At 35.9% G+C, this 72,089-nt stretch overlaps 1 protein-coding gene across 1 annotated transcript; it reads right to left on the bottom strand.

Annotated features, from left to right (window-relative positions):
• Positions 1-36,659: 36,659 nt before the first annotated feature.
• On the bottom strand, positions 36,660-38,252 carry LOC149207025 (KH domain-containing protein At4g18375-like). The gene has a single exon (XM_089397895.1). It carries the CDS (start codon positions 38,250-38,252, stop codon positions 36,660-36,662), a length of 1,593 nt encoding a protein of 530 aa, XP_089254021.1.
• Positions 38,253-72,089: the final 33,837 nt, after the last annotated feature.

Here is a 72,089-nt window from a genome sequence, read left to right as displayed (position 1 = left end):
AAAATTTCCTCAAATTGCAGTAATTGGAAATTTATTCTCCTAACTAATTAATTATGTAGTTTATTTTCTATGACAAACAACGAATAAATACCACTACAATTTTTCACAAATATAATATGATATGGAAAATAAAACTGTAACTAAGAAATATAGAGCACACACACAAAAAAAATAACATTGTTATTTTTTGACAAACGTCCCGGAAAAACCCAATGTGGGAAAAATAATGCATCAAATGAGGGTTTTATTATTATTATGTAGCAGTAAAAATCTGGATACAATCTGGATGCCAAATTGTTTACCCTCAGCAAATAATTTAGCCAAAATTATTAAGGGAAAATTTCCCTTCTCCACAAGGAATCTCGACACAACCTTCCTTAGAAAACTAGCCCTCCAAGTACCCTTATACATGCCTCTGCGTAGTGCTTCGCGGACCCTCACACACACAACCTTGAATTGCCTTTGATCAAGTTTTCGTGTCTGTTGCTACCTCTAGGAGTGATTCTTTGGCCCTATGCAAAATTGTCCCAACCTTCGACAATTGAATCAACCTCCTCCTCAACAAAATTGAACTACCTCACTAAAGTTGCCTGCATAGTCCTTTCACAACCTCTAGTGGAATAACTTGGCCTCTTCTTGCTACCTCTCCAGAATTAGAAATTCCTTTGAAATTGACTTATGCTGCTCCCTCTATCTTTGCATCCCTTTTGGCTCAAAATTATCTCTCTTGCTCAATATCTACAACTAGGTAGCTTGATTTACCAAGGAAATCGAACTCTCAATTGTATTCTCCATCAAACCATCAAGTTTCTCTTATAATTTATTTTTGGTGAACCAATGACCATGATTAGATCCCCATCAATAGCTAAGATCATCTCAAACTTGATCCATGTGAGTTTCTGGAGATTTCTCACCTTTCTCAATTAATTTTTATTAATTAATCACTTTTCCTAAGTTAGACTTAGGAAATATTTAATTATTGATCAATTAACTTAATTGAGCCATCTCTAGGTGTTTTCTCCTAAAACCTTTTCTGGTTTTTGGAGATCTTGTGTTTCTTAGCTTCTATGGCCAAAGTCGAGACTAGACCACCAATATGATGCTACAAAAAATAACAATAGACAAGAAAATATATCTTAGATGAGGTCTTCTTCACTGCTTTTCCCTCTACCAAATCTTTCCAAGAGTTATCTCATTGTCTCGTTTTTCACCAAAGCTTTGATCCCATGTTGAGATTTTTAAGTGCAATAGATATAAGAACAATATTTTTGAAATACTGATAATTACTTCAAATGATATAAATTTTCTTTTAACAATTCCAGTTTACCACTACAAAATTACACTTCAAATATTCAACCATAAAACTATAAGGACAATAGAGATCACAATGTAATAAGAGAACACAAGATTTACCTTGGGAAAACCCACTTAGGAGAAAAAACCAATAATCTTTTCCTTAGAGAAATTCTTCAGTTCAACAAGAGATACATCTAATGCATCTAGTCAACTATGACAGCCAACAAGATATGGTCAAACTTGGTCAAGCAACCCTCAAGTCAAGTCAAGTAAAAATTTTGCAATTCAAACTTTGGTCCTCTCAAATCTTCCCATAATTTCAGCTTGCCTAGAATATGCTGCCTGAAAAATGCCTAGAATTTTGGCATGTGCAGAAAATACCTAGAATTTCAGCCTGTCCAGAATATGCTTCCCATAAACTATCCAGAAACACACATGTGAGGTAGGATAGAGAGATGTGAGTTAGAGAGAGAAAGATGATCTTCATCCTTCTCTTTTTCCTTCACTTAAATGCCCATAAACTGTCATTCTTTTGTGAGGTCAAATGGTGCATTTGTGGAGGAGGTTAAATGCATTATATAGAGTTCTTCTTGTCCAGAATGAGTGTGTCTTTTCACCGAGCCACCTTGAATTGAGGGAGGGCAGACTTGACTAGTTTGGAGACAAAAATTCAAATTTCAAATTTCGAAATTTTCTCTTTTAAATTGAACATGAAGAACACGTTTTATATAAATTATTTCAAGGGCTAAATAATCAAAATGACATGACGAACACGTCTTGAAAATTATTTATATATTACAAGGGCTAAAATATAAACTATGAAGATCGACCATCACTACAGAATTCAACATATGATTATTGCTTGACTTGATTACAAATAAATAAATTTCTCATAGAGAGAAGTAATGTGCACTAAGTGTGGTTCCAAGTGCATGCACAACTAGTAGAAAAGCAACTATTTCTTTATTCTAGTTAATTCGACCAAAAATGTAGTTACAACTTCTAAAATGGTATTAGGGTCAATAATAATGTTGACCAAAGATAAATTGGGGTCTAATTAAGTGAGGGCTAAATATCTAACTCACTCATACAATTCCTAACTTAAGTGGTGAAGAAAAAGTCCAAAAGTAAGAATAAAAGTCAAAGGATAAGGTTTTGTAGATTTAATGGATGAGTAGATAGGGTTATGGATAAGGCTCTCCCCCAAAATAGGAAGTGATTGTTCATTTGTTGATAGGGTCCCTAGACAATAGAAAGTGCACATTACTAGAGAGGAAAAATCCACACCACTACCCAATTAATGGCCAATTACTGCCACATGTCATCCTACATGCCACTCCTTGCTAAAAATAGACATATTATATATATTAAGTGCTAAAAATAGAAAGTGGCCCTAAAGGATAGGAAATGTAGTGTAGGTAAGGGTAGGTTATGTGCATATACTTGAACAATTGAAACCATGCAATGGGAAAAACTAGCCTGAAAGTCACTCTCATAGGTATTGGAGAAAAAATCTATAGACAAGATATTACCACCAAGGCTAGTTTACTTTTGATTCAAAACATGAGTTTTAGAATGGTCAATAAGATGGTATCAAGTTTAAAATAATAAAATTATTTTAATATATTTGATTCATTTATACTCTTTCTATGCTATTTTGAAGTAAATAAAAAGGGTTTCCAAATGAACAATGAGATGGTAAGAAGTTTACCAAATCAAAATTGTTTTATCATATTCAGCTTGTTTCTTCTCTTTTTGTGCTATTTTGAAGTTAATAAAAAACATGTGGTTACCTTGTTTGGATTGTTGATATAAAGTTCTAAGCAACCTCACTAGAGTGGGTGAGTTTATTTAAATTCTCAAATTTGATTGAGCTTGTTAAAGAAATTGCATCAAGCTAAAAGGATTTAGAGTCCAATTTGGATTTGAGTTACACTCAAGTGTTTGACTCAAACATGGGAGTTACACTTGGGAGTTTGACTTAGATGCAAGAGTCATGCTTGGGAGTCATAATTAGGCATTTGAAATGGACTTTGGAGTTTGAATTAGATGCAAGACTCATTCTTGGGAGTCATAATTGGGAATTGACATGGAATTGCAAGTATGAATTGCAACAGGGAATATAACTTGGTTTGTGAGTCACACACATGTATTTTTTCATATCCCCCCCCTAATAAATTTAGGCTTCATTGAGTTTTTCTCAATTCCTATGTAAATACTAACTCTTTGGCCTCAACATGTTGAGTTTGGTAACTTTTATTTAAAGAATAAAATAGTTTTAAAATATGCTTTTGTATTTATTTTGAACATGCAAAAGTGATATACATTGTGAGCCTTGAACTTGTAGCTTATTCACTAAAAGCCTTTTCCCTTTCATTGCTCCTAGACATTGTTTTACAAAAACACAAATATTGAAATGGTATTGCCAACACATATTAGAAATCCCTTATATTCATATGAATATAATAATTGAGCTAAACACTGATGGTTCTTATGTCATATCTATTTATGTTGTTTCTTGTTATGGAAATGAAGAGGGCATGTTTATTAAGAAATATTTTAAGACTTCCTAGCATGGATTCAAATGTTAAGAATATCTTTTTCCTTTTCTCTACATCATGGATGTTAGGATATTTAGACATTTACTAGTTAGTTAAGATCACTTCGATTTAATGTGTTTTTATTTAAAAGTGTTTTTTTTTTAGTATACATATGCAATTATGTAATTTGATAGTCATAATATGTTTTAGACATAGAGTGATCCAATGACTCATATTATCTTTGCTACTAACAACTATTGATACATGGCTTAACACTTGATTGTTCTGTGGTCTTCATTTAAAGAGCTTGGAGGGTCATTTGCTGATGGTTAATTGTGAGAAACTCTCTTATGCACATTTTTTTCATTAATAAATTGTCTCAGGTGGACACATTGGTTGTGGCCTAGGCTTCTTGGAAGTGGGAGCAAAAGCAATGGTGGGAGTGGGGAGTGAAAATTTCGGAACAAATCAAAGCAATATATATATATATATATATATATATATATATATATATATATATATATATATATATATATATATATATATATATATATATATATATATATATATATCAACAAAATCATGTAGAATGATGAATTAGTTATAAAAAAGCATTAGCATCCATCACCACATTTGCCAACTTATACTTTCCACGTGGTGATTTTGTCACCTTTTCTACCCTTTTCAAAAGGGGGATAACTTTCACATATGGAATTCATTTTCAGTGTCGTTTTTATTTTTCTAAATATCCTATTTTTTTGAGAGCTTGAAATCTAGATAGCTAATTTTAGACTTTGAATCCAAATTACCCACATATTTTAATATGAATATCCAAGTGATCTTTTGTTTACTAACACCAACTACTTATCATGAAAATCCCATATGGAGATTTACTAAGAGGTAAAGGATTGTATTGGATTATCTTGGGGAAAGAAAAATCCTCGATTGATGTTGAAAACAAATTAAAATGGGATGATAAGAATAATGAAGCATGTGGATTAATGATAATGTCCATTTTTCTTGATTTAAAGTTTCATTTTCAAGGAATTAATGACCCACATGAAGCTTGAAAGAAGATAATAAAGTATTTGGAAAATACAATGTCATTCAAGCCCATCAAATTATCAGATAATGTCTGTAAGTCCTAATGATTTCCTTTCTATTGAAATTTATTTGTCTAAGTTCAAAGTTGTTAGAATTTTACTTAAAGATTGTAAAATTGATATGAAGGATGAATGATGCATATATGTTATTCTTGCGAAGCTTGGAATTGCATATTCTATGTTTTAATATACCTTTTGTTCTATCAGATAAACTCTAGGGTCTTCATATCAAGATCCCACTCCTAAATCATTTTGTGATCCTTTGATTAGAGAGTAAGACACGATCTTGCATTTTGAAGTGATCAACACTAATGGAACATCCACAAATCCTTATTGGCCCAAAAAAAAGATAAAACCAAGCGTACAAAGAAAAAAAATCTTCACAACAACAAGAAAAATAAGGGCCTCAACCCCTCTCTGCCAACTTCTACTCCCAATTGTGACAAGGGACCAAAATAAAAATGTAATAAGACTAATAAGCATTACAATTGTTGTGAGTGAATGGTCATCTAAAGTCTAAATGCTATAAAAATATGTAGGGATTATAAGCATCAATGAAGAAGCACAACATCAATCTTAATTCTTCTTCTTCTTCTTATAACACTTCTTCTCATGGACATGCACTTTTTGCTTCTAGTTTTTCCTTCAATTAAACATCCACTTCTTCTTTTTATCAGTGGATTATTGATTCTAAAGAAAATTATCATATGGCTAAGGATAACACCATTTTTTCCACTCTTAATGATTATAATACCATACAAATATTTGTTCGTGATGGTGTATCTATTAGAGTTGTAGGGTTTGAAAAACTTAGGTTAATAATGGTCATTTCATTGATGTATTATGTGTTCCAAGTATTTCTTGTAATCTTCTATTGATATATCAAATCACTGATTTAGGTGAAGGTAAAAAAATAAGTCTTTCACCACACCAAGTGTAATTAAGGATTTAAAGGATCCCAAGCATGTCCTTGCCACTGGAATTGTTAATGATATTATCAAGTTATACGAACTTGACAAATTTAAGTCATATTTTCCATTTGTTTTATTGTTCATGACAATGACTTGAGTAAAAGTTGACACAACTAGTTTGGTCATACAAACTATTTCTTATTGCATCAACTATGTAATCAAAATATGGTGACTGGTTGTCTTCTTATTTCTTGCAGAGATGACCAGTGTTTGTGTCAACTATATTCTTGGCACTCATCATTGCTACAATTTTGACAAACATGCCTCTTGGCATGCCTTGACTGTTTTGCAACTTGTCATAGTGATTTGTGTGGTCAATGTTCTCCTTTCTCTAGTTATAAGTACTTCATAACTTTCATTGATGAATTCTCCAGATGCACTTGTATTTACTTCTTAAAACTTAAAAATGAAGTTTTTAACTTGTTCTTGGCTTATGAGGAACTTGTAGAGAAATTATTTGGACACCAACTACAAAGGTTAAGAATAGATGATGGAGGTGAATATGTTAACAATAAATTCACAACTTATTGTACTACACAAGGCCTTCAATTTCAACATAATGTTCCATATACACCACTGTAAATGGTATTCCCGAGACACATAATTGAAATTTAAAGGAAATGGGCAATTGTATGATCTGATCTAAGTTATTAAGTTTTCATAACTGGGTGGAAGCAACTAATTATGAAAATTACATAGAAAATAACACTGTCACAAGGGATTTAAAAATATACATCATTGGAAGAAGCATGGACTAAAATTAATCCAAATGTATGTCACTTTCTTGTATTTGGTAGTGAAGCATGGGTTGACATTCATGTTGATAAAAGGAAAACCTTATAACCTAAAAGTGAGAATTGCATTTTTGTTGAATATTTTGAAGATGCCAAAATTTATAGAATTCTTCAACCTCTTTCCAATGAAGTAGTTAAATCTCTTGGCCTGCTAGTATAATTCAACTTGAAATCCATCTTTTCCTTGTTAATAATCTTTGGTGTATGCACCATTTTCTAATCCTATTCTAGTCTCTTCTTCAGATGATGAAAATGAGGATGGAATTCCACCTTCACCTGCTTTCCTTCCTCCAGATGAGTCCATTGATCATGAGACAACACCAACACTACAAATTCTCAAATGGGTTTGTTCAATATGAGAAATATCTAGTTATCCTCCATATCAACCAACGAGCATCCTCTCTTTTGAATCAAGTTTTAGAGACTCATAATAAAAAAAATTTGCAAAAGATTTCGACCATTTGGATTGGGACACAATAATTAATGAATAATATTGTTCCTTAATGGTGAATGATTTTTGAGATTTTGTACCTCTTCTAAAAGGAAGAAAACTTGTTAGATGTAAATGGGTGCATAGAACTAAGTATGCATCAAATGGAATTGATGAAAAACGTAAGGCACAATTTGTTGGCAAGGAATTCTATTTAGCTGAAGGTATTGAATGTAATGAAACTTTTTCCCATGCATCCAAAATGAATTCCATCTGCTTTGTTCTAGATTTTATTGTCTCACATAGATGGGAGGTCCATTAAATCGATGTTAAATCTGCTTTCATGCATGGGGATCTACAAGAAGAAATCTACATGGGACAACCTCTTGGCTATGTTTAGAATGATTCCAACCTTTTTTGCCACTTTAAGAAATCTCTTTATGGTCTTAAGTTTGGAATGCTAAAATGGATAGATTTCTTATTGACACCAAATTTTCTAGATATTACTCAGAATTTAATGTTGACACCAATAAAGTAGGAAGCCATTTCATAATAATTTTTCTTTATGTTTTTAACCTTATTATCATCGGTAGTGACCCTAAAGTTTTAACCAAAGTGAAATATAGCCTTAAGAATAAATTAGAAATAACATACATAGTTTATTTTCCCTTTTTACTTAGCCTCCAAGTATTACAAAGCAAGGAAGGACTTTCTTTCTAACTTTTACATGGAATATTGTAAACCAACCACTTATCCCTTCTAGTTTGGAATCAAACTTGCTACCATGTTCTCTATGATGGAAAAGTAACTATGTTCAGTCTTCATATTATTTTTTATTTTTATGTAAATAAAGAAGAAATAATAATAATTATTTCTTAAGCATGGGTTTCATGATTCTTGTGATTGGTCAACTAGGTTTTAAGCATGTTCTTCATGCTTCTAGGGATTATCATAAGTCGAGAGAGTCAATATGTATTGTATAAGACCCATTTGGTTATACTGTAAAATAATTCATTTGAGCCTAAAAAGTCATGAAATCCTCCAAGTGTCAAGTCGGCCTAGGTCAAGTACAAGTCGACCTTATCATGGTAAAGTAGGCTTGTCCAAAAGTGTATATATAGCAAGAAGAAATCAACTCATTAAAGGCACTTGAAATACTAAATATGAAGTTCAATGAGGAATAATTCAAAAGAGAAAGAGTCAATAAAAGAAGGTCTATTTCAGAGCAAGGAAAATAATACATGGATATGGAATCTTCTCTGATCACACGTGCAAGAGATTAGAGTTTTCTAAACAAGTTATGGGGTTTTTCCCTAGACTGGAGCCTATTTCTTGTGTCTATCGTCTCTTGTAATATTCATGTTTACATTTTGATCATTTATTGATGAAAAGATAACACACATAATTTAATAAAAGGCAAACATAGTTCACATGTAATTATCATGCTAAGGAAAATCAACTATAATATTCACCCATCTTGATTTTCCAACATGGTATCAGAGCTAAGGTGAAGAAGAAAGGTGAATGTCACTTCTTGTTGGAAGTTGTATTTAAAATCCTCTTTGAGATTAGCATATGTGTAGTTATTCCTGAGACAAAGACTGAATAATGTCTTATACAAATCAAAGTTCTGAAGCAAGTCTCTTTCACACTCCAATAGTAGATGTGAGATACTTTTCCTTGTATTGTAAGGTTAAGACAATCATAGCTAAGGTTGGAAGCTAGAATATCACAGATAATTGGAATCCCTGGAGGAAAAAAAGGCTGCAAATATAGTCATTACTACAAGTCTTCTAGAAGTAACAAAATGATACAAGCTAGATCCTGAAGATTCGAATTCTCTGAAGTCATTTTTCTTAAGTTCTGGGCATAAAAAGTAATCCAAGTTCACTCTGAAATGAAGGTGAAGTTCTCATTCAATGAAAGTTCCAAGATATGATTAGGAAATGAAGGTTTGAATCATTATTTGAAGTTTCAATTCAAGCCTAAACCAATGATGAAAGTCCTACTTTGATACAAGGTACGTCCAATTCTATAAACTGAATTTAAGGATCAAAATATAATATTTTCAATGATCCAAAGTCATCATAAAGTCTGAAGTAAGGATTGATATAAGCTATTTTATGATTAAAAGAAGGCATAACATCACTATAGTATGAGCTACACCATAATTGATACAAATCCGAGCCATCTTCTTCAACATGATCCAAGTTAAGATGCTACACCTGTACAATGATCATTATACTACTAGTTCTATTCTTCAACTTTGGTGGAGAGATATCCAAGCTTTGCAAATATCAACTATTCAAAATTTTGTGAAAAAGAGGATACCTTTGATATAGGCCTTATGGAGGCTGAGTAGGTCTAGTAAGGCTACAAGAAAAAATATCCTAAGTGAATCACATCATAAGTGAAGGAGATCTAAGGAAACCACTCACTTTAGGAGACTAGCAAAAATGTGAAAAGGTAAGTTTGAGCCTTTTTTGTGACTGTCTATGCCGAAGTGAAGGAAGGTATTAGTCGAGTTCATTTAGAAGAATTCTAAAAGGTTTTTGGGACTGTTATTGTTGGAAAATACTAGGGGGGGGGGTGAATAAGTATTCCTTAGAAATTAGCACTTTTAAATCTTTTCATAGCTGAAGTGAAGGAAGGTATTTCTCTTGGAAAATGGTCAAGTTTTTATGAGCTGCTACAGGTAAGAGGGCTAGTATCAATACAAGAGAGGCAACCTGATTGGAGAAGGAAACAATGTTTTGGAGTAGAGTTTAGGGGTGATGGCGTGCCCTAACCAGAGCTCAGAAGTGCATGGAAAAAGAGGAGAAAAGGAGTAGAAGAATAAGCCAAGGGAGGACCAATGAGGAGAATGCTAGTTTTTGATAAGTTTCTTCTTGTGATTGTTGGGTTGATTTGGTGAGAAAAAGAAGTAGAGGAGACATGATGATTTGGGCACATATTTGGTGGTTCTTCTTCTCTGAACAAGGCCAAAGTTATCAGAACTATTATAGGTAGGGCCAAGTTTTGTTTGGGATGCTAGAATATGGTTAGAAAAATTCCAAATAAGGTTGCATATCCCTAGAAGTAAATTTTTGATTGGAAATATCTTATAGAAGGAAGAAACGAAGTGATTGAAGCCTAGTGTGAAGACTAGTTAAGGGTTGATATGATGTCCTAATGTACAAAACAAATGTGCTTAGGTCTTGTTGCAGACGACTGGAAGGAGGAACCTTCAAGAGGTATGATAACTTATCTCTTATGTTAATTGGTTGCTAGGCGATGCATGTTTAAGAATTTAAGAAAATAATGTGAAGCCCTAAGTACTATGGATAAGGAATAGATTTGACACAGTTAAAGTGGGAATTCCTGGATGCCAATTTAAGAAAATAATGTGAAGCCCTAAGTGCTATGGACAAGGAATAAATTGACACAGTTAAAGTGGGAATTCCTGGATGCCATAAGTTGTGTGACAAAAGAAGAAACCTTGTCACTATGTAAGGGCTGCCTTAGAAGACCCTATGAACAATATCAGTAGAAGTATTGTTGAAGGAAAAAAATTTCAAGTGATTGTTCTAAAACATTAGAAATATAGGGAAGATCCTTTAGATCAGTCAGATTGTTGGATTGTGTGAAGGCAAAACTACACACCCTAGTTGTGTGATTTGGAGTTGCATATGAGTGATTTGGGGCAACCAGATAAAGACCCTATGAGTTGGAAATATTGAAGGAGAAGGATAACAAATAGAAGGCAAGATTATTTGTGACCATGAATTTGTGTTGACTGATGAAGATTGATTGGAAGGATTAGCCAAGTTGTGTTGAACAATGGATTGGCTAACCTTGTGATAAACAATGTGTTGAAAGAATTGTGTGATGAACTATCTTCAAAGAAGAAAGCAATGTAGGAAGTAATGATGATCACATTTGAAGTTGAAGTAAGGGAAGACCTCAAGTATAGGATAATGATATATTAGGAGGCAGAGTTGGAGTCCTTGAAGTTGCAAGTTGAGTGGTAAGAGAGCTGGTAAGAGGAGAGACACAATTACAAGTAGCTGATGTAAGAGAAGTATGGATGCTTCTAACAAAAGATGAGGCTTTTTAATGGATTCTCCTTGGTTGAGAAGGAGTGAGCATGTATTTCTCTTCTCAGGTTGAGAGGAAGTAAGGTTGGATAGTGATTCAGCCTCCTATATTTGAATCATACCCATCTTGATATCTCCTTTGTTGTTGGTCTTGTTGCTTGATATATGCCAACACCCCATGAAAGTCATTGCAAAGCAACAAAAAATATGTTTTGGTTTATTTGGGGAACAATTTAGTTTGAGATACATCACAATTCACGAGGGAAACCCTTTGTTGGTTGGTTTCTATGATTTTGATTGGGCTAGTGATCTTAATGATCAAAAGTCTTTTGCAAGTTATGTTTTTAGTCTTGATTCAATACCTACCACTTGGGTTTGTAAGAAGCAACATACTATTTTTTTTAGTAGAAACAAAGTGATGAGCAATAATTAAAGTAATTCTAGAATCCTTCTAGCTTTGATAGATCCTCTCATAGTTTGGATTTTAATAGTATCATCTGACTACCATTTGGTGTGACAATCAAAATACCGTCAAGGTCACCAATGATCTAGTTCAACATCAACACATCAAGCACATTTAGTTACAAATGTACTTCATTAGTAAGCTTATTCATGATCATTTTTTTGAAGTATTATTTTCCTTGTTAAATGACAAGGTTGCAAACATTTTCACAATAGCCTATTATTGAAGTGAAGTTTTCTAAACTTTGATCTAGGTTAGGAGTTCAAGAAGTTTCCATTAAGTGGGGATATACTCTAATGCCTCCTTCCTTCTCTTATTGTGTCACCTTAATAAATATTTCAATCCTATCACAAGTAGTTCTTAAGTGGGGATGTTAGGATATTTAGACACTTAAGAGTTAGCTAAGATCAACTTGGTTTAATGTGTCTTTGCATATAAATGTATTTTTTAGTATTCTCCTTGTTACTAATGTCTATTAATTTGTAGCTCAACACTCAATTAGTCCATGATCTTTATTTAAAGAGCATGGAAGGTCTTTTGTCGATAATCGATTGTGAAAATCCCTTATGTACACATTTTTCTTTTGCATAATTGGCCATGTTAGTTGGGGCTATGTATTGTTTCCCTCTTACAAAGTTTTAACTGCATAAAAACATTGGTGTTATGATATTTGATTTGGTTGTGTGAGTGACTACTTAAGATATTTGACTTGTGTCAAATACCCTATTTTTTAACGAACAATGTATATGTATATGTATATGTATATGTATATGTATATGTATATATATATATATATATATATATATATATATATATATATATATATATATATATATATATATATATATATATATATATATTAGGAAATTTAACCTAAAAGTGGCTTCCTAAGGAAACATAATAAAATAATAGTTAAAATAATAAAATAAAAATTATAAATTTTGGAAAGAAAAGAAAAGAAAAACTATTTTTTTTTAATTGTATTTTTAGCTTATATCCTTATAGGTAGACACTCATTGGATGCATAATTAAATTTCACATCCAACGAGTACCCATTATGCATACTTTTGAGAAGACTAGTATGCATACTTTATTTAAGATATTCATTTGGAGGCCTAACTAGTTATATACATTAAGAACATAAGTTGTGTATGCAAATAAGCTAACTATTAACTTAACTAAAAATATATATATTAAAAACAATAATTATAAACTATGATTGAATAATGAATATAAGATGAATTTTACATTGAGAGGCTACCAAATAAATAAATTTAAGTGGTTGCCTTGGTACTTTTTCTTGAGAGGATATCTTTTTATTAACTATCAATTAATTTAATGTGTTATTTTTCTTATCTTACTACTTTATTGATATTTCTTTACTGATTTCTTTATTTCTAATTTGTTAATTTTTGTACATAAAAATGTGTTTCCTTTTGGAAACCTTCAAAGTAATGTTGGGTGATTTTGTCTTGCATTGTTGAGAGTCAGCTTGATTATAGTTTTGTTTTCAAATATTTGAAAGACTTGTTTGTAATGGAAGTTTGAGATATTTTAGCTTACCTCTTAATATCGAGTCTTCACAATTATAATTATGATATTTGTTCCAATTACATTAATGTGTATGTAATGTCATATAATTTCCTTTTGTGTCTTTTTGTTCCATTACCTAATGATGTAGGCTTCCTAATACATACAACCTGTAACTATTACCTTACCATTTGAATTCCATAAACTTTTCTTGAAGGTTTATCACATGGGTGACCAATTGCATCAATCATTATGTTCTTGACATCATGTCCATCCCATTTGAGTGGTAGAGTGTAACTTCTTGTATGTAGTTCTAAGCTTTGTATCTCCACAAAAGACATTATGACACCTTTCTATTTCTTTGACTTGTTGAGATATTTGTGAACTTGTCTATTTTCCTAAAGTCATATAGTGATATCTTTATTCTTTATGCTTCCCTTGAGTTTTTATGTCCTTGGTTCTAGGTTTAATATAATTCTATTAAACAATATCTCAAGTTTTTCACCTCAAATGCTTTTGCTATTACCATTGTTTCTTGAATGGGTGGAGAATTCTTTAGTATAAATGGTTTTGCTTTTTCTTTTTAACTTACATCTTTATTAATATCTTATTTGATTCATATTCCTTACACATATACCTGGTACATGTGATTGTTTCCAATGAAACCTTTATTGAGTTTTCATTCTTGTTAGAATCTAATGTGTCCTCTTCAGTCAACGTCTACTTCCCTCCCATCTATAATTTATAATTTTGCAATGTTATAAGTGATTGGATGCAAATCTATGACTTGGAAATTAATTCTTACCATATCAATGTTGTTTTCCCACATTTATTTGGCCATATTATTGGCTGCTAAGTGTGAGAATGATCCCGAATGCCATCAAGGATGAACTTATTTGCCTTGGACATCTCCTTATTGTAATTTTATAACTGCTACTGATCTATAGGTATGGCTACAACATTTTTTGCATATGTCTTCAAACCATGTTCAACTAAAATGCATTGTCTTTCGAGATACAATAATTTGAGGCTCCATCTAGCCTGTCTTGGTCTTGAAGTCTTGCTAAGGCCATTTCTGCAAAACTCAAAATTGGGAAAATAAGCAAGAATCTCCTCCTTTTCGTGCTCGACTACCTGCTTTGCAACTCACACTCATTCCTGAAATGCGTAGTTGTGCTCGATGCTACTACCTTCTACTACTGGAAATCACGAATTTTCTTTAGAAACCAGATCTGGAAATCCTTTGAGAAATTCCTCTGTGTGTTCTTTACTCTTCCACCCAACTCTAATTTTCTATTGTTGGTTTAGTTTCAAACCAACTATTCCCAAATCTTCTCAACAAACTCACTGATCTACTCAATAGAATTGCTTCTTGGCAACACCACTACCTGCTGGAACTACTTCTAGGTTATTCAAACCTTTTATGCCACCTGCAACTAAAAAATCGAATCCTTTCCTAGCAATTCACACTACTTGGATGGACCTCTGCACAGACCTAGAAGAAATTTGCTCAGGCTCCCTTTGAACTGCAAAATTTCTCCCTCTTCACTACTAATCCACTGATCTTCCAAACTCGCTATGATACCATGCAAAATTTCCTCAAATTGCAGTAACTGGAAATTTATTCTCCTAACTGATTAATTATGTAGTTTATTTTCTATGACAAACAACGAATAAATAACACTGCAATTTTTCACAAATATAATATGCTATGGTAACTAAGAAATATAGAGCACACACACAAAAAAATAACACTGTTATTTTTTTACAAACGTCCCTGGAAAAATCCAATGTGGGAAAATTAATGCATCAAATGAGGGTTTTATTATTATTATGTAGCAATAAAAATCTGAGTACAATCTAGATGCCAAATTGGCTACCCTCAACAAATAATTTAGCCAAAATTATTAAGGGAAAATTTCCCTTCTCCACAAGGAATCTCGACGCAACCTTCCTTAGAAAACTAGCCCTCCAAGTACCCTTGCACATGCCTTTACGTAGTGCTTAGCAGACCCTCAAACACACAACCTTGAATTGCCTTTGATCAAGTTTTCGTGTCTGTTGCTACCTCTAGGAGTGATTCTTTGGCCCTATGGAAAATTGTCCCAACCTTTGACAATTGAATCAACCTCCTCCTCAACAAAATTGAACTACCTCACCGAAGTTGCCTGCATAGTCCTTTCACAACTTATAGTGGAATAACTTGGCCTCTTGTTGTTGCCTCTCCATAACTGGAAATTCCTTTGAAATTGACTTATGTTGCTCCCTCTATCTTTGCATCCCTTTTGGCTCAAAATTATCTCTCTTGCTCAATATCTGCAACTAGGTAGCTTGATTTACCAAGGAAATTGAACTCTCAATTGTATTCTCCATCAAACCATCGAGTTGCTCTTATAATTTCTTTTTGGTGAACCAATGACCATGATTAGATCCCCATCAATAGCTAAGATCATCTCAAACTTGATCCATGTGAGTTTCTGGAGATTTCTCACCTTTATCAATTAATTGTTATTAATTAATCACTTTTCCTAAGTTAGACTTAGGAAATATTTAATTATTGATCAATTAACTTAATTGAGCCATCTCTAGGTGTTTCCTCCTAAAACCTTTCCTAGGTTTTGGAGATCTTGTGTTTCTTAGCTTCTATGGCCAAAGTTGAGACTAGAGCACCCATATGATGCTACAAAAAATAACAATAGACAAGAAAATAATCTTAGATGAGGTCTTCTTCAATGCTTTTCCCTTTACCAAATATTTCCAAGAGTTATCTCAATGTCTCGTTTTTCACCAAAGCTTTGATCCCATGTTGAGTTTTTTAAGTGCAATAGACATAAGCACAATATTTTTGAAATATTGATAATTACTTCAAATGATATAAATTTTCTTTTAACAATTCTAGTTTACCACTAAGAAATTACACTTCAAATATTCAACCATAAAACTATAAGGACAATAGAGATTACAATGTAATAAGAGAACACAAGATTTACCTTGGGAAAACCCACTTGGGGGAAAAACCAACAACCTTTTCCTTAGAGAATTTCTTCAATTCAACAAGAGATACATCTAATGCATTTAGTCAACTATGACATCCAACAAGATATGGTCAAACTTGGTCAAGCAATCCTCAAGTCAAGTCAAGTAAAAATTTTCCAATTCAAACATTGGCCCTCTCAAATCTTCCCATAATTTCAGCCTACCTAGAATATGCTGCCTGAAAACTGCCTAGAATTTTGGCATGTGCAGAAAATACCTAGAATTTCAGCTTGTCCAAAATATGCTTCCCATAAAATATCCAGAAACACACATGTGAGGTAGGATAGAGAGAGATGTGAGTTAGAGAGAGAAAGATGATTTTCATCCTTCTCTTTGTCCTTCTTGTACTTCACTTAAATGCCCATAAACTGGCATTCTTTTGTGAGGTCAAATGGTGCATTTCTGGAGGAGGTTGAATGTATTATATAGAGTTCTTCTTGTCCAGAATGGGTGTGCCTTTTCACTGAGCCACCTTGAATTGAGGGAGGGCTGACTTGACTAGTTTGGAGACAAAAAGTCAAATTTCAAATTTAGAAATTTTCTCTTTTAAATTGAACACGAAGAACACGTTTTATATAAATTATTTCAAGGGCTAAATAATCAAAATGACATGACGAACATGTCTTGCAAATTATTTATACATTACAAGGGCTAAAATATAAACTATGAAGATCGACCACCACTATAGAATTCAACATATGATTATTGCTTGACTTGATTACAAATAAATAAATTTCTCATAGAGAGAAGTAATGTGCACTAAGTGTGGTTCCAAGTGCATGCACAACTAGTAGAAAAGCAACTATTTCTTTATTCTAGTTAATTGGACCAAAAATGTAGTTACAACTTCTAAAATGGTATTAGGGTCAATAATAATGTTGACCAAAGATAAATTGGGGTCTAATGAAGTGAGGGCTAATGTTGGCCAATTCCTAACTTAAGTGGTGAAGAAAAAGTCCAAAAGTAAGAATAAAAGTCAAAGGATAAGGTTTCGTAGATTTAATGGATGAGTAGATAGGGTTATGGGTAAGGTTGTCCCCCAAAATAGGACGTGATTGTTCATTTGTTGATAGGGTCCCTAAACAATAGAAAGTGCACATTACTAGAGAGGAAAAATCCACACCACTACCCAATTAATGGCCAATTATTGCCACATGTCATCCTACATGCCACACCTTGCTAAAAATAGGCATACTATATATATTAAGTGCTAAAAATAGAAAGTGGCCCAAAAGGATAGGAAATGTAGTGTAGGTAAGGGTAGGTTATGTGCATATACGTGAACAATTGAAACCATGCAATGGGAAAAACTAGCCTGAAAGTCACTCTCATAGGTATTGGAGAAAAGCTCTATATACAAGATATTACCACCAAGGCTAGTTTACTTTTGATTCAAAACATGAGTTTCAGAATGGTCAATAAGATGGTATCAAGTTTAAAATAATAAAATTATTTTAATATATTTGATTCATTTATACTCTTTCTATGCTATTTTGAAGTAAATAAAAAGGGTTTCAAAATGAACAATGAGATGGTAAGAAGTTTACCAAATCAGAATTGTTTTATCATATTCAACTTTTTTCTTCTCTTTTTGTGCTATTTTGAAGTTAATAAAAAACATGTGGTTACCTTGTTTGGCTTGTTGATATAAATTTCTAAGCAATGTCACTAGAGTGGGTGAGTTTATTTGAATTCTCAAATTTGATTGAGCTTGTTAAAGAAATTGCATCAAGCCAAAAGGATTTAGAGTCCAATTTGGATTTGAGTTACACTCAAGTGTTTGACTCAAACATGGGAATTACACTTGGGAGTTTGACTTAGATGCAAGAGTCATGCTTGGGAGTCATAATTAGGCATTTGAAATGGACTTTGGAGTTTGACTTAAATGCAAGACTCATTCTTGGGAGTCATAATTGGGAATTGACATGGAATTTCAAGTATGAATTGCACCAGGGAATATAACTTGGCTTGTGAGTCACACACATGTATTTTTTCATATTTTTTCCCCCTAATAAATTCAGGCTTCATTGAGTTTTTCTCAATTCCTATGTAAACACTAACTCTTTGGCCTCAACATGTTGAGTTTGGTAACTTTTATTTAAAGAATAAAATAGTTGTAAAATATGCTTTTGTATTTATTTTGAACATGCAAAAGTGATATACATTGTGAGCCTTGAACTTGTAGCTTATTCACTAAAAGCCTTTTCCCTTTCACTGCTCCTAGACATTGTTTTACAAAAAACACAAATATTGAAATGGTATTGTCAACACATATTAGAAAGCCCTTATATTCATATGAATATAATAATTGAGCTAAACGCTGATGGTTCTTATGTCATATCTATATATGTTGTTTCTTATTAGGGAAATGAAGAGGGCATGTTTATTAAGAAATATTTTAAGACTTCCTAGCATGGATTCAAATGTTAAGAATATCTTTTTCCTTTTCTCTACATCATGGATGTTAGGATATTTAGACATTATTAGTTAGTTAAGATCACTTTGATTTAAAAGTGTTTTTCTTTAGTATACATATGAAATTATGTAATTTGATAGTCATAATATGTTTTAGACATAGAGTGATCCAATGACTCATATTATCTTTGATACTAACAACTATTGATACATGGCTTGACACTTGATTGTTCTGTGGTCTTCATTTAAAGAGCTTGGAGGGTCATTTGCTGATGGTCAATTGTGAGAAACTTTCTTATGCACATTTTTTTCATTAATAAATTGTCTCAGGTGGACACTTTGGTCATGGCCTAAGCTTCTTGGAAGTGGGAGCAAAAGCAGTGGTGGGAGAGGGGAGCGAAAATTTTCAGAAGCTTCTGGGTCGGAACAAATGAAAGCAAATTATATATATATGTCAGCAAAAGCATGTAGAATGATGAATTAGTTATAAAAAAACATTAGCATCCATCACCACATTTGCCAACTTATACTTTCCACGTGGTGATTTTGTCACCTTTTCTACCCTTTTCAAAAGGAGGATAACTTTCACATATAGAATTCATTTTCAGTGTCGTTTTTATTTTTCTAAATATCCTATTTTTTTGAGAGCTTGAAACCTAGATAGCTAATTTTAGATTTTGAATCCAAATTACCCACATATTTTAATATGAATATCCAAGTGATCTTTTGTTTACTAACACCAACTACTTATCATGAAAATCCCATATGGAGATTTAATAAGAGGTAAAGGATTGTATTGGATTATCTCGGGGAAAGAGAAATCCCCCATTGATTTTGAAAACAAATTAAAATGGGATGATAAGAATAATGAAGCATGTGGATTAATGATAATGTCCATTTTTCTTGATTTAAAGTTTCATATTCAAGGAATTAATGACCCACATGAAGCTTGAAAGAAGATAATAAAGTATTTGGAAAATACAATGTCATTCAAGCCCATCAAATTATCAGATAACGTCTTTAAGTCCTAATGATTTCCTTTCTATTGAAATTTATTTGTCTAAGTTCAAAGTAGTTAGAATTTTACTTAAAGATTGTAAAATTGATATGAAGGATGAATGATGCATATATGTTATTCTTGCTAAGCTTGGAATTGCATATTCTAAGTTTGAATATACCTTTTCTTCTATCAGATAAACTCTAGGGTCTTCGTATCAAGATCCCACTCCTAAATCCTTTTGTGATCCTTTGATTAGAGAGTAAGACACGATCTTGCATTTTGAAGTGATCAACACTGATGGAACATCCACAGATCCTTATTGGCCCAAAAAAAAGATAAAACCAAGCATACAAAGAAAAAAAATATTCACAACAACAAGAAAAATAAGGGCCTCAACCCGTCTTAGCCAACTTCTACTCCCAATTGTGACAAGGGACCAAAATAAAAATGTAATAAGACTAAGAAGCATTACAATTGTTGTGAGTGAATGGTCATCTAAAGTCTAAATGTTTTAAAAATATGTAGGGATTAGAAGCATCAATGAACAAGCACAAAATCAATCTTAATTCTTCTTCTTCTTCTAACACTTTTTCTCATGGAAATGCACTTTTTTCTTCTAGTTTTTCCTTCAATTAAACATCCACTTCTTATTTTTATCAGTGGATTATTGGTTCTAAAGAAAATTATCATATGGCTAAGGATAATACCATTTTTTCCACTCTTAATGATTATAATACCATACAAATATTTGTTGGTGATGTTGTATCTATTAGCGTTGTAGGATTTGAAAAACTTAGGTTAACAATGGTCATTTCAATGATTTATCATGTGTTCCAAGTATTTCTTGTAATCTTCTATTGATATATCAAATCACTCATTTAGGTGAAGGTAAAAAAATAAGTCTTTCACCACACCAAGTGTAATTAAGGATTTAAAGGATCCCAAGCATGTACTTGCCACTGGAATTGTTAATGATATTATCAAGTTATACGAACTTGATAAATTTAAGTCATATTTTCCATCTGTTTTATTGTTCATGACAACGACTTGAGTAAACTTTGGCATAACTAGTTTGGTCATACAAACTATTTCTTATTGCATCAACTATGTAATCAAAATATGGTGACTAGTTGTCTTCTTATTTCTTGCAGAGATGACCAGTGTTTGTGTCAACTATATTCTTGGCACTCATCATTGCTACAATTTTGACAAACATGCCTCTTGGCATGCCTTGACTGTTTTGCAACTTGTCATAGTTATTTGTGTGGTCAATGTTCTCCTTTCTCTAGTTATAAGTACTTCATAACTTTCATTGATGAATTCTCCAGATGCACTTGTATTTACTTCTTAAAACTTAAAAATGAAGTTTTTAACTTGTTCTTGGCTTATGAGGAACTTGTAGAAAAATTATTTGGACACCAACTACAAAGGTTAAGAATATATGATGGAGGCGAATATGTTAACAATAAATTCACAACTTATTGTACTACACAAGGCCTTCAATTTCAAAATAATGTTCCATATACACCACTGTAAATGGTATTCTCGAGAGACATAATTGAAATTTAAAGGAAATGGGAAATTGTATGATATGATCTAAGTTATTAAGTTTTCATAACTGGGTGGAAGCAACTATTTATGAAAATTACATATCAAATAACACTCTCACAAAGGATTTAAAAATATACATCACTGGAAGAAGCATGGACTAAAATTAATCCAAATGTATGCCACTTTCTTGAATTCTGGTAGTGAAGCATGGGTTGACATTCATGTTGCTAAAAGGAAAGCCTTATAACCTAAAAGTGAGAATTTCATTTCTGTTGAATATTTTGAAGATGCCAAAATTTCTAGACTTCTTCAACCTCTTTCCAATGAAGTAGTTAAATCTCTTGGCCTGCTAGTATAATTCAACCTAAAATCCATCTTTTCCTTGTTAATAATCTTTGGTGTATGCACCATATTCTAATCCTATTCTAGTCTCTTCTTCAGATGATGAAAATGAGGATGGAATTCCACCTTCACCTACTTTCCTTCCTCTAGATGAGTCCATTGATCATGAGACAACACCAACACTACAAATTCCCAGATGGGTTTGTTCAATATGAGAAATATCTAGTTACCTGCATATCAACCAATGAGCATCCTCTCTTTTGAATCAAGTTTTAGAGACTCATAATAATAAAAAATTGCAAAAGATTTCGACCATTTGGATTGGGACACAAGAATTAATGAATAATATTGTTACTTAATGGTGAATGATATTTGAGATTTTGTACCTCTTCTGAAAGGAAGAAAACTTATTAGATGTAAATGGGTGCATAGAACTAAGTATGCATCAAATGGAATTGATGAAATACATAAGGCACAATTTGTTGGCAAGGAATTCTATTTAGCTGAAGGCATTGAATGTAATGAAACTTTTTCCCATGTATCCATCTGCTTTGTTCTAGATTTTATTGTCTCACATAGATGGGAGGTCCATTAAATTGATGTTAAATCTGCCTTCATGCATGGGGATCTACAAGAATAAATCTACATGGGACAACCTCTTGGCTATGTTTAGAATGATTCCAACCTTGTTTTCCACTTTAAGAAATCTCTTTATGGTCTTAAGCTTGGAATGCTAAAATGGATAGATTTCTTATTGACACCAACTTTTCTAGATATTACTCAAAATTTAATGTCGACACCAATAAAGTAGGAAGCCATTTCATAGTAATTGTTCTTTATGTTTTTGACCTTATTATCATTGGTAGTGACCCTAGAGTTTTAACCAAAGTGAAATATAGCCTTAAGAATAAATTAGAAATAACACACATAGTTTATTTTCCCTTTTTACTTAGCCTCCAAGTATTACAAAGCAAGGAAGGACTTTCTTTCTAACTTTTACATGGAAGATTGTAAACCAACCACTTATCCCTTCTACTTTTGGAGTCAAACTTGCTGCCATGTTCTCTGTGATGGAAAAGTAACTATGTTCAGTCTTCATATTATTTTTTATTTTTATGTAAATAAAGAAGAAATAATAATAATTATTTCTTAAGCATGGGTTTCATGATTCTTGTGATTGGTCAACTAGATTAAGCATGTTCTTCATGCTTCTTGGGATTATCATAAGTCGAGAGAGTCAATATTTATTGTATAAGACCCATTTGGGTATATTGTAAAATAATTTATTTGAGTCTAAAAAGTCATGAAATCCTCCAAGCATCAAGTCAGCCTAGGTCAAGTACAAGTCGACCTTATCATGGTAAAGTAGGCTTGTCCAAAAGTGTATATATAGCAAGAAGAACTCAACTCATTAAAGGCACTTGAAGTACTAGATATGAAGTTCAATGAGGAATAATTCAAAAGAGAAAGAGTCAATAAAAGAAGGTCTATTTCAGAGCAAGGAAAATAAGACATGGATATGGAATCTTCTCTGATCACACGTGCAAGAGATTAGAGTTTTCTAAACAAGTTATGGGGTTTTTCTCTAGCGTGGAGCCTATATCTTATGTCTATCGTCTCTTGTAATGTTCATGTTTACATTTTGATAATTTATTGATGAAAAGAGAACACACATAATTTAATAAAAGGCAAACATAGTTCACATGCAATTATCATGCCAAGGACAGTCAACTATAATATTCATCCATCTTGATTTTCCAACATGGTATCAGAGCTAAGGTGAAGAAGAAAGGTGAATATCACTTCTTGTTGGAAGTTGTATTTAAAATCCTCTTTGAGATTAGCATATGTGTAGTTATTCATGAGACAAAGACTAAATAATGTCTTATACAAATCAAAGTTCTGAAGCAAGTCTCTTTCACACTCCAATAGTAGATGTGAGATACTTTTCCTTGTACTGTAAGGTTAAGACAATCATAACAAAGGTTGGAAGCTAGAATATCACAGATAATTGGCATCCCTAGAAGAAAAGAAAGGTTGCAAATTTAGTCATTACTACAAGTCTTCTAGAAGTAACAAAATGATACAAGCTAGATCATGAAGATTTGAATTCTCTGAAGTCCTTTTTCTTAAGTTCTGGGCATAAAAAGTAATCCAAGTTCACTCTGAAATGAAGGTGAAGTTCTCATTCAATGAAAGTTCCAAGATATGATTAGGAAATGAAGGTTTGAATCATTTATTTGAAATTTAAATTCAAGCCTAAATCAATGATGAAAGTCCTACTTTCATACAAGGTACGTCCAATTCTATAAACTGAATTTAAGGATCAAAATATAATATTTTCAATGATCCAAAGTCATCATAAAGTCTGAAGTAAGGCTTGATATAAGCTATTTTATGATTAAAAGAAGGCATAACATCACTATAGTATGAGCTACACCATAATTGATACAAATATGAGCCATCTTCTTCAACATGATCCAAGTTAAGATGCTACACCTGTACAATGATCATTATACTACTAGTTCTATTCTTCAACTTTGGTGGAGAGATATCCAAGCTCTCCAAATATCAACTATTCAAAATTTTGTGAAAAAGAGGATACCTTTGATATAGGCCTTATGGAGGCTGAGTAGGTCTAGTAAGGCTACAAGAAAAAATATCCTAAGTGAATCACATCATAAGTGAAGGAGATCTAAGGCAACCACTCACTTTAGGAGACTAAAAAAAATGTGAAAAGGTAAGTTTGAGTCTTTTTTTGTGACTGTCTATGCCGAAGTGAAGGTAGGTATTGGTCGAGTTCATTTAGAAGAATTCTAAAAGGTTTTTTGGGCTGCTATTGTTGGAAAATACTGAGAGGGGGGGGGTGAATCAGTATTCCTTAGCAATTAACACTTTTAAATCTTTTCATAGCCGAAGTGATGGAAGGTATTTCTCTTGGAAAATGCTCAAGTTTTTATGAGCTGCTACAAGTAAGGCTAAGCCCTAGGTTAGGGCTGGTTTGTGGCTTCAAGAAGCAAATACATTAGGATAGAATAGGGCTAGTATCAACACAAGACAGGCAACCCGATTGGAGAAGGAGAAAACGTTTTAGAGTAGAGTTTAGGGGTGATGCTGTGCCCTAACCAGAGCTCAGAAGTGCATAGAAAAAGAGGAGAAAAGGAGTAGCAGAATAAGCCAAGGGAGGACCAATGAGGAGAATGCTAGTTTTTTATAAGTTTCTTCTTGTGATTATTGGGTCGATTTGGTGAGAAAAATAAGTAAAGGAGATAGGATGATTTGGGTACACATTTGGTGGTTCTTCTTCTATGAACAAGGCCAAAGTTATCAAAACTATTATAGGTAGGGCCAATTTTTGTTTGGGATGCTGGACTATGGTTAGAAAAATCCAAATAAGGTTTCATATCCCTAGAAGTAAAGTGTTGATTGGAAATATCTTATAGAAGGAAGAACGAAGTGATTGAAGCCTAGTGTGTAGACTAGTTAAGGGTTGATATGATGTCCTAATGTACAAAACAAATGTGCTTAGGTCTTGTTGAAGACAACTGGAAGGAGGAACCTTCAAGAGGTATGATAACTTATCTCTTATGTTAATTGGTTGCTAGGTGACGCATGTTTAAGAATTTAAGAAAATAATGTGAAGCCCTAAGTACGGTGGAGAAGGAATAAATTTGACACAGTTAAAGTGGGAATTCCTGGATGCCAATTTAAGAAAATAATGTGAATCCCTATGTACTATGGACAAGGAATGAATTTGACATAGTTAAAGTGGGAATTCCTGGATGCCATAAGTTGTGTGACAAAAGAAGAAACCTTATCACTATGCAAGGGCCGCCTTAGAAGACCCTATGAACAATATCAGTAGAAGTATTGTTGAAGGAAAAAATTTCAAGTCATTGTTCTAAAACATTAGAAATAAGGGGAAGATCCTTTAGATCAATCAGATTGTTGGATTGTGTGAAGGAAAAACTACAAACCCTAGTTGTGTGATTTGGAGTTGCATATGTGTGATTTGGGGCAACCAGATAAAGACCCTATGAGTTGGAAATATTGAAGGAGAAGGATAACAAATAGAAGGCAAGATTATTTGTGACCATGAAGTTGTGTTGACTGATGAAGATTGATTGGAAAGATTAGCCAAGTTGTGTTGAACAATGGATTGGCTAACCTTGTGATAATCAATGTGTTGAAAGAATTGTGTGATGAACTATCTTCAAAGAAGAAAGCAATGTAGGAAGTAATGATGATCACATTTGAAGTTGAATTAAGGGAAGACCTCAATTATATGATAATGATATATTAGGAGGCAAGTTTGAGCCCTTGAAGTTGCAAGATGAGTGGTAAGAGAGCTGGTAAGAGGAGAGATGCAATTACAAGTAACTGATGTAAGAGAAGTATGAATGCTTCTAACACAAGATGAGGCTTTTTAATGGATTCTCCTTGGTTGAGAAGGAGTGAGCATGTATTTCTCTTCTCAGCTTGAGAGGAAGTAAGGTTGGATAGTGATTCTCCCTGTGTCATGTACTAAGACTAGGACTAGCAACTATAAGTCTAGTACATGCATCACAAATATGGAGAATGATGATTTAGTTTGGTTCTCCTTGTGTCAAGTATTGTGACAGATTAGGAATGATATCGTAAGTCAAGTGCATAGAAATGGATAAGGAGAATGATGGATTGAATAAGAATCTTAGATAGACATTCCTGGGTCATGTAGCATGATGGATTAGGATGGAGATCCTAAATCACATGGACTTGGATAAGAATGGTCTGATGGAGATACATTTCCTTGAGGGAAATGGTTCAATGGTAAATATACTCCGGGTATTCTAGGCGGAGTATGTACCTTGGTGAGATGGTGTGGTGTCCCATGAAATACCTCCGAACATTGTGCTCTAATCTTGTGAGAGATAGAGTGTATCTGTCAAGGCCTTGGTAATGAAAAATGTTGATGATATTTTTGATGCTTGTCAATCTAGATCTCTTCTTATGAGAATATTTCCACTTGAGATGGAATTGTTGAGTTATTATGAATACCTCCCTAATTAAGAGGGAGTGTTGGAAAAGTAAGTAGGTTCGATATTCATATTAATTTGTATTTATGTAAATAAAGAAGAAATAATAATTGTTATTTTTTAAGCATGGGTTTCATGCTTCTTTTGATTGGTCAACTAGTTTAACCATGTTCTTCCCAAATGGGTCTTATACAATACAATATGCCCAAATGGGTCTTATACAATGTGCCCAACTAGGCTAAGCATGCTCTTCATGCCTCTAGGGAGTGTCATAAGTCAAGAGAGTCAATATGTATCGTATAAGACCCATTTGGGCATATTGTAAAATAATTTATGTGAGTCTAAAAAGTCATGAAATCCCCAAGCATCAAGATGGCCTAGGTCAGGTACAAGTCAACCTTATCATGGTAAATTCAACCTAGAAGAGGTGTGTCCAAAAGTGTATAGTAAGAAGAACTCGACTCATTAAAGGCACTTGAAGTATTGGATCTGAAGTTCAATGAGGAATAAATCACAAGAGTGAAAGTCAATAAAATAAGGCCTATTTCAGAGAAAGGAAAAAAAGATGTGGATATGGAATCTTCTCTGATCACACGTGCAAGATATTAGAGTTTTCTAAACAAGTTGTGGGGTTTTTGTTAGGATATTCCGACACATAGGAAATAGTTAAGTATAACTTGGTCTAGTATAGAGTTAGGTAAAGTGTGTTTCTTTACTATGTACATTTTGTAACTTACAATCTGACGGTCACGATATGTAGTGATCCGACGGTTCATTCTCTCCTCGGTATTACCGACACTTGATCCATGGCTTAACACCCGATTGGTCCATGATCTCTATTTAAAGAGAATGGAGGGTCATTTGTAGGTTAACTGTTCATGAGAGAAGCTTATGTAAATTTTCATTCTTTTATTAATAAATTGCCTGAAGTGGCCGCGTTGGCTCAGGCCGTGGACTGTTTCCCTCTTTGAGGGTTTTAACCACGTCAAAATACTGGTGTATTGATCTGTGATCTGTTTGTGAGCGGTGTCCTTTGGTGTTCTGTCTGAGGAACTTACCCTGTAAATTCCTACATGGTATCAGAGCTATTTGAGGGCCGCGTCCGTTGGTGATCCAAATCTGAAGCCGGTAGAACTGCATCCGACAATCGTTTCCTAGATCTACTGTTTCTGACTGCTTTCGGGCTGAGAGGACTGCTCTATTGTGTTGGGAGCATCTGTTCCAGTGAGGAACCCCTTTCGTTTCATGCGAAAAGGTTTCCTGTAGCCCTAGCTGCGTCATTTTTAAGATCTGGAGGTATATAGTGTTTATTTGTAGTTTACAGTCATTTTCTCTTTGTTTATTTCGGTTTCGGTTTATTTATATTTTTTTATTACCGGATCTGAACCTTTCATTTCTGCGTATTCTCTTTGCCCCGCGACTCTGTGCGATCTGGGAAAATCAGAAACAGAAAGGAAGGATTTTTCTCATGCGTATGCTCTTTTCTGCTGCGCCTTAGTGTGATCTCGGAAAATCAGAAACATTGAGGAAAATATTTAGTTTTTGGCTAAAGCTAACTTCGAGCTGCAAGGTTCGTTTTTTTTGTATGTCCGTGTTGGGTTTTGTGTTTTTTGTTTTGTAAGGAAAACAAGCACGCAACCCAAAGCTTCAACCCTCTCTCTCTCTCTCTCTCTCTCAAACTTGGTGCAAAGCTAATTTATGAGAGTAGAGGTCTTGAGTTCAAGTCTCCTTTTTGTGGGGGTGGATTTTTCATTTCCGCACATTCCCGCACTTTGTCGGCATCTTCATCAATTTTTTTCAAAAAGCCATAACTTCTTCATCCGGAAGCTGTTTTCAGAACCGTTTTTTTTGAAACAGCCTAATTTTTTGAGAGCTTTCCATTGGTACACTTAGTTTCAGCATCTATAGCTTCAGTTTTTTTTTTTTAAATGGAAAGTCCATGCCAAGTTATTCTTGACAGCACCAACTACTTCCAATGGTGGTCCTACATTGTGGATTTACTTAGAAGTAAAGGTCTTTACAAAATATCCACAGGCCAAGAGACTAAACCGAAAGATGAAGACAAGGCAGCTAAATGCGAAAATAGGCAAGACCAAGCACGTGGGTTGATAGGGATGTCTATTTCTCCAAATCTTAGATTCCATATTACAGAACTTGATACTCTTGATGAAGCAATGAAACAGATTACTAAAGTCTTTGGAATTAAAAATGAGCTTAAAGCCCATCAACTTGAAAATGAATTGCTTACATTGGACCCCAATAATTTTTCTTGCATTGAAGATTTTTTGTCCAAGTTCAAGACCCTTAGACTTCTCTTGGAAGGTGTTAAGGTTAATAAAGAAGATAGTAGCCTTATCTACTCCATTCTTACTAAGTTGGGACCAGCCTATTCTGTGTTTGTTTCCACCTTCCATTCTACAAGAGAAGCCTTCATTTCTCAAGGAAAAGCCTACAAGTCCCCTTCCTTTGATTCCTTTTGTGATTCTTTAATAAGAGAACAAGAAAAAATCTTACACCTTGGTCTTCTTCATCTTGGAAACTCTTCTAAGAAAGTGTTAGCCGCCCAGCAGCAACCAAATTCAAAGAATCCTAAGAAGTCGTATCCTAAAAGGAATGGTCCTAAACCAAACAAGGGTCCTAAGCAATTTCCACCTCAAAATGAAAAATCATTTCAACAAAATGATAAGACAAATAAAAACAAAGGGAAGAAGACTGATAGACATTGCAACTTTTGTAATCGAGATGGCCACTTAGAATCCAAATGCTTTAAGAAGATGGAAGCCTTGGAAGCAGCAATGAACAAGCATAACATCCATTTGGAGCACTCTTCAACTTCAACTTCATCTTCAGGAATGGCACTTTCTGCATGTGGTTGTCAAGCATCTCGGTCTGGCTATGCACTAAATGTATCTTATTCTTCTCATTCTCATGAGTGGTTCATTGATTCTGGAACTTCTTATCACATGGCCAAAAACAAAGCCATGTTTTCTTCTTTAAATGATTGTAACACCAAAAATATATATGTTGGTGATGATAGGTCTCTTAGTGTTGTAGGGACTGGAACTGTTCATATAGACAATGGTCAGTTTAATGATGTATTATGTGTTCCAACCTTATCCTGCAACCTTCTATCTGTATATCAGATAACTCATTCAGGTGAAGCTAAAATCATTGAATTTTCACCTCACGATGTTGTAATTAAGGACCTAAGAGATCCTAGACAGATTTTAGCTACTGGCATTGCTGATGATTCTACAAGGTTGCATAAGTTTCACAATTTTGGGTCATCAAATCTTCCCTCGGTATTTGTTGCTCATAATGATGAAGTGAGCAAACTTTGGCATGAGCGATTTGGTCACTTAAACTATCGCTCTCTTCAGAATCTATGTAAAGAAAATATGGTGACAGGTCTTCCAATGGTATCTTGCAGAGATGGTGTTTGTTCCCGATGTGTACTTGGAAAACATCATCGGGACAGTTTTGAAAAACGTGCCTCTTGGCACGCCTCAGCCCCTTTACAGCTCGTGCATAGTGATTTATGTGGTCCACTTCCAGTTGCTTCATTCTCTGGCTACAAGTATTTCTTAACTTTCATTGATGATTTCTCTAGATGCACTTGGGTATACTTCTTAAAACTCAAGAGTGAAGTATTTAACATGTTCTTGGCCTTTAAGGCCTTTGTTGAAAAACAATTTGGACATCAAATTCTTAAGCTAAGATCTGATAATGGCGGAGAATATGTTAAAAACACATTCATCAACTTTTGCACTGAGAATGGAATTCAAATGCAACATACTGTTCCATATACTCCACAACAAAATGGTGTAGCTGAAAGGAAGAATCGCACCTTAAAGGAAATGGCTAATTGTATGCTTCAATCTAAAGGACTTAGTCTTAATTATTGGGCAAAAGCAATTAACTGTGCAAATTACATAATAAATCGCACTCCTACTAAGGTTTTAAAGAATATCACTCTAGAAGAAGCATGGAGCTCAATTAAACCAGATGTAAGTCACTTTCGTGTTTTTGGAAGTGAAGCATGGGCCCATATTCCAGATGAGAAGCATAAAGCTTTAGAACCTAAGAGTGAAAAATGTATCTTTGTTGGATATTCTGAAGATGTCAAAGGATATAGACTTATTCCACTTAAGTCCAAGAATGTTATCATTAGAAGAGATATAAAGTTTGCTGAAAATATATCGGCCTACGAGCCTAGTTCGGCGGATGTGCCACCTCTTCCTATCTCTTCTACTTTTGAAAATATTTCTTCTTCAGATGATGAAAGCGAGGATAACAATCCTCCCCCACCTTCTCAGGATCCTCCTTCAGCTCCTCAGCTTCCAAAATGGGTCCGCGCTACTCGGGATGCAGCAGGTGATCTTGTCAGTGATCCTACAGATCAGCGATGTACACGTTCTCAGTTCGATAGAGCCTCTTCTTTACTGGCTCAAGCTTCAGTGAATTATGATCCTGACACCTTTGCAAAAGCTTCAGGCCATCCAGATTGGGAAGCAGCTATGAATGAAGAATATCATTCATTATTGGCAAATGATACATGGGATCTTGTTCCTCTACAAAAGGGACAAAAACTTGTTAGATGCAAATGGGTTTACAGAACCAAGTATGGACCAGATGGGAAAGTTGATAAACATAAAGCTCGTCTTGTTGCTAAGGGTTTTTCACAAGTTGAAGGCATTGACTACACTGAAACCTTCTCCCCTGTTGCCAAAATGAACTCTATCCGCCTTGTTCTTTCCCTTGCTGCTTCTTTCAAATGGGAAGTCCATCAGATGGATGTTAAATCCGCCTTCTTGCATGGGGACTTGCATGAAGAAATCTATATGGAACAACCTATTGGCTTTATACAAACAGACTCCAGCCTTGTATGTCGGCTTAAGAAATCCCTTTATGGTCTCAAGCAAGCTCCTCGAGCTTGGTATGCCAAAATGGATAACTTTCTTTTAGAATCTGGCTTTTCTAGGTGTCATTCTGACAATACTGTCTACACCAAGAAAGTGGGCAAGTCTCTTATCATTCTTGTTCTTTATGTTGATGATCTTATCCTGACTGGTAGTGATCCCAACCTTATAAACCATGTGAAGTCTAGCCTTAAAAGGAAGTTTGAAATGACAGACTTAGGACACTTACATTATTTTCTCGGTCTTCAAGTCTTGCAATCCAAGGAAGGTATTTCCCTTTCCCAGTCCAAGTATGCCTGTGATATTCTACTTCATTTTCACATGGAAGACTGCAAGCCAGCCCCTTCTCCCTTTCAGTCTGGAGTCAAACTTTCAATCACTTGTACTTCTCCTGAAGTTGATGCTACCTTATACCGTCAACTTGTAGGAAAAATTTTGTATCTAACCCATACTCGTCCTGACCTTTCCTTTGTTGTTGGCCTTGTTGCTCGGTTTATGCAAAACCCACATGAAAGTCATTGGAAAGCAGCTAAAAGAATACTTCGTTATGTTCGAGGTACAGTTCAGTTTGGGATTCATTACAGTGCCGAAGCAGCTCCTCTATTGGTTGGTTTCACTGATTCCGATTGGGCTGGTGACCCTGATGATCGGAAGTCTACTGCAGGTTATGTGTTCACTCTTAGTTCAGGACCTATTACATGGGCTTGCAAGAAACAAGGTGCCATTTCTCTTTCTTCAGCAGAAGCAGAGTATCGTGGTGCCGTAGAAGCTAGTAAGGAAGCCTTGTGGCTTCGTCAAATCCTGTCAGAGTTTGGCTTTCAGCAGCAACATCCGACTACACTTTGGTGTGATAATCAAAGTGCCATTCAACTATGCAAAGATCCAGTCCAACATCAGCGCAGAAAACACATTGAACTGCACATGCACTTCATCAGAAAGCTCATTCATGACCATGTTCTTGAAGTGCAATATTGTTCAACAGATGATCAAGTTGCAGACATCTTTACAAAGGCTCTCACAGAGGCGAAGTTTACTAAACTTCGATTTATGGTTGGAGTTTAGGAAGTTGTCACTAAGGGGGAATAGGCTCTAGTGCCTCCTTCCTTCTCCTATTGTGTCATATTTGTAAATCCTTCAATCCTATCCCAAGTTGTTCTTAAGGGGGGATGTTAGGATATTCCGACACATAGGAAATAGTTAAGTATAACTTGGTCTAGTATAGAGTTAGGTAAAGTGTGTTTCTTTACTATGTACATTTTGTAACTTACAATTTGACAGTCACGATATGTAGTGATCCGACGGTTCATTCTCTCCTCGGTATTACCGACACTTGATCTGTGGCTTAACACCCAATTGGTCCATGATCTCTATTTAAAGAGCATGGAGGGTCATTTGTAGGTTAACTGTTCATGAGAGAAGCTTATGTAAATTTTCATTCTTTTATTAATAAATTGCCTGAAGTGGCCGCGTTGGCTCAGGCCGTGGACTGTTTCCCTCTTTGAGGGTTTTAACCACGTCAAAATACTGGTGTATTGATTTGTGATCTGTTTGTGAGCGGTGTCCTTTGGTGTTCTGTCTGAGGAACTTACCCTATAAATTCCTATAGTTTTTCCCTAGCGTGGAGCCTATATCTTGTATTTATTGTATCTTATGATCTTCATTTACATTTTGATAGTTGCTTGATGAAAAGAGAACACAAACAATTTAATAAAAGGGCCAACATAGTTCACATGTAATTATCATGCCAAGGAAAATCAAGTATAATCTTCATCCATCTTGATTTTCCAACACTCTGCACCCAAAGTTGATGTTTCTTTGTAGTTAATTGGTAGCCTCCTGTATTTGAATCATACCAATCTTGATATCTCCTCCGTTGTCGGTCTTTTTTCTTGATATATGCGAACACCCCATGAAAGTCATTGTAAAGCAACAAAAAGTATGCTTTTGTATATTTGGGGCACAATTTAGTTTGAGATACATCACAGTTCACTGGGGAAACCCTTTGTTGGTTGGTTTCTATGATTTTGATTGGGCTAGTGATCCTAATGATCGAAAGTCTTTTGCAAGTTATGTTTTTAGTCTTGATTCAATACCTACCACTTGGGTTTGTAAGAAGCAACATACTATTTTTTTTAAGTAGAAACAAAGTGATGAACAATAATTAAAGTAATTCTAGAATCCTTCTGGCTTTGACATATCCTCTCATAGTTTGGATTTTAATAGTAGCATCTGACTAGCATTTTGTGTGACAATCAAAGTACTGTCAAGGTCACCAATGATCTAGTTCAACATCAACACATCAAGCGCATTTAGTTACAAATGTACTTCATCAGTAAGCTCATTCATGATCATGTTTTTGAAGTATTATTTTCCTTGTTAAATGACAAGGTTGCAAACATTTTCACAAAAGCCTATTATTGAAGTGATGTTTTCTAAACTTTGATCTAGGTTAGGAGTTCAATAAGTTTCCATTAAGGGGGGATAGACTCTAATGCCTCCTTCCTTCTCTTATTGTGTTACCTTAATAAATATTTCAATCCTATCACAAGTAGTTCTTAAGTGGGGATGTTAGGATATTTAAACACTTAAGAGTTAGCTAAGATCAACTTGGTTTAATGTGTCTTTGCGTATAAATGTATTTTTTAGTATTCTCCTTGTTACTAATGTCTATTAATTTGTAGCTCAACACTCAATTAGTCCATGCTCTTTATTTAAAGAGAATGGAAGTTCTTTTGCCGATAATCGATTGTGAAAATCCCTTAAGTACACATTTTTCTTTTGCATTACTAAATTAGCACTTAATTGACCATGTTAGTTGGGGATATGTATTGTTTCCCTCCTAGAAAGTTTTAACCTCATAAAAACATTGGTGTCATGATATTTGATTTAGTTGTGTGAGTGATTACTTAAGATATTTGTCTTGTGTCAAATACCATATTTTTTAATGAACAATGTGTATATATATATATATATACAGTAAAGGAAATTTCAACCTAAAAGTGGCCTCCTAAGGACACATAATAAAATAATAGTTAAAATAATAAAATAAAAGTTATGAATTTTAGAAGGAAAGGAAAAAAAAAAAACTATAGTTTTAATTGTATTTTTAGCTTATATCCTTAAAGATTTACTCAAATTTCAAATGTAGACACTCGTTGGATGCATAATTAAATTTCACATCCAATGAGTACCCATTATGCATACTTTTGAGAAGACTAGTATGCATATTTTATTTAAGATATTCATTTAGAGGCCTAACTAGTTATATACATTAAGAACACAAGTTGTGTATGCAAATAAGCTAACTATTAACTTAACTAAAAAAATATATTAAAAACAATAATTATAAAATATAATTGAATAATGAATATAAGATGAATTTTACATTGAGAGACTACCAAATAAATAAATTTAAGTGGGTGGCTTAGTACTTTTTCTTGACAAGATATATCTTTTTATTAACTATCAATTAATTTAATGTGTTATTTTTCTTATCTTACTACTTTATTGATATTTCTTTATTTCTAGTTTGTTAATTTTTGTACATAATAATGTGTTTCCTTTTGGAAATCTTCAAAGTAATGTTGGGTGATTTTGTCTTCCATGGTTGAGAGTCATCTTGATTATAGTTTTGTTGTCAAATATTTGAAAGACTTGTTTGTAATGGAAGTTTGAGATATTTTAGGTTACCTCTTAATATCGAGTCTTCACAATTATAATTATGATATTTGTTCCAATTACATTAATGTGTATGTAATGTCATATAATTTCCTTTTGTCTTTTGGTTCCATTACCTAATGATGTAGGATTCCAAATACATACAACCTGTAACTATTACCTTACAATTTGAATTCCATAAATTTTTCTTGAAGGTTTATCGCATGGGTGACCAATTGTATCAACCATTATGTTCTTGACATCATGCCCATCCCATTTGAGTGGTAGAGTGTAACTTCTTGTCTGTAGTTCTAAGCTTTGTATCTCCACAAAAGACATTATGGCACTTTTCTATTTCTTTGACTTGCTGAGATATTTGTGAACTTGCCTATTTTCCTAGAGTCAGATAATGATATCTTTATTCTTTATGCTTCCTTTGAGTTTTTATGTCCTTAGTTCTAACTTTTATGTGATTCTAGTAAACAATATCTCAAGTTTTTCACCTCAAATGCTTTTGCTATTACCATTGTTTCTTAAATGGATGGAGAATTCTTAGTATAAATGGTTTTTCTTTTTCTTTTTAATTTATATCTTTATTAATATCTTATTTGATTCATATTCCTTACGCATATACGTGGTACATGTGATGGTTTCCAATGAAACCTTTAGTGAATTTTCATTCTTGTTAGAATCTAATATGTCCTCTCCAGTCAACGTCTACTTCCCTCAAATCTATGACTTGGAAATTAATTCTTACCATATCAATGAGAGTTGTTTTCCTTCCATATTTCTTTTTCGTTGGAGTTGTAGATTAAGGTGTCTAATTCACTTTAAAATTCATATTTATATGATTATGGATTTTCACAATATCTATATTTTCCTGCATTGTTGGCATTCCACGTGTCTCCACAATATCTATATTTTCATGCATGGTTGGCATTCCAAAATGTATATATTTTGAATTTTTAGTATCCATGGTTTGGGAACTTTTGTCTTTGTATAAACTATGTCAAACTTTTGGAATGATGATTTTTCTAATTTGACATCTACAGTGTTTCCCTTACACCTGGGATTTTCCAGGGATGTAATATTATGCATTTTAATTTGTTTGCATTTGTCTTTAGTCACCTCACATATATTGGATTAGTTAATCTTTCCCTAATCTAATGCTTCTCATTCATGCGTAGCACATGCTTCCCATTCATGCATGAAAATATCCATATTATCTTTTTTGGGTCAAAGTCGATTGAGTTCTGGATAAAAGTTTTTCTGAATTTTAATTTAATTTAATAAATTTTACATTATACCAACTTAACTGATATTAAAATTTGATAATCATATATATAAGAATTTTAATAAACATTTCACCATCTATCATTTCACTATCTATCAGCTGATCTACCCGCATTTATTCCCCAGGGGAATCCTGTATCATAATGGCTTGTGCCATAGATTGATGAAAGAGATTTGATAATCATATATATAAGAATTTTAATAAACATTTCACCATCTATCATTTCACTATCTTTCAGCTGATCTACCCGCATTTATTCCCCAGGGGAATCCTGTATCATAATGGCTTGTGCCATAGATTGATGAAAGAGAAATCGCACTAGGCACAGATAGGCTAGATAAGGGAACCACACGGTCAGTGTTGGTAGCACCATCCATATCTTTGAAAATATTTTCCCTCAGCCTTTTTGTAATTTGGATGAGTGCATCTCTAGCAACAATCGGCTCTCCAGTAACCTGAACCAGCTCCTCATTTTGGGAGGCACATTTTGGTCGCTCCTCTTTGCGAAATATGCGAATATTTGCTCCAGTTTGCTTCCGCATATCGCTGATGATGTTGCCACCTTTACCAAGAAGGCAACCAATGTGCTTTGACGGAACAAGAAGCCTTGTACAAATGCCACCTCCATCATTGTCATTGACACTACTAGTCTTTCCTTGCAATTGTAGGACTGCCTCAATCGTAGGTGAAACACCATCATTAGCCAACTCTGTTGAAGAAACTATAATTACACGTTCATCAGAATCTGATTGTGCGTCTTCAACCTTAATACTTGCTCCTGTATCTTTCCTTATGCTTTTGATGATATTGCCGCCCTTACCAATCACACCTCCAATTTTATCATTTGGGCATACTATTCGAATATAAAACTCCTCCCCACTTTTCTCAACAGCAGAATTCCCAGATTTTGGAGCAATGGGAAGAGCAGGGTTATAACTAAGAGGCCACGAACTTCGAGCTTCACTTCCATATCCTCTAAGTCCCTGTAAATGGGAGGCATAAGTACGAAGAATTGGAGCACCTGAACTGTTATGAGCAAACAGTGAATGCCCCGGAGGAAGATAGTTTACCGGAGGAAATTCAGGCACACCAGACGGAACGAGTGAACTTCGGTTCGTTGCAGGTAAAATATGACTCCAAGGAATTTGCTCCTTAGGTGGGTATTTATACAGAAAAGCTGAAACTGCAAACAATGCTTTCTTTACAGCGGTTGCATTTCCAGATATTAGAACGAGTTCACCAAAACTAAAAGCACAGCCTGACAACTGATCTTTTGGCCGTATCTGAATTTGTGCACCCGATTCGTCTCTCATTTTTTGAATGTTATCTCCACCTTTTCCAATCAAACTTCCAATCTGGCTGTTAGCAACTAGCAATCGAGCATTCTGTTGTCTGATTTTGTCGGTGCCATTATCTGTGCCAGAAGATTGTTGGGCAATAACAGAATGCACTCTAAGAAGAGCATCCTGAGCAGGACACACAGGTTCAACTTCATTCTCATTGCAATTCTCGCCGTCCTTCTCCTTGTCGTTGCCTGACGGTGAGCTGAATATTACTATGACGCGCTCATCAAAACCTTGAACAGTATCTGCAACTTTGATCTTCGAACGCGTCTGTCGGCTCAGAGATTTAATTTCTTTACCGCCCTTTCCGATAACTCTTCCGACAACATTATCAGGACACAATATGCGATACACAGTTATGTCGGCACCAGGCAAACCTTGCTCTCTACCACTGCCAGATCTCCGCCTCTTATTTCTATCACTGTTCTGTGGAAGCTCATTTTCCGTGCGTGTTCGCTTTCCAGTGGCAGAGTCCATGGCAGCCCAGGGGAAAAAAGCTCACGACTGTCCGTCGACTTTAACCCAATCCACCTTCTTGACTCCTTTGTCGTTCGAGTGGAGACTCTTCTTGTGTCTCCTCTTAATATCAAATGGAACAATTTATAGAGGCTCAATTTGCCCATATTATATGGCATGCCATAGGGTTTACTAAAGAGAGCAACCTTTTCACTCGGTCCACTCGTGTTATTTCCGACGTTTGTCGGTCAGGGTTTAGGGTTTCATCAAGGCAAGGGTGGGTTGCCGGGTTACGTGTTTCGAACTATATATTTGGAAAAAGGTGGCTTTGTCCTCCAAGAAAAACCCTATAATAAGGCCTCGGATTATATTTTCATATGTTTATATTAATAATTTTTTTTGTTCTATAAGTTGAAATGGTTAATATTGTTATTGTAAGTTATTGTTATGGTAAGTTAACAATTTAGTTCTAGGGAGGGGTACGGGAAGGAGGAGGGGAGTGGTAGTAATTTTGGGAAATTAAATTTCTTAATGACTGAGCTTCCCATAATCATGATAAAGTATTCCGTAGTGGGTGGGTTGTTTTCTTTCTAACCAATAATTTAGGCATAAGCCCCTTTAGTTACAAAATAAAAATAAAAAATTAAATAGATTAAGTATTTATTTATATTTATATATATTTTATGTTCATCTTGTATAAATATTACTATTAAATATTGATAATTTAGTATTATAAAAATTAAAAATTTTAAAATATTTTATAATAACTGACTTGCTAAATCGTCTTTCTACCCTCTTCACACGAGTTGGCCCTTTATCTCCTTCGCTTGGTTTGCCTGTGATGGGCTTTTGCCTTGCAGTTTTATTTCTTTGGTAGGTTGAACCCACTACATAGTAGTGGTGGGTATCCAAACCCATATTTGCAATCACCATTAATGATCCTTTGCTTGATGCCAACTCCAAATTGCTCCTACACGCTATTCTATCTTTAATATTCATATCTTTTCAATTTATTTGGCATACAATTGGGAAGAAAGAAAGAATGAAAGAAATTATTTTAACGTCTACGAGGCTAAAGATAGCCTATGGGGCAGATTGCTTCTTCATTTGCTTGATGTATTCAGCCTTTTTTCTATGAAGCTTCACAATAAATTCTCCCAGCTTCTCGACAAACCCCTCGCTAAATAGATTATCCCAAGAGCTAGCTGCTAGCATATCTGTATAACTTTCCCTGTTGTCTTTGAAGTCCTCACATTCTAAAATGAAATGTTTTTCTGTTTCCACTTTTCCGAAAGAACAAAAGATGCATACCCTTTCCCCCCACACTTCCTTTGGCCTTTTCCAGCGCCCTGTTTCACAATGGAGTTGATGAGAATTAGTCCTTAACTGAGCAATAAGAATTTTGGCTCTCCAAGAGATATTGGCCTCTATGAATGCTTTTGGTTGATGATTATGAGTGGGATTAAACACTTCAATATAGTAATTTTTCTTTCTTCCTAGCTCCTTATCCCAAGTACGTTTGTGGAACTTTTCCATAGCAAAAGCTTTTATCTCTTTGCTCTTTATGGGACACGCGTTCAAGCAAATACCCCATTTACTAAACCATTTGTTATTTTGCTGCATCCAAGTTTTTTTACTCTTGCACAATCTATCATTAAAGACAACCTTAGGCCATCTACCCTCTTCCATTTGCTCAATTTTTTTTAAATACCTTATGACTCGCACCATAGCAATTGCTTCAATAAGAGCAGTCCATGTTTCACTTAACAAGATATCATAAGGAACTGCACTTTTAATCTTAAATTTGTTTGTAATCAAACGCTCTTGAATTTTCTTAATTTGTCTCCACTGCATGTCGGAGGTACTGCTAGCCCACAGTTCACAACCATAGAGAATCACCGAAATCACATTATAAATTTGTTCATTGTAGGGGTGTGTTCCCAATGCCTCTTGATTCATGTGTGGAAGTGGCAACCCATTTTTTCCAGTGTTTTTTTAATCATTTTGGGAATATAAAATTATGTTATTTAATATGGACATTGAAATATTTTACTTATAATTGACAGTAAAATATTTTTTATTATTAATATATTTTAATTTAAATAGCATATGTAAACAAAACATAAGATAAATTACACATCATGTATTATCAATAATATTATTTTCTTATTTTCTATCAACTAGTAATGAAGAAATTGCATATCTTCCTCTTACTTTCATTTACATTATTTCTATTTATAAAGTTGTTGTAAAAATAAAGTAGAAATTGAAGTATTATATTTATGGCCCGTATTGACTTATTATTATTATTATTATTTTTTATTTGTTAATGTAAGAATTATTTTATTTTTTGTTAATGTACGTATTATTTTATTATTTTTAAATGTAATGTTATGCAACAAAACATCTTCTTATATGAGACTATAGAGCACTTCTTGGAGTAACAATTATTATTAAATATTAATAATTAAATGTTACCAAAAATTAATATGATATATTTTATTATTATTATTATTTAATTAGTCTTTGGATGATATTTTCATATTTCTAATTTAATATTTATTTTTATATTTCGTAAATTATTAATTATTATTATTTTTATATTAATAATTTAATAAATACGTTTTATAATTATCTAAAAAAAATATGATTAAATTTATTTGTGAATAACACAATGATATGTTTTGTAAAGTGTCTACTTTTTCATAATAGAAATACCTTCACATTCTAAAACATATACCTCAAGTATATGTAAATAAGGAAACGCCCAAATGTCTAAACATCCTCTCTACCTTTTCATAATAGAATTACCTTCACAGTCTAAAACATATACCTCAAGTATCTATAAATAAGGAAATGCTTTGGGCGTTCTTTTAATGGATCTTCAAGGGAAATTCCCTTAAACGATAAGGGCAATGAATTCTACATTTTCATATAGCGACAATATAGTAGTACTGACAATGAAACAAACTATTACTGTTAGTTAATGACAATCAAACTTGTTTTATGTTTGGCTTTATAAAAAAGGAATTTTCCACTTAGGGTGATTCCTTAGTGATGCTATAATAAATGAATTTTTTTTTTTTTTTGGTATAACTCTGTATTATAAATTTTATTTCACTAGAGCATTTTTCTCGTAGTCAAAGTGCATTGACTCTGTATTTTTTTATTTTTTTGGTATAAAGACTAATTTTATTAAGATTAGAAAAGTATAGTACAATCAAGCTTGCATGCAAGCGAAGCAGAAAAGCAAGGGAGCTGAAGGTGAAAGGCTATCCACCTCGCTCCATAGAGACAAACAAGGAAAGGGCCATAGAAAACACGGGAATACAAAAAGCTAGAACTAAGCAGATAGATCTACCCTGAGAGGGCAGTTACTGCCACACGACATTTTTTGCCTTTTGTCTTGCTTACTTTGACCCATCCAGAGGAGTTTGGCTGAGCCGTAACAAGTTGTAGACTATTCTGCCCCGGCGGCGGAATATCCTTATCAGAGTCTGAGGACGAAGATAAATGAGAACGTTTCTGAGAGATCTGAGAGGTGGAGGGGTTTGCCGGATCGACCAAGGGAGCGTCCAGCGGAATCTCAACATTCTGCCCATCTGCTATAATTTCCTCCTCATCCGAACTAGAGGAATCTGTATTGTCCATAAGAGGAGGAGGCACACACTTTTGGTTTTGGGTTTGCGATTCAGATTCTTCTTTTTGTCTAGGAACTGGGTACAGGAACTCTGGAGGTGCCCCGTTTGATGACAATGGCGGCAGCCGAAGGCTGTATTCTCGTAATCCAAGGTTTGAGTCCAGTGGAAATATCCAAACTTGAGATTAATCTGATCCGACAGTCCTTTGCTAATATATATTTCTGCACAAATTCTACCGTAGGTGTAGAGTCCATTTTCCTTCCGTAAAGAATCTACAACCAGGTAGCGTCCTAAGGTGTCTGAAATGGCTAAGAAGACAGAGATATGCCACAGATGCACCGGAAGATTCGGGAGCCTGACCCAAATGGGAATCTTGGTGATGACAGCTGTAGAAGGGTTGAAGTCTGGAAACCAGGGGGTGAGAAAAAGCCCAGCCGAGCCCTAGAACCAAGGGCCTCCCGTTAAGGCCTTCTGGTAATCTTCATTTAAGTCAAAAGCCACAATGAAGAATCCTTTTGAACATAAGTAGATCTCGGTTTTTTTAGTCCAATTGGTATGGATCCATTGGTATAGATCTGATGTGCGAGGCCAGAGTCCATTAAATCTGCATATGAGTGTGGATTCTGCAAAAGTTGATAGCGATCGTCAATTCCAGGATGAGAGAGATTGATGGAAGGAATTTCCTCTGATTTGTCTACCAAAAATGGCTTTGGAGCCCCAGATGGTTGGGCTGCTTTCGCAGAGGGCTGCGGTTGGGCAGCGTCTTTGCGGACTGCATCTTTATAAGAGAAGGAAGGGGCAGAGGAGGTCTACCTAAAGGAACCACCTCTTAAACGAAAGGTAGCCACAATAGAAGCGTCCTAATGAATGTTGTAAGAGGAGAGAGGAAGGGGATTCATAAGTTGCTTACCCTTATATAGCAGTCTGAGGTAAGAGGAGGGGATCCCCAGCCAATGTTTGAGTTTTTACAAAAGATCCTGCACGAGATCTGTTGCACATACCCATTGCATTGCCGTTTTGCTCGAGAGATTGACTTGGATCTGAAATGCATGTGTTTCTTCAGGTAGATCTGGCTGGTTCAAGAGAGGAAGCTGCTTTAGATTTGTGCCCGTCTGAGGTTGCCGCCTGATGGTTGCATGCCCACAGATCTGGGTTTTTTTAAGGGTTCTTGTTCTTCTGGGCTTCTGATCTGTTGGTTCAACGACAGATCTGAGCCTCTGACTGCCATCCATGGTCAGGACGCCCGATCCAGATCTGTGCATTGACCCTGCAAACGCATCTTGGACTAGATTGTGTGTGTAGGAAGGATATGGAAAAAACGATATTGACCTTACCGTAGTATCGATGCCTTGAAGCCTGCAAGCTCTGGCCACATTTGTGATCAGGTTTCCCTCCTGCCACATACCCACCGCATAGATCTGGAAACTCAGATCTGGGTTGAACTCTTGATTGATCTTCTTATCGGCTGCCGTCCGGTACATGCATATGACAGGGTCAGTTTGTCGAGGGTCGGTAGGGTAGGCCGAACCTGCTAAGCCACTGCCAAACGATTTAGCAAACCCCGTTTCTAGATCGCCAAGGTCTACTACAATTGATCCACTTGATTCATTTAAGGGGAGCTCATTTCGAGTATGGCACGAATATGCAAGTCCAAAGGGATCCGTTTCCCTCAGCAGGCACCGGCTTTGTTCGTTACGACTTCCAGATATCAAAAGGCTGTATTCCTTGGGGAGCCGCTTGGCCGCAGAGGCAAGGACCGCGTCTACACATCGATTCCTGGAGGTTTCTACGATTCTCTCGTCCGTGGTTATGAGCTAGAATCCAACTTTTGTCAAGCATATTTGCTGGGGAAGGATCCAAACCGTTCTCAGCCTGGTAAGATCTGCCTTGGGGGCGCACCTCCCAAGTCCCTCCAGGGTTCCATCTTTGAGGGTAACCTGCAAGAAAGCCTTTGAGAGTATTGCAGAGCTCATTTTTCCCAATTTCTTTTCGTTAACTTTGCATTGACTTTGTATTATTTGGGTGTGTTTTTGCAATTTTAACAAAAGTTTCAAGAAAATGGTGAATATTTCTATTTTTTAGTAAATTCAAAAATAATTTCTTAATATTCTGGAAATCTTATTTCTAATTTTCGATTGGCTAAGCAAGCTCCAATCAGACATAATTCCCCTAGTGGAGGGTGTTTTATTTTTGGTATTTTTTAGTGACTGATTATTCATTTAAAAATTAAAAAATGAACTAATTTTGTAAGTGGCCATTCCATAGGTGAGTGCTTTTGACACTGAGACTGTCATGTTACTTCTTTTCCCATAACTAACGCATTTGCAGGTCATCTACTTTGCCCAGAACTGACACATTGTAGGTCCTTTTCTTTGCCCAAAACTGATGCGGTTGTAGGTCTTTTATGTAGGCTGGGGGGGGGGGTGAAGGGATGGTGAACAAATCTCCAATTAATATTTTGTGTAGAGAAAAATTTTGGTTGTAGGTCCTTTAGGTAGGCGAGGGGGGAGGCTAAACAAATCTACAATTATATTTTGTGCTGAGGAAACTTTTGTGCAAAGCTAGTAGGCCTATAGGCATGCAGATATATCATAACTAGACCTTGAAATTTGAAAAATAAAATATTTCCGTTATCATCCATAACCTAGTTCTATCAGTAATTCAGAACGTAAACTAGCCGCTTCAAAAATCTCCAACTCTATTGTTCTTTAAAGATATTATAAATATGCCCAAGAAAATGAGAGCATAAAACATAGGTCAAAGTCCATTAGAGTGTAGAACCAATATTGAACAACAAAGGTGAAGGAACTAGTTAAAACTAAAGCAATTAAATATTTCATGATAATGACCTGTACGTAAATCTTGCAGAAGCAGGACATGAATTTCCTCTAGTTTACAATTTGATTCATAGAGTAACCATGTGCAGCTTTGGTGTGCAATTTTTGTGGATTGATGTTTGTTATGACAAATTGTATGATAGTTTTTAAGTGGAAAAGTATCTAGTTTCAATTCATTGGTATCAAGTGTAGTAAATGGTGTAGAAGAAGTGTGGTGCAGAGAACTGGTGTGTAGAGAAAGGAACACACTTTTTCCCACTATGTTTCACACACATCCCAGTTCCGCACCTCGAGAGGCAGAGAAGCGAAAATGCTGCGATATGCGACTTTCAAGAAGATTCCTTTTCCATACCTATTTCCTTGAACAATTATATTTCTCAAAACCTACAATAATCATATTTTAATGGCGTCATAAGCTAAATGAATTTTCAATATGTAGCTGATCCAGGTGGATATTGGTGGCCACTTGCCAAGTCCACCTGGACCCCCACCATTGTCTTTCTCAGCATTTTCAGTTTCCTTAATTGTAGCACAACTTACTATTTTTAGCAGTTTTTCGGGTCCTGAACTTCCGGAGCTGTTTTGAGGCCCTAAACGACGTTTTTTGGGAAATCTACCGCCAGCGATTTTTCTGATAAAAATTGTCTTTTTCGTCGTAGTCCTCGGAGAGATCTTTCCAACGGGCTATCATGCACGTCAAACGGAGATAGTATGACCAATTCGCGACCCCGGGAAGTTGATGTACCAACTTACCCAAAAACGGGGCCCACAATTTGGCGTTTCATCTTCTAGGGTTAGGTTTTGGAATGTGAAGGGTTTTCTATTGTTTCTCAACAATAAATAGGCCTCCGAGCCTCATTGTAAGACAGTTCAGAGGCATGTAGCCATCACATCTCTTCTCAGAGATAAGCTACCATCGCCCTAGCTAGTTTATTTCCATTTCTGTTGTAAGCATATTTGAGTATTTTCCATTAATGAAATGAAGTATTATTTCCGCTGCATCTTTGTGTATATGGTTATCTCTGTAATTTGTTGCGTTCCTATTTAAATCCGGATCAGTGGTATCAGAGCGGTCTGCTTTTTCTCTGTTTTTCTTTGCATGTCCCCAACAAGGTCGGGATATAAGGAGTTAGGGCTTGAACTGGTTGAACCTTTGCAAGACCAGCCTCGCAAATCCCGACGGCCTCCCATGGCGGACGAGAAGAAAGACGAGGGGGCAGGAGATCCCATCAAAATCTTGCTCGAAGAAGCCCTCGAGCGACAACGGAACGCGATGATGGACAGTTTTGCCCAGATCCTTCAGCGGCTACCGAGAAGCAACGCATCGGCTTCCAGCAGCTACTCTGGAAACGCCACACCCTTTAAGGTACAAGTTAATTTTGAAATCCCCATATTCGAAGGTCAGATAGACGCAGATGCCGTAGATAAATGGTTAAATCTGCTAGAGGGTCATTTTTCTGTTCATGAATTTTCGAGTCGGGAAAAGATTGTTTTTGCTCTCCTCAAAGCAGCCCCCCACGTCAAGGACTGGTGGGAAACCTACTGCGAGCAGAAGGATGAAAGTACTGGCTCACTATTTTCAGCCGCACCCACCTGGGATTCGTTCCGGGATGCTATCAAGGAGCAGTACTACCCTGTCGGGAGCTATGAGGATGAATACATAAAGTGGACCACGCTGCGGCAGGGAAGGGACCAAGATGTGCCGGAGTTCACCAATCTTTTCCATACCCTTCGCACAAAGTTGGGTATCAAGGATTCGGAGCAACATTTGATACTCAAATACCGTGGCTGCCTGCACAAGTACATCCAGGAAGAAATACAATTCCTAAACATCCCCTCGCTCGGCGCAGCATACCGGTATGCCGTCAAGGTCGAGCAGAAGTTTAAACAAAAGAATCGAGACTTTGGATCTGCGAATCCAAAGCAGGGGAAAGGTGCCCCTAAACCACAGAACAAAGGACAAATCCAAGGCGGGACAGCCCAAGACAACCAGCCGAAGCTACAAGCAAAGAACAGCGCCGCGAAGCCGAGAAAGGACACTGGAAAATGGTGCGAGTTCCATAAGAGCTCCACTCACAACACAAGTGAGTGTCGGGCCAAGCAGTCACTGGTGGCTGAGCTAAAGGTTTCAGAATCAGATGCATGTTCCGACACGGAGTCAGAACCCGATAAGGGGTATGAAAAAGGGAAGCAGATCATTGATGCGGACCCCAGCGCCACTGTTGCTACCGCAAAGATCCAGAAAAATGAACCCGAAGATCCAGAGGAGGAGGAGCGTCTCTTCCACTCCCAGATGTGGGTAAAGGGCTCCCCGATACAGTTCATTGTTGATAGCGGGAGTCAAAAGAACCTCATTTCGGCAGAGGTCGTGAAGCGGTTGGGCTTACCGACCACATCACATCCACAACCATACACCATTGGGTGGCTTCACCAAGGACGAGATCTTCGCGTGAGCCAGCAGTGTCGCCTTCCATACAACATCAAGCCCTTCACGAATGAGGTATTGTGTGACATTGCTCCCCTTGAAGTTTGTGATGTATTACTAGGACAACCATACTTGTGGAAGCGACATGCTGTGTATGAATCGAGACCCCGTGCAGTTATTATTACATTGGGAAATAAGTTGTTCAGGATACCAGAGGTAGCACCACCTGCCGCCCTCTCTTTGATTACTGCAAAACAATGCAGTAAGATCATTTCCAAAACCAGGAAATTTGTTTTCCTGATGATACGCCCTCAAGGAAAGAAGAAGACAGTGGCCGCGGCCTCCAAACAGGGCCCCTCTGCACGACAACTACAGATGGACAAGATTGTGGAGGAGTACGAGGACATCTTCACCTCCCCGGCAGGGGTTCCTCTGCACTGTCAAGTCAGGCACTCCATCGATCTGACCCCAGGTGCACCGCTACCCAATGGACCAATTTATCGGCGCTCCGTTCTGGAGAACGATGAAATCAAGAGGCAGATTCAGGAGCTCCTGCAGAAAGGTCACATCCGTCCGAGTTCATCGCCCTGTGGGAGCCCGATCGTGTTGGTACAGAAGAAGGATGGGACGTGGAGACTCTGTATTGACTATCGGGCGCTGAACAAGATCACTGTCCGTAATAGGTACCCGATCCCACGGATTGATGACCTCCTAGACCAACTAAAGGGGGCGAAATATTTCAGCAAGATCGATCTGAAGTCAGGATATCACCAGGTACCAATCGAACCCTCAGATGTGTGGAAGACTGCCTTCAAATCCAAGGAGGGCCTCTTCGAATGGTTGGTCATGCCTTTCGGATTAACGAATGCTCCTGCAACCTTTATGAGGCTAATGGATGACATCTTGCGGCCATTCACCAACTCCTTTGTAGTAGTATACTTGGATGACATTCTGATCTTCAGCCAGAGTTGGGAAGAGCACCTCCACCACATCCGACAGGTTCTCCAAACACTGCGGCAACACAAGCTATGTGCCAATTTGGAGAAATGCACTTTTGGCATGACTGAGGTTCAGTATCTGGGATACATCATTGATGAACAGGGGGTGCATGTCGATCCAGCCAAGGTCCAAGTCATTCGGGATTGGCCCTCTCCAACCACTCTAACAGAGCTACGCAGCTTTCTAGGTCTTGCCAACTTCTACCGCAGGTTTGTGTTGGGGTTTTCTCATATTTCTTGGCCCTTGAGTCAAGTCACCAAGGGCGGGGCGAAAGCAAAATTCTTTTGGTCTGAATCTCAACAGAAGGCATTCAGGGAGTTGAAGGATCGCCTCTGCACGGCACCAGTGCTCGCGTTACCAGATTTACAACAACCATTTGAGGTCGAGACAGATGCCTCTGACTATGCTATTGGGGCAGTCCTTACTCAACATGGACATCCAATGGCATATCACAGTGAAACACTTTCAGACACAGTCCGGAAGTACCCCACTTATGATAAAGAGATGTATTCCATTGTACAGGCCTGCCGACAATGGAAGCATTACATTTTGGGGAAGGAAACGGTCATCCACACAGACCACCGACCTCTGCAGTTCATACAGACCCAAGGGAAATTGCAAAATGATCGCCATCAGAAGTGGTCTACATACCTGCAACAGTTTCACTTGAATATCAAGTACAAAAAGGGCAGCACCAATAATGTTGCAGATTGCCTCAGTCGACCACCGATCATGGCGCTAACCACCGTGCTCAACTCCTGCGGGCACGAGACTTCTGATTGGCCACTTCTCTATAAAAGCGACCCAGAATTCGGCCACACATACCAGACACTCTTGGAGGGTCGACAGGTTGCAGATTTTCACCTCCAGGATGCCCTATTATGCCACCTCGGTCACCTTTGTGTTCCTTCAAGCGAGCGTGCCAAGATGATTTGGGAAGCACACTACAATCGGGCTGCTGGGCATTTCGGGGTCGAGAAAACAGTGGTAGTACTGCAAAATTATTTCTATTGGCCGAATCTTCGACAGGATGTTGGGAAGTACATCCGATCATGTACTGCCTGTGCCATTGCCAAACCGACCATTAAGAAGCAAGGCCTCTACACCCCGTTGCCTACCCCTAGTCGACCTTGGGAATCCATCTCCATGGATTACATGTCAGGCCTTCCTTCCACTAAGCATGGAAATGACTGTGTTTTTGTGGTCGTCGACAGGTTCTCAAAGATGGCCATTATGATGGCCTGCAAGAAGAATATCACAGCAGAAGCCACTGCTAAACTCTTCTTTGAACGAGTGTGGGTGCACTTTGGGATCCCACAGTCTATCATCTCAGATCGGGACAGTCGGTTTCTCAGCACATTTTGGTCCAGTCTCTGGTCAATGATGGACACCAAACTCACGAAATCCACAGCCTTCCATCCTCAAACTGATGGCCAGACAGAGGTTGTCAATAGGATGATTGTGCACATTCTGCGCATGTATAACTCAAAGCATCCACGCACATGGGACGAGAGCCTCCCCTATGTTCAACATAGCTACAACTGAGCTCTTCACAGCTCCACTGGCCATAGCCCTTTTCAGGTGGGTTTGGGATTCCAGCCACTATGCCCCATTGATGTGGCCATGCCACTTGCAGCTACTCACATGAATTCAGCTCATGTCCAGTCCGAAACAGATAAGGCCACCAGCTTCATTGAGCGCATCCAACATATTCGCCAGCAGGTCCATGAAATTCTTGAGAAATCAAATGCCAAGTACAAGCAGCGACATGATCAACATCGGGTGCCACACAAGTTTCAGGTGGGCGACAAAGTCTGGTTGCATTTGCAAAAGGAACGCCTTACTGGAGCCTATCGAAAATTGAGACCACTCCGATATGGTCCTTACACCATTACTAAGGCTATGGGAGACAATGCATTTGAGCTCAGCATTCCCCCATTCCTTGGCCTGCACCCAGTGTTCAATGTGGACCGCCTTCGGCCATACTTTCCACCATTGCTAGACACATCCGACATTGCAGAACAGCTCAAACCCACAGAATTAAATCCAGATTGCATGGAACAAGCTGCAACTGATTGGATCATGGACACACAGATCAAGAACACTCGCCAACAGAATATCCAACTGTATCGAGTTGTCAAAGCAGGCCAACTCCTTCAGCAGGGCAAGTGGCTCACCAGGGAACAAGTTCAGCAGAAGTTTCCTCATCTCATGGAGGATCTCAACGCAATGGGGACCATTGCTTCCTAAGGGGGGAGGAATGATCCAGGTGGATATTGGTGGCCACCTGCCAAGTCCACCTGGACCCCCACCATTGTCTTTCTCAGCATTTTCAGTTTCCTTAATTGTAGCACAACTTACTATTTTTAGCAGTTTTTCGGGTCCTGAACTTCCGGAGCTGTTTTGAGGCCCTAAACGACGTTTTTTGGGAAATCTACCGCTAGCGATTTTTTTGATAAAAATCGTCTTTTCCGTCGTAGTCCTCGGAGAGATCTTTCCAACGGGCTATCATGCACGTCAAACGGAGATAGTATGACCAATTCGCGACCCCGGGAAGTTGATGTACCAACTTACCCAAAAACGGGGCCCACAATTTGGCGTTTCATCTTCTAGGGTTAGGTTTTGGAATGTGAAGGGTTTTCTATTGTTTCTCAACAATAAATAGGCCTTCGAGCCTCATTGTAAGACAGTTCAGAGGCATGTAGCCATCACATCTCTTCTCAGAGATAAGCTACCATCGCCCTAGCTAGTTTATTTCCATTTCTGTTGTAAGCATATTTGAGTATTTTCCATTAATGAAATGAAGTATTATTTCCGCTGCATCTTTGTGTATATGGTTATCTCTGTAATTTGTTGCGTTCCTGTTTAAATCCGGATCAGTAGCATGGAATATGTTCTAGCTTTGAAAAAAAAAGAGTCACACGACGAGTGTTCAAGAAACAACACGACTACATTTTTCCAGCAGCCTGACCACATGCCTCGTTCTGTTTAGCAATTGATGAAATGCATCAACAAATAAGAATCGCCTTGGAAAAAAAAATATTAACAATGTTTTAACAAAAAATATCAATAATGTTTTAGAACAAAGATGAAGTCGTTACTGAATATTGCATTATATTGGTCAAACTCATAAAAATAAGCCAGTTAGTAAGGAGCTAACCATGCTAAAATAAACTGACCACACTAAAATCTAAGAAAATGGATTCGTGCTTAGGCCCCCTCGTGTCTCGAATCAAGCAAATCAGACATGATTCGGTGGGACACGTGCCCTCCGGATCATGTCCGATTGTGTCCCAATTTTTGAACTGTCACACGACCATAAAAGGAGGATTTGGGCCATTCTAACATCACATTTCTCATTTTCTCTTGTTGTGGGTGTGTGAGAGTGAAGAGAAAAGGGTGTGGGAGCATTTAGGAGGCGATTCAAGCAACGTGTATGTGCATTTTGTCTCTATTTTTTTTCATTTTTATTACAGTTGTTTGCATGTGCATTTTTTTTACAAATTTGGTGCATTTTATTTTTATTTTTTTACAACATCCATGACTCAATCAAGGGAAACAAGGAAGGGGCAATGCGAGGGGAATACTATCCCCATTGGAGATGCCCCTCATGTTCCAATTTCATTAGGGTCTACAAGTGTTTCGTCTATTGGAAGTGGTGTCGCAACAAAAACTTCAAATGTTGAGGGAAGATAGTAGCCTCAAGATAACAAATATCCCTTGTGGAAATATGTCACAAGAGAGCAAGGGCTAGACAAAAAAATAAAGGGAGGAGGCAATGTTGCTTCAAAATGAAACTATTGCAACAATCATTTCATGAGTACATATTACCACGTGAAAGCTCATTTGTTGGCTTTACCAAGTTGTGGAATTGCAACATATACACATGTGTCTTTAGCTAAGAGGAAAGAAATGGAAAAAAAGGCCAATGTTGGTATGGAAAAGGTGGCTGCAACGTCTAAAAAAACAAGAATAATGACCCCCTTCCATTCTTGAGGAAAAGAAGCAACAAATTTCTATTTGAGAGTTCTGGTGGGGGACAAGCATAAAAAAGAAAGGCAATGGCACTTGGTCCAATGGACAAGATTTTTCAGAAAGAGAAATGGGAAGAGCTTGATCTCAACATTGCATTCTTTTTCTATAAAAACTTCATATACTTTAATGCTGCATACTCACCTTTATTTATTGATATGTGCCGAGATCTAACTCAAGGGGCTCCATCAGGGTATGTGCCTCCCGGGTCAGAGAAGCTTAGAACAACATTGTTGATGAAGGAAAAGAAAGAGGTGGACAAAATGCTTGAGCCTATTAAATCAACATGACCAACATCTGGAGTTAACATTGTTTCTGATTGATGGACAGATCCAACATGACACCCACTCATCAACTTCATGGTGTCTTTCCTTGAATGGTCTAGTTTTCTTGAAATCAGTGGATGCACTTGGAAAATACAAGGATATCAATATATTGGTGAGTTGTTTATTAAAGTTATTGAAGATTTAAGTGTTGATTCTTGTGTGCAAATCATTACAGATAATGCACTTGTTTGCAAGGCTGCTAGCATGATTGTGGAAGCTAAATATACACAAGTATTTTGAACACCTTGCATTGTCCATTATTTGAATTTAGCACTTAAATCTATTGCTTCTATTGTGATTTGGATTGGAAGCATTATTGAGGATGCACGACATATCCACAACTTTGTACAAAATCATAAAAATTCCCTCACTATATACAAGGAGTATACCAATCTACCATTGTTGAAGATTGCGAATACATGGTTTTCCTCTTCATTCATGTTGAAGAGGTTGAGGGAGGTCAAGACTGCTCTTGGGGCCATGGTTATTTCAGAGTTTTGGTCTTTTTGGAGAAAGACAGATCAAGCAACGTCAAAAAGAGTGAAGGACATAGTGTTAGATGATGATTGGTGGGAGAGGGAAGATCTACTTATTTAGATCATGGACCCTATCATTTCTTTGCTTCGATTTGCAGATACAGACCAACCCATCCTAGGATAGGTTTATGAGGGATGGGATTCCATGATTGAGTCAGTGAGGAACATTATTTTATAGAGTTAGTTCCCCGAGTATGAGACATCATCAGAGATCTTCTTCACCACCATACATGATATTATTCTCAGTAGATGGGATAATAATTGCACACCTTTACATTGTTTGGCTCACTCATTGAACCCAAAATACTACAACCATGAATGGCTGAATGATGGACCTTCCTGCAGATTCCCTCCTCACATGGATGGTGAAATTTAACAGGGGAGGAAAGATGCATTGAGGTGGATTTTTCAGGATAGAGCATCCCTTGATGCGGTGGAGGATTCCTTTGAAAATTTTTCCACTGGCACTGATCGATTTTAAGGATATGACGTGATTAGAGGTAGGGGGGCTAAGAAGCCTTATTCTTGGTGGGAAACTCGTTGGGAAATAAGCCCCCCTCTACAGCAGTTAGCCATGAGGCTCCTCTCTCAGGTGACTTCATCCTCTTGCTACGAGAGGAATTGGAGCACATATGGGAATTTGTATAGTTTCAAGAAGAGCAGGCTTGAGCAGTCCAGGGTAGAGACAATGGTGTATGTGCACACCAACCTTCATCTTATTTATAGGCAGAGGGATGAGTGGTTGAAGGGAAAGACAAATATGTGGGATGTCTTTCCTGATGATATGGGTTTGAACAAGAGTGTTGAGTTGGCATTTGCAAAATTCGATCTTAATGAGCTAGTGATAGAGCCTGTCACTTTTGAGGATGGTGATAATGTAGAGGGGTCATCCTCCACACTAGCAAATGCAAAGATGAAATTGGATACAGAGGAGGAGGATGAAACAGAGGAGAGCGGTGGTGACCATGATGATGAGTATAGTGATGCTGATTTTGATGATGAGAATTTATGACTCATGAGCTACCTATTGCCTTGAGGCTTTTAGTTTTTTTATATTTGTTATTTTTATTTTCCATTGACATTGCTACTACCTATGTAACACATTTTGATTTTGATGACTTAATGAGAAAACTACAGTATCTTGTCTTTTTCCTATTGGATCATTGATGAATATGTATTATGTCACAATTACATTTACATGCATAATGTTACTTTGTAATTTTGTAAAACTTACATCTAGATGAAAATCTATGTTTGAATCGCAAGGTTACTGGTACCTTGGGTAAAGCTGGTACCAAGATGACCGGCGTCTTGACCTCATTTCAGAATGAGTGTTCTCCTCGCGCCCCCCATTCATACAGCCCAAGCTCCCCATCTTGCTCGGCGAATGCATTGGGCCTCTTAGAGTTCCCATGGGGATTTGCATTTGCCAGCTACCAGCTAATAAGACACTTCTTTCATTGCTGTAATTGGAGCCGCTGGTCGAGAAGCCAAGACTTGATGACTTTTGACGCCTTCCTTAAGCTCAAGGCATGCGCGACAGCATCAGTCCCTCCCGGAACAGAAGAAAAGATCCGACTGGCAGCTCGTGTTCCGATTCGGTGAATTTGTATCATGAATAAAAATTTGTGCAAGAAATATATATATCCTATTCGGGGTGTCAAGGCGTCCATGTCTGACACTCGAATCCATGTGTCCTTCGTGTCCGTGTCCCCATGTATGGTGACTTAGACTAGAATTAATTTTGACAATATTTAAACTTTTAAATTACAATCCATATAATACATTAATATCTTCGTAATATGTAAGACGATATCGTTTAGGCATAAGGTTCCACGAAAATGGCTCAACAAGTATCTTAATACGATATAAATCAAATAATAGTTGTTGTGAGGGAGAGCGAGCATGTGCTTCAACATGTCAACTCTTTGGAAAAATGCAACGACAAAAGATCTTTTGATGTTATGTTGAATAGTTCGTCGATGCGGTCAAGATTTATGTGGGACAATGGTTTATTAAGGAAAATGATTTTAAAGAAAACATGTTTTCAATAATGTAATTATTTTAATAATTCTTTTTTAATTGTAAATGTCTATGATTGGTTGTGGCATACTAACAGATAGTTGAGTCGTACCACTATTTCTACTTGTGTCTACGGATTACACTCCAAAGTGAAGCCTTAGTATTTACGCTCATATATATGAATTTAATTGTGTGGAAGTTACGCTCCAAAGTGAAGCCTTGGTATTTACGCTCCTATATATGAATTTAATCAATGTGTGGAAGTCCTTATGAGGAGGTCCTCCTCACAATGAACTTCTGCACAATTATTTTCCACAATATGTTTTTAATACGTAAATGTTCAATTAATGTTATTAATACGTAGCTTTCCTTATGTAAGTTGGGTGACGAATTCTAATCATGATCGATTTTTGTTTATCACTATACAACACCATGAATTTTCACCCTTTGCATCCTCAATCTTCTGATGCTTCACACTCAACATCCTAGAATTGGACTTTTCAGGGTTGGTATCAGGGAAACTCGAGCTTATGGCGACGATTGCTATGTTTTCAAAAGCAAGTGACTATTCTCTTAATTATTAAGTCACAATGTTTGGGCTTCTCCATATTTGGCAATGAAAATATTCTACTCGTACTTGGCAAGCATGGGGAATATGGCTCAGACTGCCGGCTATGATCTCCTATAGCTGTAGTGAATAATCTCTCTTTCTCATTAGCTGTTCAATCTTAAAGATGTGAGAACCTCAAAATATGTTACACTGGAATGGCATGCGTTTGGCATGATTTTATGTGTTTTTCTGCATCCAAGAATGTAAAATGGTTCGATTTTTTTATAGTTTTTGGAATTACGTCATTATCCTTATATATTATATGTTTGAGATTTTTCCTTATATGAACTAGGAAACTTATATGGTCATTTAGGCAAGTTATTATGTTTCCAAAGGCAAGTGGATATTCTACTACAATGGGTGGTTAAAGGATATCAAATAATGACATGTATTCATTGTATTATTAAAATTTGATATTGATATTATTTAAAATACATTTTTATAGGTTTTAAAATTATATGTTGAAGCGGTTATCATTGAGGAGGCTAGAAGGTATGCAAGGATGAGTGTTAGAGCGTAGTTTCTGGAGAAATGAATGAGATTTTATAACTTTTGATTGTGGGTTCGAGTTGCACTAAGAGTGTATGGAGTTATGCTCATTAATCACAGTTTGTGTGGAATTTCATTGCGTGGAGGTCTTTGTGCAGAAGTTCCGCACAATGTTACTGTGCATAAGTTTTTCACAATAAAATTTTGCACAAGGACCTCCGCACAATAAACTTTAAGTAAGAATTATATTTATTTTCTAAATTTAAGCGTTTGTGATGGATCTATTTTTTTGCATGATACCTTGACTTTTACAAGTAAAAACACAACTAATCCCAATAATAATTCCACTAGATGGGTACAAGAAAGGTTTTCCAAAGTGGTATTGGGCTCTTCGGATGGTGGTTTTTTCCAAGCTCCATTGAGGCTCGATATCCACTAGAATGATGCCACGCCATCAAAGAGGTGGGGCCAACCCACCCATCGGATCATTTGGCACCATTATTTGCCTCGTAACTTGGTACATGATATGCATTTTTCATCGTTGATCTATGCATCTAACCGATCTTGATCCATGTGTCTTCGAGTCTCGTGATCGAGAGTCCTTTGGAATGAATGAAGCAATGTTCTTTTCCTAACATTGAAATATAACTAATGAGACCAAGCCCATGATCCATTAACCTTATTTTTGCAATGATAATTCTTAACTACTATTAACCATATTAATGACCTCCACACCCATAAAGTACTTTTCTACAAAAATCACCATTATTGTAGTTAATTGCTCATCTGAAGACAACTAAATAATTATGTTGAACTGCATTAGAGCCAAAGTTTTGAAATTTTAAAGAAAAATCTACTAAATTTGGTAACTATTCTATTTAACCTAGATAATTAATTTTTTCTTTTGTTAACAAGAGGTCGGGCAAAAATGACTAACTTGGCCACTCTGGGTATTTAGCTTGCTCTGCACAAACTTGTTTTGTCATTACAAATGTTTCCATATTGATGTGGAGGCCATCACTGAGTATTATGTGAGGCCCATATTCTACTGCTATTAGGATATTACATAAGTCTCACATAATAGAGGTAACGTAAAATGATAGATACCAAGAATATCAAACTAGCTGTTTCCCCATAGAGACCTTCTTCTATGCCCTTTATATGTAAAATATACATTGATCCACATTATTCAAATTTAACATTCAAAATTTGACAATATTCAATGTTGGAGCTTCATGTAAGTCATAGCGGCATGCACATCATTATTTTTCAATTGTGCACCATGAAAGTAAGAGACATACATTATTGATGTAAGGAATATATTATTACATTCATCCCATATTCTATTTCTTTCTTTTTAAAGTTACTGGAGTCGTTTAACAAACAAATATATAATCGATGAAAAACTTAAAAACTAATTTAAACAACATGTAGATACTACCAAATAAAATTTTTTAAGCAATAAAGAAATAAATTCCTTCTTGTGAAGCACAAATACTAACTCTGGATTCTTAGCTAGTTGAGAGGTAGAATAGTCCCTCAGGTTCAGTCGAGTTTGCGAGCTTACTGAACCCCTAACATTGTTCCCATGCTTGGCTAGAAGCATGAGCTTGAAATTTCCTACTTATTCTTGTCTCATACCATCATCCAATCAATGTACTTATCCTCCATAGATTTTTCTACAGACCAGAAGCCTTTTTTTGCGTCTTTGCCTTGTTAGTGTGGTTTTACTATAGTAGTGGCTTGTAAGATACAATCAATTCATGAATGCTACTCCTTTTCTACGAGTAAATTATTTTTTCCCATTAAACCTCACTAAAAACATATTATCCATTCTATCATTTCCTAAGTGATTTATTTTACCATTTCCACACCCGACATCATTGTTTTATGGATAATTCCTTTCTGCAGACAAATGGGAACTCCCTAGATCTAGTGGCTTGATCTATAAACAACATGTGCAAAAAGATTTATGCTTTCCTTAGAAAAATCAGAATACGAAAGAAATACCTACTTGGAATCTGTATTAATCCCTCTTATTCTCCTTGCTTGTAAGCTCCAACTCTAGCTCCAAGCACTATAAGTGGAACCTGCAAAATAGCTAAAACAAGCAAGAGAACTAAAATATCCACATAGCACAAACTTATTTCTCTAATCAATGAATCAAAATGAATTGAAATACATAAGCATCAACATGATACAAGTATATGAAAACAAAGTGCTTTTTGTATTAATAAATGAAGGAGAGAGTTACAACTATTTATAGATGTTTGTCTGTGTATATGTCTCCCCAATTATCTTGTCCTTCCTTGCCACAAAGAAAACCTTCAACTTCCGCCCGAATGCATCAATGGATAATGATTCTTTAAGCTCGAAGTAGCAACTAGAGGGCACTAGTAATCTCCAAAAGGCAACCCAACCTCAATGGGGGCAATAGCTTTATAGGTTAAAAGTGGTAGTTTAGGACTTACCAATGTAGGCTTGAGATCCACATATGAAGGAGGATAAGCTCTAAGGATAATAGATAAAACCTCTAGAGTAGGAATTTGATATCTCTATCCATTGTCAATAGTTAAAACCACCTTAGAAGCTTTTGGAAGGAGAAGATTCATTTTTTTTAATTTTCCCGAAATTCTAGAACCATCACACATACAAAGTAGAGAAACCTACACTGGTCAGTTCAGGTGCTCAATTATGCAACTTGTAACCATTACACGTGGAGAATTATGTAGGGTGGGCTGCATAGAAAATTTTAGGGGCGAATGTTCGCCCTTTGGCGAAATTAAGGGGTTTTAAATTTTTAGTGGGCGAATATTTTGTATCATAGTACATTTTTACAAATCACCTCAAATAGCCCACCTTATTTTAAGGGAGAGGGTAAAAAAGGAAATTTTAGCCCTTGAAATTAGGAGTTACAACCTTCCATTCGCCCATTTTCAAGAATAGGTTTTATTTAAGTGAATTCATTCGCCCATTTTCGAGAATAGGTTTTATTTAAGTGAATCCTATGGGCCAAAGGCCCGAATACCATATTTATAAAAGAGGTATGGTAAATTAATAAAAATATAAATAAATGAGAGGTATGGTAAATAAATAAAACATTTTTTATATTTACTCCATAAGTCACCTTATATACATGCAAGGGTGTAAACAAATAAAAATATAAGTAAAGTGGAGGTATGGTAAATAAATAAAATGTCTTTTTATACTTACTCAAAAGGTATGGTAAATAAATAAAAATATAAATAAACTAGACGCATGGTAAATAAATAAAGCCTCTTTTTATATTTAGTCCATAACCCTTGTTCTATTTATGAAGGCTCAAGAAAGAGGTTTTATTTAAGTGAATCCTATGGGCCAAATACCATATTTGTAAAAGAGGTATGGTAAATTAATAAAAATATAAATAAACGAGAGGTATGGTAAACAAATAAAACATTTTTTTATATTTACTCCATAAGTCACCTTATATTTACGAACACTCAAAAAATGCGTTATATTTAGGTGAAACCTATGGGCAAGATAATATGGGACAAATACCATGGAATAGATTGTTATTAATACAATGCAAAAAAATATTATTAACCCTAATATTAGTATTAATAAAAATAAAAATGGCACATGGTATTGACCCATGGTATTCACCAAAATGGCACATGGTATTGACCCATGGTATTCACCTGGAATGTAGCCTATTTAAATGGGGGAATTAAACCAACATAGATCCATCTTTACTCTGGATCTACTAACCCCCGAGAGGTATCAAATATCGTGATATGCAAACTAGAATAGAGTGAAAAATATTTGATCTGATCAAGAGTAAAAATGGATGTTGTAATTTAATGTATGTTAAACATTTTAGCTTGGTTAAAATAAAGAATAAAATGAAAATCAACTATTAATTTTATTAATTTTTATAAATTATTAATAGTAATTTTTAAGCTCCAGGTTTATGATAACCCATGGTAATACCATGGTATTTATGTGAGCATAGACTATTTAAAGGGGAAATTCTATCATCTTAGATCCATCTTAATTCTGGGTCTACCAAGTGCTTAGAGGGATAAATAGATTTCATCCCCCTAAGAGTGGTAGATGTGGAGTTAAGATGGATATAGGTTGGTTTTTATGATAATGAAAATATTAAATAGACTTAGGAAATTATATTGTAAAAACATCTTAAGGTGAATGGTTAAAGCATAGACATTGGACAAGTATATTTGTATACTTCTGTTTTAAACTGAAACAAATCCAGGGCTAAAAGGAATGGATTGATTGCACTAGTCATCCTTTTATAACTTTCCAACATATGCTGGAGTAAACAGATTGTAATTTGGGTAATTTTTCTAATTGCAAATACGAACAGACTTGTGTATTGGCAGGGTGGTTACGAGGTCCCTAGAAGTGATGAATTTGAATTTTTCTTGGTTTTATATATAGTATTAGGTTTTTTCTCATGCTTTCTGTGAATGGCACGGGTGAATTTTATCCTACACCCACTAGGTTATCGATATGTAATTTCGGTAATTTTGATTTCAAAAGATATTTTAAAGAAATGCAATGATTTCATTTGTGTATTCAATAAACACAAGATTTTATAATTGAGTAAAATATTCGCCAAGCTTGGTGAGAGATTCGCCAAACAATTATATATACATATCATATTATTGATAAAATCGCCTTCCATTTTTCCTATATACCATGGAGATTTGCCCATTTATTATACATGTAAATTTAGGGGGGGTTCTTAAAATTTTCCCTGGTGGGCTGGGGCTAAAAAAACTATTTTTGAGTTGATTGACTGAGAAAATCAGACTTTTTTGAGAAATGATGCTTAGGGCTTTGCAAAGGGATAATGAAAAAATGTTCGAGGATGTTGATTGATTTGGATTTTAGGCCTTTTGAGTGGATGTGACAAAATTGCCTATAACAAATTTCCCCTTGAAGTACAAAGTTAGAATCAGTGGCTGAGGAATGAAGTGCTTTACCTTGTGACAAGTCTAGATCAAGAACAAATTGGTCCAGATCATCATCTATTACAACACATATTATCATTATTATATCATTGCTAAGGGAGGCAAACCCATGCTCAACATATTAACCAATAATACATGTACACTGATTAAGAATTCTCATCCACCGATGAAAAAGAGTGGACCCATGCTTGGATGACTTTCTGAATGGTCATAGCCACCATACTTTATAATCTTGTATGAATCCTGAAATCATAGCCCGGATGGATGAATCTAGATTTGGGGTCTTCTACCTCGTCACTCGATAGTACGAGTCCAAACATGAGAATAAATGAGCTGGAGTTGAACATGGTAGATGCCATCTAATTACGAGCCAATGGTGTAAGTCATTAATAGACGCGAGAGAAACCAATGATAATGATAATGACTCTCAAGGTACCATAGTACAATATATGTGGTATGAATGGATGATCTAAAGTTGAACACCACACAAAATCTTCCAGTTGAAGGCTAATGATGAGGACCTGTCGCTGAGAGTGAAAAAAATTTCCATTGATGTGCAACCTCTACGGTATCGAAAGGAGTTTCTAAGTCAACTTCCTAGATAATGACCTGATGTCGACATGAAGTGACTCATCGTAAGAGGGTCGTGATGTATCCCTCATCAACGACACAAAATGGATATAAGGATTTGTGACAAAATGACGCTAATGTAAAGATGGTCCAGGAACAAAAGACACGAATGAAGGATTAAGAGTATCGTAGCAGATGTTAACTGAAGGACTTATCTTAAAAATACTGGTGACACTTTATAGAGTTGGCAACATTGACTCAAAACTGATTATGAAGGCTTATGATATGGTGTGATTAACCAAAGAGGCAAGTAGATTTCCCAACGCAATAGTCATGAAGATGAAGCAAAAGAGTGTCATGTTCAAGAGCGACTCAGTGCTATTAATAGGTAAAACGCCCTGTTTTCCGAATTTCCCAACCATTTCTGTTCAGTACCTCTTTATTTTTGACATTCTTTGAGGAGGATAACATATGCTTGATTTATAAGTTCATCCTTCAGATGAAGCCTTTTTAGTATATTTAAAGAACCATGAGAAGGAGTGGTTCAGTCCCGTCATGCTTGACAAGTCCAACGTTGTTTGATGATTTTACGAGTCCATCGAAGATGTAACTCGACTTCTTTTTCATGTTTAGAGAGTTTGGAAAAGAGGTGAAAAAGAAAATTCCAAAGGTTCCTTTTCGTAAATTTAATTTCTTGAGTATGAAAAGGAAGAAAACAATACTCATGAGAACCTTTTAGTCACGTTTGACTAAAGTACATTTTTCGTAAATAGTCTATCCCGATTCAGAAAAGGGTAAAAGTTATACTTGGTAGACGTCTTTTCATTTAACTTAATGAGTTGGAAAGACAAGTGCTAAGAAATATTTTCATGTTTTGGGAGTCAAAAAAGATCTCAAAGAGGACTCCACTTGGAGGAACGAGTGGTATAAATGGTAGCAACTAGTTCTGGTCATGATGGAATTGCTCAAAATACATAGAGGTCAAGAGGACGGCTAATAAGAGCACTCATAAAAATAGTTCTCCAGGAAAGGGTATTCAACCAAGTGAAAGTGTATGATCGGCCAAGCATATGGTGATGATGGAAAGAGAAAACCAAGTTTCATCTGGAAAAATAGGCTGATAAAATGGCAATCACATGGGATAGGATGAGAATGGTTTCATTTTTACAGAAGCTTGAAACATAGGAAACTATGCTTGAAATTGGTTTCATTTTTACACAAGCTTGAAACAAAATAAAAACTATGCTTGAGGGTAGTTTCATTTTTACACAAGCTTGAAACTGATAAAAACTATGCTTGAGAGTGATTTTCATGCCCCCAACATAATAATGCGATTCTAGGTGCATGCCCCCAAAGCTTCATTTCATTCACCTAAGTAGACTATTGGTTACTAATAGGTGGATGGAATGAAGGTTCATTTACGGGATCAAGTTAACGACTCAAATTGAAGGGATATCTGTTTCAGTTTTTAAACGAGCTTGACATAGGAAAAGAACTATGCTCAAGGGACCTTGTTTCATTTTTTAATGAGCTTGACACAAGAAAATGAAATTTGCTTCGACACCTAGGTAGCTCAGTAACCTTGTGGGGGGAAGGTTAACTGCTGGTGAGGGATATCCAGGATAAGACGAGATGGGTTGGGTCACTGACATTTGCATCCCATCTTGACACATATTGTTATGATAATTAAGATAACCCATACTAGGTTATCCAACCCCAAGAAAGCCCTGATATTGTTGAAAAGGTTTATATTGGAAATATTGGCCTGGATAAGGCTATTTCATGGTTGTTGTTTGACCAACAAGAGCTTGGGGTATTCCTTGTAATGGTTTCCATAATGGAATTTGTGTCATACCTGAACCATGATGACTAATTTGTGCCTGCGACATGTTATAAATATGTTGACTTACTTGTACCTATTAGATATCATTTTTTGGGATTCAATTGTGTTAAGAAAGTCATTCATCTATGACCATTTCCATGGGAGGTAGTCGTAACTGACTAATTTCTCATGATTTTTGAATAGTCCACTTAGCACTCATTGCATTGGGTGATGCTCACAGGGGTGAAGAAGTAGGATTGAAACTAGTGAAATGAATCACTTAGCGTCAATCATCACTTCTGGGGCTTGCACTCGGTAACTATAGTCATACCTATTAAATATTATGACTAAGTGAGTCATTACTTGGAGGGGGTTCTGTGATAATAGGAGAAATGTCCCCTTGTTAGACAAGATCTGAAGAAACAAGAACTTGAGAGGTATGAACTTCACTCTCTACAAGAAATTATGATCAACTAAAGGGGGAATATAGTCAACCATTTTCTCAACCGATGGTTGGTTGGGAATAGACTCATGGGATTCACATTCAAAGAGAGTGAGATTGACTAAATTTAGATCAATCACTTCATCAACTAGTGGAGGATTTGGAGAAAGCTTCTAGTAACCAACTAGAATCCATGGCTGAGAAGCTGTAAGGTTTTCGAACACTTTTGAGGCTTCATTGATGTAAGTAAAATGGTGAATAGGATGATTCTCTTCACATAAACTACAAGGAAAATTAACTTTACCCTTTTCCCCATGGAACTTACTGTCACTACTTCATGGTTTGTCATCAACATGATCTCCAGAGGCTAATGACATGGGTTGAAGTGAGCCTGTGGACCACACTTCCAATACCTGTGAAATACAAGGACAATTTCTAAGAAGGTGATCACCCTTACAAAGCATGCAAGGGAACTTAACTTTACCAGGATTTGATTGAAAGTTTCATGACATTAGTTTCATTTGTAGAAATGGTTGCTTAGTTCCCCCCTGCTTATTTTTGTTTGTGATATCCCTCCACTATTTAATTTTAATGTCTTTTATTTAAGATTGAACTATGATATTAGAAATGGAAGGGAATCCATAAAGTGTATTGAAATACTTATGTAAATAGATATTTTTTTAATAAATAAATGGATTCGAAAACACTTGGGAAAAACATTTGCAGATGAGATTCATATCTATAAACATGTTTCCATGATAAATATCTAGATAAAGTTCTAGATAAGGTTTAAGGGATAGGAGAGAAAATCCGTTAAACCTTTTGGTTGGAGAAAAATGGAAAACCGGAATAAGCATAAAGCGTACGGGAGATAAAAGTAGGTTTTTAATGAAAAAATCCTAGGCAAAAGTGGGATGGTGCTAAAGGGAAAAATCCATCATGGAAGGAAGGCATAAAATACCTATTGCAAGGATTAACAGAGGTTGTTGATACCTTGGAGAAATTTGAATCTTAGCTCGGGGAATGGAATTGAAGAAGTTCTAGGTTGGGTGGCGAGAGTGTTAATTCCTAAGTGGGATTTGATCCGTAAAGATCCTGGTTAGGTTTTTTGTTGTTTAATGATTTGATTTTATGCATGACGTTATTGGTAAATATTTTTATGTTTCCGGTAATAAATTTTAATTTTGGGCAAATTTCTATTTGAAGGGTTCATATGTTCTTTGTAATTAAGAGAAAATTCTATGATGATATGAGGAATTAGTCTAGGTATTTTTTGTTTGTTTGTTTTATGTTCCTATAGGATCGATAACAACTAGAATTCGAGTAATATTATTCGTAGGCAAAATTTACTGTAATTTATCATTTTTGAATCTAGTTAAGTGGGAATCGCTGCACTAATTAAATATAGAGTTGAATATATTGTTACTACATGTGAAGTTTACGAAGTTGTTACTGCCAATTTACAACGTGTTCTATTACTAATTGATAGGAAATATCATATTTACTTTCTCAAGGCTATAAATTTGTTTTCTCGATTTATTCATGCTTACAAAATAAACACATAGGTTTATATACTAGTTGGAACCTTAATTATCACTATAGCGGTCCATAAGACAACTAGTGAGAAAAAGGAGTAATAGCCGAGTTAAGGGTGAGTGGCACACTCCTAGTAACCAGAACACTACATCCGTTGGAGTAGGAACTTGGAGATCGATGGATCTGGTAAAATTATAAAAGTAAGTAAAGATAATAAAGTATAGCTTTGGATGTATTAATAGTCAATTCGTCTTGGATCCAGTTAGGAAACACCGCTATGCAGTTTTTACAGTATGGGTATAGAACCATCTGAGTATGTGTCTCGAGTTATCTATGTAGACTAACTAAAAGTGATATGGCAGGAAGCACATGATAAACCATTGGTAAAATATTATTTACTTTAGTAACGTTATATATCAAGATGTACAATTACACTAAACAATAACTAAACAATTAATTTTGGTATTCCTACCAAAAGAAAATTTAATTACAGTTGTTGGGCAGCTACTGTCAAGTTATCCCATGAAAAAGTGTATGAAAAATTAGATATATTCTTAAAGGAACACAATTAGAGCTAATAGTACACAACCACTATGTAACAATGCCAACTATTGTGTATACATGAGATGTTTATTCGAACTAGATAGGATCAAAGAAAAATCATATAGGAATTAAACATCCATTATCAACACATAGGTAAACATGAGTAAAAAATCTCATCCATTTACTGTAAACAAAGTTACCAATAAACCAAACCTATCAAAAGTAACTCGTTTAGACACACAAAAAAATTGAAACTTTTCATTCATAGTGCTGAGATGTCTCTAAATTAAAGCAGCAGAGATATATATAACAATACATGAAGGTGAAATCCCATTGTAACGGTAAATTCTACAGTAATAAGCCTAGATGTCAGTTAGTACACAAGACTGAGCAGTAAACAGTCATCTAGTTAGGCGACACTTTGCATCAACAAACAGACTACCTCACTAGGGTTGATGGGAATCAGCGACACGAAACAAAAATAACAATAAAACAATACTCTATTCTCGACATTCAACTACACACTTTACAAATTATGTAATTCAGGATCGGAAGGATTTCAGTATCATAAACTTCAGCCCAGAAATTCATTGTAAGTATCTAGTATTAGCCATTCCTGTTACAAGGAGGCGACCAACCTAGAAAAACCATTGAAATCATAGAGATGTAGGTAATAATCTATGTTGTAGTTCGAAAGAGCCAAGACTCAGGCCATGAACCAAAGTGTAGTGCATACCTGGAAAACAAATTGAACGGGAAAAAAAAAGTCAGGAAGGCTACCCTGCCATGTGAAGCGATTTAAGTAGAATAACACAATGATTTATAAAAGAGGAAAATATTAGATAAGGGTATGAGGGTATCGGTAAGATTAAATTCCAAACTTCGTGTCCTAAATCATTACCATGATAGTAGCATAATTCAGTAGAGGAATAGGTACGCGAATAAATATATATGTAAAAAAGAAAAGAAAAGGATTATGTCCGCAAAAGTAGAGCATACCTCTATCCCATGCTGTAAACTTGATTAATCAGTGCAGGGTACCCTTCAAATTGACAAGATAGAGAGGTCACAACTTGGAGACCTCAAGTCTACACTGGATACCTGGAAAACCCAGAAAGTATGTAAGATAACAAAAGAGAGAGCTATGAATAGTAGGAAAACGTAAACAATGAGGGTTTTCTCTAATACCTGAGTGGAGGCGGTAGGTCAAAACCTAAATAGCTACAAATCCAATGAATCATGGAGGCAAAACAATATACATGTGGACAAACCACGAAACAAGGAATTGAGAAATGACAAAGAGACAAAAAAACTGAAGGAAGTAAATAACTAGTATCAAAGTAATATTGTAATAAACCACCAGGTCATCAAGGAAATTATGAATTGGGTTACCTGGACGCATATAGCCGACCAATTGTGAAGGAAACACTACCATACAACCCGAAGATGCCACGTGCAGGTGAATATTTTTACAGGCATTCAACAAAGTAGCATATGGAAACTACTAAGTGCACAACTCGGTGAAATCCAAAACACAATGAGTCACTAAACGAGGAGAAAAGGATTTGGGTTGGGGTAAACTATCCCTTACCTTTGATTTCCCCCCGTAAATATAAAATATTGAACGCCATCCTAAATTTCACCTGTGCATCACTTGAAGGGTGTCAAGGTGGCACCCATGGATTGGCGAACCAAATCTCCAAGTAGGGTGCGTCAGAAAAAATAATGGGAAAATTCAATATAGACCATGAAGTAGTACCATGGTAAGAATGCACTAAGGGGAAACCATAGTAGTATTATGATAATCGGTTTCAAATAATTCATAGCAGTTAGGGACATGACATATATAAAGGGGATTACGATGGTGCATTAAATTTAGTCATAAAAGGTATGGAGTACCATAGAATAATATGTATAATACTATGGATCAAATCACATATTGTAAATGTAATGTAGCCATTAAATCTCAACAAACACACATTATTTGCTTAGAGAGACATGATAGCCACAGGTCTCAATATCACATTACATTTATATGATGTGCTTATCATACCATCGTTAGCATATAACCATTTCGACATTAGGAACAACACTCATAAGGGTTATGTAAGAGTACCATAAAACCCATATTCTAAATAGAATTTTAGATTTACATTAGGTACATACCAATAGGCAGGTATGACATAATTTGTATTGTTAATAAGCTTCAAAATGATATTGAGATGGAAGTCGTGATATACTTCTATTTAGTCATGGTATAATATACATAAGAAGAGTTATATTAGTAAATGTGGTGATTAGAAAGAAAAAAAATGTTGGAGATGAGGGGTTTGTGAGAGATGGTATCAGAGCCCAGATACAACACTAGAACCTTAATTAACCACCACAAAAATGTTAACATTAAACCAAACTGTATGATTGTTAAAGATGTTGAGGAAGCAAAAAAGAAAAGAAAAAAAGACTAACAATTGAATTTGTTGAAATTTCCGGTAAATAAATCAGGGATATGCTCACAACAACAAAAAAATGTCAGAAGAAACGCCAGCCATCACTTTGGGAAAAAATTTGTACATTGAACTAGGAGACATGGCCACCCCAATAGCTAATCAGTTCATGGATGTTATTCGAAATCTTTAGCAAGAATTCACATATTTAAGAAGCAACAATGAGAGTCTGTTAAAGGTGAGCGAGGAACAAGAAAGAATTATTAGAGGGCTAATTGAAAGGTCTAACCATAAAAAAGTGGAACCAAAGATAGAGAAAGGAGAAAAAAGGAGCAAAGAATCAAAGGCATCTAAAAGTGGGGGGGAGTCTGATAGAACATATCCCAAGGCTCAAAAGAAAAAGAAGCAAACAAAGTTGCAAGGTGAATCTTAAAAAATCAAGCCCCCTACTTTTGATGGGAAAGGAAGAGGACACAGAGGCTTGGTTACTCAATATGGCTAAATACTTTTAGGTTTAAGATTATGAGAGTAACCTAAAGGCTAGGTTGGAAATCTATCAGCTGCAGAATAAAGATGCCCTCTGGTGGGAAGAGGAAAAAAGTGTGCATCTGGTTGAGGAAAGGACATTATCTTGGGAGGAGTTCTAAAGGAAATTTAAAAACAGATATTTGAATGAACCTTATTATGATAATTGTACAAAGGAGTTCCATGAATTTAGGTTAGGAGAGTCCATGATGGTTGAATTTGTGGCAAATTTTACAAACTTGTTGTGGTACGTACATTACCATAAAGAGGGAAAAGCTAAAGTACAACGGTTTGTGAACTGTTTTCCTATGATGTACAAGTAGCATATTAATCCAAAAATGATGGATGAAGCTGTAAGGAAAGCCAGGAATAGAGGTGAGGGCTCTAAAATCTAGGAAAATAAGGACATAAGCAAGAATATAGCAGGAGCTAAGAGACATAAACCGGGATATCTTAAGAACTTTGGTAAAGATCATCAATGATAAAAGCTTAATAAGGTGAATATGAATCAGCTGGTACACTCTCAAATGGGGTAAAAAACTATGGACTTGAATGTTAACAGAAATAATGGGGGTAAGGAGAAAGAACCACTGAAGTGTTAGGGGTGTGGTGAACCTCATCTTCTGATAGATTGTCCACATAATCCCATATCTGTTCAAAATATTCAAGCTATCCAGGAACCCACCATAGTGAATAATATCGCTAGGAATATTTCCAAGATATGTGAAGCCTTGGAGGATAGACAGGTAGAACATCAACCAACAATGATTGAGATTGAAGGTACTATTCCCAACCAAATTGTTTCTGTTTTAATAGATCTAGGGGCTAGTTTAAGCTATATTGGACCGAAAGTGGTAGAAAAATGTAAACTTAAAACTGAAAAATATAACACCACATGGATGGTACAATTAACAACTCATACCAAGAGGATAGTGACTAGCCAAGTAAGGCAGTGTCAGCTAGATTTAAAGGGGTATACCACAACAAGTAAATTTGGATGTACTTACCCTTGGATCTTATGACACATTAATTTGAATGGATTGATTGGAAAAACAGGGGGAAATTATAATTTTTTAGCCAAAACAGTGACTTGTGTAAATCAACAAGGACAAAGTCAAACAATTCAAGGCATTCCAAAACCAATATCTGTTAGGAAAATATCAATAGTACAAATGAAAAAAAAATGCATGGAAGGGGTGTCAGTTGTTTGTGGTTCATGTGGAAGAAAGCAAACAACAAAGTGAGGGCCAAATTTAGATACTCTTCTTGTTATTAGTGAATTTCGGGATGTGTTTCTTGAGGAAATTCCAAAATTTCCACCCCACAAAGAAATAGATTTCTCCATTGACTTGGTACCTGGTGCAGCCCTAGTGTTTAGAGCACCTTACCAGATGAGTCCACCTGAATTATTGGAGCTGAAGATGCAGTTACAAGAGTTGTTGAATAAAGGTTACATTAGGCCTAGTGTGTCACCATGGGGGGCACCTGTGTTATTTGTTAAGAAAAAATATGGCACATTTAGAATTTGCATCGACTATCGACAACTAAATAAGCTAACTATAAAAAATAAGTACCCATTGCCGCAAATTGATGATTAGTTTGACTAGGTTTGGGGGGAAACCATTTTTTCCATAAATGATCTAAGGACATGATATCATCAACTACGAATCAAAAGAGAATATATTCATAAAACAACCTTTAGGACCAGATATGGAAACTACGAGTTTGTAGTGTTGCCATTTGGTCTTACTAATGCCCCAACAACCTTTATGTGCTTGATGAATAATATACCCAGTAAATATTTAGATAAGTTTGTGCTGGTATTTATTGATGACATTCTAGTATATTCTAGAAATGAGGAAGAACATAAAGAACACTTAAAATTTGTGTTGCGAACATTAAGGGAAAATCAATTGTACACCAAATATAGAAAATGTGAGTTCTACAATTTTTGGGTCACATCATATCTAGGAAGGGACTAGTAGTGTATCCTGAAAAGGTTAAATCCATGGTCATTTAGCCTATACCAAAGGATGTGTCTGCTGTTCGATCATTTATGGGACTTGTAGAATATTATCAAAGATTTATAGAAGGATTTACAAAATTAGCATATCCCATCACAACTTTACAGAAAGAGTAAAATTTGAATGGACTATAGAATGTCAGAAAAGTTTTGAAAATCTAAAATATCTGCTCACAACTGCTCCCATTTTAAAACTTGCAGACCCAAATAAAGAATTTACAGTTTGCAGTGATGCATGTATGGAAGGGTTAGAGGGTGTTTTACTACAAGATAATTCAGTAATAGCTTATGAGTATAGAAAGTTGAAGCTCCATGAAAGAAATTATGCAGTATATGATTTAGAGTTAGCTGATGTCATACGTGCCTTAAGGATGTGGAGGCATTGTTTGTTAGGAAAGAAATTCACTTTGGTAACCAATCATATTAGTCTCAAATATATTTTCAGCAAGCTAGATCTCGATACTAGATAAGCTAGGTGGATGGCGTTCCTTAGTGAATTTGAGTTTGATATAAAGCGCATAAAAGGGAAAGAAAACAAGATAGCAGGCACTTTGATTAGGCATGCTTATAATCTAATGGAAGTGGTTTTTAGTAGTATGAGTACAAATTTCATGGAAAAGATAAGAAATTATATAACTAGTGACCCAAAGTACCAGGAAATTCAACAGAAATTACAATAGATCAACATTCCTCGTTATGTAGAAAATTCTAAAAAGATGTTGATTTACAAAAAAAGACTATATGTACCTAATGAACTAGCATTAAAACATATGATACTTGATGAATATCATAAGAAGCCATAAACAGGACATCCTGGTTACCAAAAAATGATCACAACATTGTTGGAAATTTCTTTTGGCCAGGTATGAGGAAAGAGGTGGCAGAATATTTATCCAAGTGCCTGGAATGCCAATAGGTAAAGGTGGAAAGTTAACACCCTGCCAGGTTATTGAATCCAATACCTATCCCTAAATGGAAGTGGGAAATAATTTATTTAGATTTTTTCACAGGACTTCCAAGGAAAAAACGACAACATGACTCCATTATGGTAGTGGTGGAT

This window comes from Pinus tabuliformis, chromosome 1_2, assembly GCF_031772625.1.
Source record: "Pinus tabuliformis cultivar Carrire ecotype Pingquan chromosome 1_2, CPIR1, whole genome shotgun sequence".
Lineage (NCBI taxonomy): Eukaryota > Viridiplantae > Streptophyta > Pinopsida > Pinales > Pinaceae > Pinus > Pinus tabuliformis.
This window is presented reverse-complemented; position numbering and strand designations above follow the sequence as displayed.

Bases quoted from the DNA above. Each gene is read 5' to 3' on its own strand.
- LOC149207025 (XM_089397895.1), bottom strand. From the start codon at position 38,252: ATGGACTCTGCCACTGGAAAGCGAACACGCACGGAAAATGAGCTTCCA.